Here is a 70,865-nt window from a genome sequence, read left to right as displayed (position 1 = left end):
TGAACTGCTAGCTGTGGAAGGGGTCCATATTACCTGGTACTTATGCAGCACAAAACTCCTTCACCCATTTACACATCCCTAACTGCTTTTAAACTAACACTTACACACTGAGATGCTGATAGATGCACTCGGGGTGACTTTAGGTTCAGTATCTTACCCGGGGATACTTCAACATGCAGACTAGTGGAGCTAGGGATTTAAACATGGACCTTCCAAATAGCAGACAACCCACTTTGGGCCCACAACCGCCCCCTTTCTATTTGGATGCAGCTTTTATCAATACACCATTTGGATTCCTCCATCAGCTGAGATACTGGTGTAGATAACTCGTAATTGTCATGTAATCTTATTAAACTCCTCACTTCATATTTAAAGTAGATAAATCAATAACTGAATATAAAGTGATTTTAAATCAAATTATACAATGTTTTAAAATGTGAGGCCTCACACTTCAGTTGGTGTGTACCAACGTAAGATAGCATACTCATCCAATACTCCAAAACCTCATCATCAACAACAAGAGAAGCAACAGAAGTTTCTCTTTGTGTTAACTTCCCATCTTTCCTGTCAATAGCAGAAAATGCTTGTAGAATCACTATTTACTGCACTCTGTTTTCACAATAAGAGTCCAACAAACAAGAAAAAAATGCTTCTAAGGAATTATGTACAATCATTATTCTAATGCAGAGGTGTCCAACTCCAGGCCTCAAGGGCCGGTGTCCTGCAGGTTTTAGATGTGTCCTTGATCCAACACAGCTGATTTAAATGGCTAAATTACTTCCTCAGCATGTCCTGAAGTTCTCCAGAGGCCTGGTAATGAACTAATTATGTGATTCAGGTGTGCTGACCCAGGGTGAGATCTAAAACCTGCAGGACACAGGCCCTCGAGGCCTGGAGTTGGACACCCCTGTTCTAATGGTACATGGCCAAAAGTGCATACATCATAATACACACAACATTCATACGTCTGCAATAATTTCCCACTGCATTATATTTTCAACATTTTGCATTTCAGACAGTTTCCTGTTATTCACCAGGAAAAAAAAAATCTGAAAGACACTACAGCGTCTTACATGACGACTTTCAGCAGTACAGAAATGTTCTTTGTTTCTCTTACCTGTGCCTGCGCATTGCTGGTGTGAGCCTCTCCTCTCTCTGCAGCTCCAGAGGACCTGCCAGCTGGCAGACGCACAACATTTTGGACGAGTTAAAAACGACAGACGCGGGTGCATTTTGAAGTCAGTCGCTACACATTTGCAGTATTAAACAAATAATAATTTCAAAGCTTGCCATCTTTTATTCTTTCATTTCAGTACAGAGGAGAAATTATGTATAGTAATTATGAGTAGATTACAGATTTTAATAGCACTAAACCTACTAAACACAATCAAAATTATCACAAGAAAGAACATCATGAAATGATGAAGGCGCTGGTCAGAATTTAATTGTTTTAGAAACATAGCAAGAAATTAATACACTGACAAAATAATTATAATATTAACTGATAATAACAATTAATTTTTTTTAAATTAAATAATAAACCAGACTTCAAGTAATTGGATATTAGCTTTCGCTCACCTTGGTGCTCGTCTGCTGACTTGTCTGGATGGGGGCGCACTCCATGAGAGCAGGGGGCCCCTGGACCCCCTGGGCTGCAGGAGAGGGTGGATGGACATCGAGAGTAAATGCCTTACTCTCCACGGCCAAGGCAGCTGTTGGCTCTGATAGAGGACAGAATTACAAGGATGACAGAAACGGTGGCAGCAATAATGATAATGAATTAACTGGAAATGAAAGATAATAAAAGCGATAGGAATAGTAGCAAAAACTCACTGTTTTGTGTGTGCTGTTGGACAGCAGAGTCGTCTCCTGCTTTGGAGAGAACTGCAGATGCAGCTGTGGGATTAGGCTGCTGCTGAGGCACAGAGACACTGACAGGCAGAGGGGATTGACTGCTGTGGATTGAAGTATGGATTGAAGGCTGAGGCTGCGAAACAGATAGTTGGGGTTGGGAAACTGAGACCTGGGTCTGGGGCCGTGAAACTGAGGCCTGAGCCTGGGGCAGAGGCTTGGAAACAGATGACTGGATCTGCACCTGGTTGTGGGCAAACAAGGCCTGCGATACCTGTAGCTGATGAGGGACTTCGTACTGAACCAGGGGTTCACTGTGTGGCTGGGAAGCTGTAGTCTGGGGGACTGAATTCTCAGGTCCTGGCAGAGCAATTTGAGGGCCGGTTGGAGGGGAAAAAGTTGCTGCTGCTGGTCTTCCAGTGTCCTGAATCTGAGAGGGGGAGCAGATCAGTGGCGTATTCTCAGGGTCCGAGTGAAGCGGAGAAACCTCAACACACTGGTCTGACATCACTGTGCAGGTGTCCTGACCGGAGACTGCATGGGTCTGAGGTTGGGACTCTCTGTCACTGGTGACTGGTGAGGCGAGCGACTCCATTGGCACCACCGGCAGCGCTCCAACTAACAATTCAGAAGTGATCGGGGGACTAAGTGCTTGCTGTGGTAGAAAGAATCAGAAAAAAACAGACAAATTAGATCGTTTTATATTATCTTCACCACTGCATCTTTATTGCCTCTATTGTTTTAAGGCAACTTGACATTACAGATCTATACCAGAAGCTCTGCACACATTTTATTTTAATTTATTTAACTTCACTTTTGGCAAGATCGAAAGGGAAAGTTTACAAGATGGTAAAGAGACCTGCTGTGATGTCTGTTTTGGAGATGGTGGCACTGAGAAAACGCCAGGAGACTGAGCTGCAGGCCGAAGAGTTGAAGACTCCAAGTTCTCTAAGGTATGAATATTTACAGTTCTTTTCAGTTCTTTCTCTGCATCACCAGTGAACGTAACAAACAACAAGCATGCTATATTGCGAGTTCTTTTTGTAATTTGAATCCTATAGTGTTTACGGCCACAATTATGCTAGAAAAGAGGGGTGACTTAGGGGGTCTAGTCCCTCCTTAAAGCAGCAAACTCAAAAATCTAACATTTGACTTTGCACATCTTTAAAAAGGGTGTCTAACTTCTTGGGGGTGGCTGTAGCTCAGGATGTAGAGCAGGTCACCTACTGATCCGAAGGTTGGTGATTCGATCCCTGGCTCCTCCAGTCTGCATGCCAAGTATCCTTGGGCAAGATACCCAAGTTGCTCACCGATGCATCCATCAGTGTGTGAATGTTGTTAGAAAAGCACTCAGTTTAGAGTCAGTGCTTGGGAGAGTGGGTGTGATTGGGTGAATGTGGCACATTGTATACAGCGCTTTGAGGACTCCAGGAGAGTAGAAAAGCGCTATATAAGAATCAATCCATTTACTTCTCTCTGTATCGCCTATCTAAGTTCTTCCAGTTTGCCTGAGCCTTAAACTTCAGGCAAATCCTTGTTTTTGGTGAGCCTGCTTCCACAGGAAACAGAGGCAAGTCTATCAAATAGCAGCAGCTATTTGAAACATAATCACATACTTGCACCCAGGGCTTGTTATTATAACATAAATTGTTTCTATCAGTGAAATTCCTTTTTTAATACACCATTATTTTGTCCTTTGTCTGTAAAGTTTCTGTACTGTAAAGTTAGACCTTAAATTACATTCTACCGTTTAGCTGCCTGTTGCTTATATTTTTACATCCACTTCACTGATGAGAATCGGCACTTTCTTGCTGTCGTGTAAATGTAAAATTCGCAGAGGGTTGCTCGCGCTCTGACCTGTTGCAGATGTTGCATAAAGGCCTGGTTCTGACTCATCGAGTGGGTCACCTCCTCTACCACTTGGGTCATATCTGATGGGGGCAACAAGAGTTTGGGCATCTCTGCAGGGTCGGGGGCCAGAGGTGCTTCGGGAGGTGGCTGTAGGACTGTAACCACAGGGGGAGAGGAGGACTGCAGCCCTGCAGAAGTGGTGGATTGTACAGAGACGTGCTGGAGAGTGTGTCCATAGGGCTGCAGAAGGAGACGTTAGAGTCAGATAAAACTGGGTTGTGTAATTGAGCACAATGACCATCAAGTCTTTATATCAAAGTTATATTATTATTGTGTGGTAATTAAGTTCAGGAACAGAAAAAAAATGTAAATGTAGCCGTGTAGACTTGGTGTGTTTATGGAGGGAATATTTTCTGAATCTCTGTGGGCAAAATGGGATTTTAGGCATTTTGAGGCATCTCGTGTGTTACTACAGTAAGAAATCAGACAGTTCAAAGTTGTTATTTTATGTTAAAGCAGCTACTCAGTTTTACTTTGTAAGTATCTGCACCAAAAGCTCCTTCATGCAGATCATGTGCCTCTACACTCCAGTTACAGCTCACCTGTTGTAGCTGGTGAAAAGTCTCCTCAGAGCTGGTCCTCTCTTCTTGAATAGTTCTCTCTGGCAGCAGGACCACCGAGGCCTGCTGGAGGTTTAGCTGTCCTTCTGTCACTCCTCTCGGAGGAGCTGGGCCCTGGGCAGCAAAAGGCATTCCCTGAACCATTGAGGGGCCATTAACAATTGAGATAGAAGTAAGATCTGGGGGAAGCACCCCTGAACTGTTGATCAAGGTAATGTGGTTTCCAAGAGCAGGACTGTGGACCAGGGTGGCACGTTGCCCCTGCCCTCCTGGAGCATAGGTTCCAGCCAGCTGTGCTGGCATCTGGAAGACAGTAGCAGGTGCTGACTGTAGCTGCAAAGGTCCTGAAAGCACAGTGGCCTGGCGGAGCGCTAGCTGCCCAGCTGCGGTGGTGAACACAGGGCTGAAATTCAGCTGTCTTTGGGGCACAGTTAAGATCTGAGAGCCATCTACAAGCTGCCCAGTGGAGGGGGTCATGCTGTGAACCGATGAGCCTTGGTGACTGGGTGTCAGCAGCGGTCGTGCTGCACTGACAGGCTGGGAGATTGTAACAGGACACTGGCCCGGAAGAAGGAACTGGTTTTGGCCTTGGAATAGTCCCTGAGGCTGGAGCACAAAGGAGCCACCCTGATTGACCAGCTGCAGGCTGACTGGTTTGGGGAGCTGCTGGGTGGGCTGCGGTGGCGGAGCGACAGTCTTTTGGCCCGCTGCTTGAGACAATAGAATGTTTGGTGAGGCAGTCCCAGGGACGAATGCAAGACCAGGAGTGGGCTTCTGCCCAGAGGGCTTGGGGCTAATTTGAACCAGTCTGGGCTGAATGCTGATGGGCAACTTGGGCTGTATAGGAAGAGGTGCGCGCTGCAGGACGATGCTCGGTGCTGCTGCTGCTGCTGCTCTCAGGGTTGGAGTTATAAGAGGTCGACTGGCAATGCTCGGCACAGCCTTGTGGATGATCATACTTGAGCCCTGGGCAGGACTTAGAGAAAAGGAGGTCTCTGGAGAAGGAGCAGGAAATACATTTCCAGGTAGTAGCCCCATCAGCTGAGGAGGGGCGGCAGGCTTTAAAGAAGGACATCCAGGCCCGACAGCCAGTAGGGAGGGCTGGGGAGGCTCCACTGCTGCCTGGGTGTCTCTGGGCAATGCCGTGGTCACAGGCAAGGTCACAGATTTAGGAATGAATGGAGCGGTGGGTGGAGAAAGGAGAGGGGCCGGTGAGTACAGGGACAGGCTGTCCCCTGATTGTGCCAGACCTGCTTCCAGAGCCATGGTCTGCTCAGTGATCTCAGCCTCCTGTAGGCTCTGCTGGAGGATATCACATGCCACCTCCGCCTCCTCCTCTTCCTCCACTTCTCTCTTCTCTGCCTCACAAGCTGCCTCCACAGGTGGCTCACCCTGCACCACCTGTGGGTCTTCTCCACCCTCTGGAGATGACAGGAGGGCCTCTTCCAGGAAGGACAGATCCACACATCCAGGCGGAGGCGTGTCTGGGGAGTCCCTGCCATCTCCCAGCAGAGAGACAGGACTCTGGGGGAAGAAGCAGTGGGAGGTAAACAGAAAGGTGCAGACAACCGAGAGAAGAAGCTGAGTGAAAATAGGGGAGAACTGTGTGATTAGCACAAGTTAACAGGAAGCTTTTTCAAGCACAGAAGGGGAGAAAAACATAATTCTCCTGAGGGAAAATGCTGTTTGTTGTGACGCTACTGGCTGTGGATCCAGACACTCACCGGGGCATCTGTGAAGAGGGAGGGCTCCCCAGAGGAGGAGTTAATGAGCAGGTCTTCAGTCTGCAGCTGGTGGAATAAAATCAGCCAATTTTAAGTCGGGCTCACGCAAACGTGGTGAGAAATTCACGCAGTACTACATAACGAGTCCCTTTCACACTCTCTGCGCTCCTCCAGACATCTCTCAGTACCATGTGCCAAGAAATATTTCCAACTCAAGCCCATCATTAGCACTATTGATTTTTTCCCCCCATTTGAGTCCCTTTATTTAAGTATTTGTTACCTCATTGGTCCCATGAAGGAAGTCGTTCAGGGCTTGGGGGTCACTACAAAGGCAAAGAACAAAAAAATCAGTTAATAACCTAGTGAGAATTTATTCATGGCTTCATTTATTATAATCTATGTACTTTAAATATCTTTGAGACTGTGTTTTTTTAGGGTTTTTTTTTTTTTACCTGCTGTACGATTACAGATCAGAAACTCACCACAAAACATCAAGTAGACAAGTCCCATCTTCATCCTCCATGTCAACTGAAAGGAAGAGGAGGAAACAGTGAACATTTTGAAACTTGATGTAAGCTGCTTGGTTTTAAGGACAGCCCAGCCAGTTAAGTGGCTAAATCTGCTTTTGAACGAGAGATAGTTTGGGTGGACAACATTTGCTGAAACTGACTCAGTAGATGGAGCCGGTGACTGGATACGGGGACAGTAAAACAGTAATTAGTTTATTTGTCCGTCATCCACACTTATTTTAATCATCATTCTACTTTTTTTTTAGCCTGGAAAAATTATAATTAACAAATTAATGACAAAATTAAAAACTGTAGAAATTAAATGAGGCCACACACTCTTACAATCTATAAAATATGCCAAAAAAACTTGGCTTTGTTACACATAGTTCAGACCATGGCAATTCCTGCAGAACCAGAGATTAGCTTATTCAACAATCTGCCTAATAGGTTTTACCCAGGACTTGAACATTGGCTTCTCCTCTGGTAAAAACATTTTCTTTTGTGAATTTAAGCTTCTGCTCTTTGTAAACTAAACTTCTAAGAACATCTCCTCTACAAACAATATTCCTGCTCTCAGTTTGCAAGCCCAACCAAGTAAAGTTGCTTCATATTCCCATGTGCATTATTTATCTGAATTTAAAGATATTTTAAATCATTTTGTTAACCCTTGCTTCGGTATTGTTCTCCATACTGTGCAAAAGTCTCAAGCCACCCCTCATTTCTTCATATTTTAATAGTAAAATTCGAATTAGGTGCAGTGAATTATTGAAATGTGGAAATATGTCACCATTTAGTATAGTCACCTTTATTTTTCAATACTGCCTCAATTCTCTGAGGCAAGCTTTCTCTAAGCAGTCTTCAGAAATAGTCCTCGGGGCTTCTTGCAGGACATTCAGAGCTCTTCTTTGGATGTTGGTTCCCTTTTGTCCCATTCTCTGTCCCACACTGCTTCAGTATCTGGGCTCTAGGGAAGTCAGTCCATCGCTGTGTTTTTTTCCTATCCAGATATGCTTCTGCTGGATTGTCAGTGCGTGTTTGTGTTTCCAGAAGCTGGAAACTGATGGTGCTTTTCTGCATTTAAAAATTTGACAAGATCTCCAACACCACTGGCTGAAAGGCAGCCCCAAACCATGGAGAGCCTCCACAGTGTTTTAGAGCTGTATCTCTGTCCTGATTTCCTCTGTACATACCGATTTTTACTCAATTTCCTGTGTAATTTGGCATTATTCAGTATTACATCCCTGTTCCCCTTCCTTTGAGACCATTTCTGGGAAGGTTTCAGTGAACAATAGATGGATCAACTCAAGGGATGCGTCTCCCAGGTCCTAAATCAGGTCTTTGCTAAAATTGTTCCTACTCTTAAGCAATTTCATGGACTGCTTGTGTGCTGCAGATTGTCTTTTAGGTCTGCCATTTCTTCCTTTTTCCTCCACTTGTTCAGTTTCCTCCGATTTTTTTTTTAAGAACACTCTGCACAGCATGCTGAGGTTTGCCAGGTTTTCAGTTTTATGCCTGTCAAATTGTGTTATCCTCAATTTTATTTTTTATAGATTCAAATAAAGAAACAAATGACATGTGGTTTTGTGACAGGCTGCTATCCATAGACCTTCAGAAAGCCTGAAGAACTACTGCTCAACACCACTTAAAAAAATAATAATTTAATAACTCTTTATAAATGTAAACTGTGTTTTGTGTGTGTGTCTTTTTCAATATTGCAATGCAAGAGCTCACACAATAATCAGAAAATATAAAGTAATGTTCGTGGCTATTAGTCTTTAAATGGTTCAATTAACAAATATTTATTTTTATAAATTTGAAGGAGTAGAAGTGTCACATGTTTCACAAGGAAAGGTGAAAAAACTGAATCCAGAAATCTATCTTGATCTCAAAACGAGAATTATTGGGCCATTTTATAGTCCTGATGTAAAACATGAGCACTGGATGTATCTCACCCATATACCATATATAAGAGGAACCTACTTCATATGTGAGAGGCCCCATACAGAGCGGTCGAGCTGAGTTCTGGTGGTGGCCTCATGGGAAGTCGTGGTCGGGCATCAGTGTCTGGAGGCGGGTGGATGCCAGGCCGAGGCGGCGGGACGGAGACGAGACCTCCCTCTGCTGGGGCATCGCTGCGTCTCACGGTGCGGGTAGCCGGTGAAGATGCTGTACGCAAGGAGGAGGGGGGGCACAAACAGACCACCACATGCTGTCAGGTCACTTGAGGTTATCAGCAGCCAAAACACATTCTCATCTGAACGCTGAGACATAAGATCAATATATGATTCATCAGTTTCTTCTCAGCTGTGGGCAGTGCTGGTGTGATTTTTGTAGCAGACACCTGGGAGACTGGACCAAATCTGCACTAACAATAGTGTAATACACACACATATATTTTACTATCGATTATGCCCGAGGCTGATGAGGAAAATGGAAGCTATTGTTGTGGCGCTCACAGACGTGAGAGGCAGATCTGAGCGCCTCAGCTGTAAATAGATGGCTCCCCCTGCGCCTTGGATGTGACTTGTCCTCTCCTCATGGCTGAAAAGGGAAGCAATGTGGAAAAGCTCGGCGCAGAGCAAGCCAATTATAACATTACTCACTGCCTTGCGCTCAATTTCCCGGGGAGGTCCCTCAAAAAGACAAGACAAGCCCCCCTCTCCGATTCCGCTGACATATTTTTGTTTACAACAAGAGACAACCGCATTAACACCCTCAAGGTACCGCATCGCCCAATGAAATCCAGGCAAACGACACTCATCTAAAGCTGCAGCGGCAAGTGCCATGCTATTCTCTTGGATTCTGTGATGCATTTATAGGTTACGTAAGGTGAATGTGTGTTCATGTGAAATTAATGTCCCAAACGATGCTGGATGCAGAGCCGCTGGTTTCCCCTTACGGTATATTTTTTTTAAAATTTATTTTTAGAAAAATATATATATAATTTTTTCTCTCCCCCCCCCACCCCCTGAGTGGGACCACGGCAGCTGACGCCTGCTGTAAATCATATCGCGGTAACAAAAGATGCCGTGTGTTAAAATATCATCTCCGCGCAGCCAGCCTCGAGCGATCCCCTTATGGTTGTGCCATTAGAGTTAATTCCGCAATTCAAAAAAACAACCAAGAGAGGGAAAAAAAACTCACCCCTTCTTTGTGGTTTATTGTCCTGTCAAGCGGGCCTCTGCGCCATCGATTCTCACTCAGTGGTCTTTTCAGATGCTAAAAGGAGGAGAGGGGGTGGCGGTGGATGGGGTAGGGTAGGGTGGGATGGAGGTGGGAAGGAGGAGGGGTGCGGATGGGGGGTACCGGGGTGGGTGTGAGAAACAGACTGGGAGAGCCGATCACAGCACAAAGGTGGAGAGGAGGAAAATACAGCTGAGAGGAGACAAGTATCCAGATTCAGCGGCGCGACTGCGGGAGGAGGCTGACCGCGCTGTGCGCTCCGCCAGGCGGCAGACGCTTCAGATGTGTCTGCGCTTCACCGCGGAGCTCCCTCATCCCGATTACTGAGGCTTTTCTTGCATTTTATGCATCTTTTAGTCACTCGCTTCTGATATTTGTAATACATCTGTAGGTCACAATTGTAAAGAAAAAGAAAATCAATGTTTGGACATGCCATGTGCTACCTAAAGGAGGAAGACATAACTACGGGAAAGTAAAGCAAGCTGCATTCGTGTAGGACTTTATGGTGTTAAGGAAGAAGAAAGTACAACAAGTGCTAAAAGAAAATGAGAAAACATTAGCAAATAATGCTTATAAATTAAATGACTGAGGAAATAGAGTTTTTCGTTTTTTAAAACTATTTCTGCTGCAAAGAGGGTTGCTTAATCACGCACTGTTCAAGAGATCAACAGAGGAGAAAGTGGAAAAAATGAGGGGAAAAAAGAAGGAAATTAAAGAAGGTGGAAAAAGATTGAATGTAGGCCACATGTAACCAGAAATAAGAAAAAAATGAAGTCTGCTTAAGTATGATCCATGGAAAAACACATACACAAAGAGTTACTTGTCTGTGAAATGAGGGATAACTCCAAAGCAAACTAACATAATTAGTCACAGTTTTCGAAAGTTATGCACTAAACTGCCAAAGGAGAATGAGTGTAAGGGGAAAAAATATCAGTGAAGAAGGAAGCTTTTTCTTCGAAACCTTATCCCCATTTATTCTGAAAGGATACCAAACTGTTTATCACTGGACAAGTCATTAAGGAGCTAATTACAGAGTGCAGCAAGAGTCTGTTTAACTTAAGTTTACGAGATGGTAGTGATACCTGCTATGATGTATAGCTTGGAGACAGTGGTGCTGACAAAAAAGACAAGAGGGCAAAGGTGAAGGCGCTTAAAATTTTCATTTGGAGTGAACAGAATGGACAAGATTAGAAATGAGTACATCAGACGGACAGCTCAGGCTGAGAAGTAGGAGACAAAGTTAGACAGACAATACTGGACATAGGATGTTGAAGGTGGATGTCAGGCAGGAGAAAAAGCGGAAGACCACAGAGAAGATTCACAGATGTAGTGGAGGAGGACATGGAGAGGGTTGGTGTGACTGAAGAGGATGCTGGATAATGTGAGATGGAGGCTGACGATGAACTGTGGCAACTCCTAAAGCAAGCAAGAAAAATAAAAAGAAGAGGTTGGACAAATGAGCAGAATGAGATTGCACACTTCTATTAAGGCTGAAAAATAACTCCAAGCTATTCATTAATTCAGTCCCTGCATCTAGTTGGGCCAAGTCTCACCTCTAATAATAATAACAAAGAAAAAAAATCATGTAAATCAGTCCATACTTTTTGAAACCCCCTTTTTTAAACAAAGAGCTTATTTGCTTTGTTAAGCTTATTTGCTTTTGTATTGTTGAGCCAAAACTGGAAGCCTCACAACGTGCAGGACTGAAAGGCAAATAATCATTCTCAGCAGCACGTTTCTACATTTGACAAATTGATAGCAGAAGGGAGAGGGGGAGAATAAATAGTGCAGAAAATGAGGAACAAGGCAGTAAAAGAACACAATTACAAAAAAGAATAATGTAAACAGAAAAGCAGCGGCAAAAAGGGGAAAACTTCACGAGTACTCTAAAGTCAGTCATTTCTACAGCTGACATGCTGTTCAAGAGGGAGTGTAGATGAAAGACATATTAAGAATAAAACTAGCAAGAAAACAAAAAAATTCCACTAAAGGAAATATGACAGAGATAAAAATAAATAAATAAATAAATAAAAGATGAGCAAAATTATTCAATTCAAGAAAGAAGAGACAGAACACAGAACATAGGACAATAAGACGAGAGTCTGGAGTTTTGCTATTTAAAGAGAAACTTTATTAAGTCCAACAATAAAATACAAAATACATCCCCCCACATGAGATGAGAAAAAAAGTCAAAAACTTCTGAAAACAAGTTACTTAAAACTTTTAAAACAAGTTCAAGACAGGAAAAATAATTCTGATCCCCCCCCCCACCCTCCACCTCCTCAGAAGCTTCACTGCGCTGCCTGCTGAGCCTGACGCCGCAGCAGCACGTAGATCTTCTCTTTGATCCAGTCCTTGTTGTACGGCTGGTACGTCTGCGTGTCAGCACGATACCTGAGGCAGCACCAAAAATTAAATTCAGTTTCAATGTTTTTCTCCCCCCCCCCAGTTTTTTTTTTAATGAAAACATGTAACTCCTTATTTTTTAAAAACACCCAACATGAGCAAATAAGTGACCTAAGTAGGGACTGTTCTTCTAGATTTGTCTTTTTTGCGAGCTGTGATTAGCTCAGAGGAACTCAAACAGAGTAATCTTGCCTGAATAAATGAGCTTGAACTCCCCACATTAAGAATAACAAATTGCCCTAAATCACCTGTGGGCAGGTTATTGCAGCTGGCTTGTTCTACATCTCTATAAAGCTTGATGTGGTTTTCACTCACTGCCACGAGCATTAAAAAAATATTAATAGAAACACTGATGCTGAGATGTGCCTGTTCCTGCCAAATGCAGCAGAAAAAAAAGCTGGAAACAAGCTCTTTTTAGAAGGCGAACTTACTGCTAAAGACTTTGTTTCAAATCAAACTGTGTTAGAAAACTGCTGGAAATATCCCTGCAGGGTTGCTCTATGAATTATATACATGTTTTGGCAGCTTTGTGATGGAGAAATCTAAATGAAGGAAATAAGAAAACCCAGCAGATGACAAAAAGATTGGGGGGGAAAAAAAAAAAAAGGACTGTCATTGATTTGTCATCATCAAAAGATATGGGTTCTAAATAATTTGAGGACAGATTTTAGCTCGAGGAGGGGCTGATCTGTTTTTCTTTAAGAATACAAAACATCAAGTGTACCACTATAACTGTAATATCTTTTTTTTTTTGAGTCTGTCAACATTGCTCATCTAAATTCTTACACCTGAAGGGTGCACAATGAAATGAGATTAATAGGTTAGACAGTTATTTTCTATGTCGTGGGTGGCTCTCTTTTTACCTGGTTAAATCACCATGGTAACTTATGCTGAACACATAACCTGGGGAGCAGGTTTAGTTTTAAAATAGTGTGAAAGTGCCACGTTTTCACTGATTCTTTTACTTACAGCATGCTGTAAGCACAATATAGATCCTCTGCTGGAGAAATAAGTTTATATGTGCATTTTGTTAAGCTGAACCTAAAAACAGTAAGTAAAGTGCAAACTGGACACCACATTGTCATGGAAATGCACTTGTATTAATTTTGTGATGCATAAATTACATAAATGTTGTTATACTCGGTCCTAATCTGCGGTTAAGCCTCATTTAGCCTGGTGGAACTGCAGCTACTAAAATACAGAACACACTGCAAGAATACCTGTTCAATCAAAAAAAATTATTTCACTTTGATCTGCCGAGAAACTAAAGTGATTTCTACATCTCCTCTATCAGGCAATGGGACAGTAGCATTTAATATGTTAATGTATCTGGTTTAAAGTTTTAGAGCTCTTAATTTGCTGCTATCACTTTAGAATAAACAGCATCCCTGAGAGCGCACTCAGTGATAAAATAATTAACTTGAATTAAAACACATTTCACTGCTCTGTGTGATGAATCCAGAGATTAACGAGTTTCTGCAGCATTCATCTCATTTCTTAATCACTTGTCTTATTGCCCCAAAAAGTTGATTCTGTTCATTTGGCTGTACTGTTTTCGGTGGGTGAAATGTCACTCATCCAAGTGACTTCTTCAGTCTCAGTCTCTTATAAACAGTAAATTTGCATAATGACTTAAACTAGCACCACTGATGAATGATGGGCTGTGAGGTTTGAAAGCCACAGAGATGTGGTGTCTAGAGAAAATGCATCTAAACTCTTCCGATACTCCTGACACACAAGGGATCACTAAAGGTTTTCGCTTAGGCAGCACTTGTCCTTCATCCTTCCTGGACTACCTGGAGCATAACACATCCACAAACATCCCCAAAACATGCTGCGCTAAAAAGTGGTCCACCACAAGGATCCGGTCCCCCGACACAAACCTGCCATGATTTATACATCAGGGCAACCAAACAACCTTTGACTAAGTGGATAGCACAACACAGAAGAGCTAACTCGTCAGGCCAGGGGACTCTGCAGTCTATTTACACCTACAGGCCAGTGGCCACTATTTCAATGATAAGGATGTACGCATCCTGGACAGGGAGGAACGCTGGTTTGGGCGCAGAGTCCATGTACTGACCTATCCATCCATCTTCTTCCGCTTATCCAAGGCCAGGTTGCAGGGGGAGCAGCCTAAGCAGAGAAACCCAGACCTCCCTCTCCCCAACACCAAGGTGTTTCCAGGCCAGCTGAGAGATATAACCTCTCCAGTATGTCCTGGGTCTGCCCCAGGACTTCCTCCCAGTGGGACATGCCCAGAACACCTCATTCAGGAGGCATCCTTTTAAGGTGCCCGAACCACCTCAACTGGCTCCTAATGATGTGGTGGAGTAGCGCCTCTACTCTGTTCCATTCCCGGATGGCCGAACTCCTCACCCTCTCTAAGGGAAGGGTTAGGCTACCCTTTGGAGAAAGCTAATTTTCACTGCTTTTATCCCCAATCTCTTTCTTTTGGTCACTACTCAAGGCTCCTGACAACAGGTGACGGCAGGGACGTAGACTGACCAGTAAATTGAGAACTTCGCTTTTATTCTCAACCTCCTTTTCACCTCGACCGACCAGTACAGTGCCCATATCACTGTAGCCACAGCAACAACCGGTCTGTCGATCTCCTGTTCTCTCACTCGTGAAAAGAACCCAAGATACTGCCCCAAGTGGAGGAGTTAAAGTAACTGGTCACTGACCAGGAGTGGGCACTCCACCCTTTTCCGGCTGAGGACCACGGCTTCAGACTTGGAGTGCTGATTCTCATTCCCGTGCGTCACACTTGGGTGCAAACCACTCCAGTGTGAGCTGGAGGCCACCACAAGATGCCAAGGCAGCCCTGGCAGAGTCCAAAACCCACTGGGGTCTGACTTATTGCCAGCTATGTGGGCCAAGTCCTTCAGGAACTCAGGGCGAACCCTATCCACCACAAGGGCCCTGCCACCAAGGAATTGATAATATGTCTCAGTGACCTCAGATATATTGCACAGAAGTCCAGTAAGAGAACACCACTCGAATTCAGATCTGGTAGGCCGTTCTTCCCAGTCACTCCCCTCCAGTTCTCACTGTCATTACCCACGTCAGCATTCAAGTCTCCCAGTAAAAAGAAAGAGTCTCCAGGTGGAGCACCCTCAAACACTCCAACCCAGGGACTCCAAAGAAGGCTTGGTACTCTGAACTGTCGTTCAGCGCATAGGAGCAGACAATAGTCAGGACCTGTTCCCCAACCAGAAGGTGCAGGGAACAAACCCTCTCACCCACTGGGAAAAACCCCACTGTACAAGCAGCAAGCCGAGTGGATGCTAAGATACCCACCCCAGGCCGCCGCCTCTCACCAAGGGCAACTCCCGACTGAGAAAGAGTCTGGGCCCTTTCCACGAGACTGGTTCTGGAGCCTAAGCTGTGCGTGCGCTTAGGTGAGCCTGACCTTATCCAGCCAGTACCTCTCAACCTCACACACTAGCTGAGGCTCCTTCCCCACCAGAGAGGACACGTTCCATGGTTCCACGGTTTATAGGGATGGGGAAACCTGCATTCAGCAGAGATTGACGAAGTCATTTGAGTGACGAAACGATTCCTCCACTGAAAACGCTACATCCAGATGAACAGAATCAACTTTTTGGGATTTCTTTACCTGGATGATTGAGCATGCATCAAGACTTATTTCTCTTTTTTATAGAACCCCACCCCCCTTTTTAAATCTGTCCTGCCCAGCAGCTTTAGCAAGCAGAATCATGAACTGAATGCACTGATGTGGCAAACACTTTTAACACTCTATTGACTCCTCTTGGTTTTTTAAAAAACTGATCATTCTCTACCATCAGTTAATTATGCTTTGCACATACATAGGTTTAGAAGACATGCACAGGGCTGGATATGACAAACAATTTAATAATTTAACATTAAACTTACACCAAACAGCTGAGGTCAGCCAGGTCATCAATAAAGTCAAACAGCTGGCTGATATCGTATGTTATCGACGGACTGTTGGGGTTCATTCTCTTTAAATGCTCCTCATACATCTTGCATACACCTGTGCAGGGGGGAAATATGCTATGTTACACTCACAATGAGTAAATATTTCCATATTCACTTGACAATGTTTTGATTTCTGATGCAAATAAGGAATACCTTACAAAATAAATACCTGAAAAGTCTATGATTAGAAATACTGCAGTAAAAATAATAACATAACAGATTAATTCCTTCCTAAAGTCAAAGAAAGATAACTTTGCTACTAGAAACAGGAGATTATTACCATATGAAATCCTTATTTGACAATTACTTGTCAAATGACCAGAGTTTACTGGACAGTTTTAGTTGAACTGCCTGACCACTACAACCAAAAGTTTTCTCACGTAAGTAAACACAAGTTGCATACATGTCGGGTGAAAATAACCAGTTTCCCTTAATATTTTAACACTACAGACTCAAGATAGATAGTAAAGTTTCCATGATGTTTCCAAGTTTGACTAAAGTTTCAGGTGGATGCACGTAAGCTGTGTACATGTAAACAATGAAAGCCTGGAACTGTGGAGTGGAATTACATATCACTGAAAGAAAAGGCAATACACAAAAGAACAAAGAACCACCAGCTTACCCTCCATACACTCATTGACTGACTCATAATCAGCGTAGGTCCTTCCCTCCGGCCTCTTGGTGGGCTGTACCAGAAGTATGGTGTGAGACTGAAAAACAAAATACTTATTGTTAGTCTGATAATACAAGTCACCTTCTCAATTCAACATCTTCAAATGTCTTTTTTTGTTAGTTTGTGGGGGGTGTACTTCTGTGTGAATATAGAATCTGAGGCAAAAACAGTTTATAGTTCTAAGAAGCATGAAAGTCAATATTTGCTCTGACCATCTTAGGCTTCTTGTCATGTCTTTGAGTAGCCTTCAGGAATAGCTCTGCAGGGCTCTTTGAAGGACATTCAAAGCCATTGTTTGGACGTTGACTACCTTTTTCCCCCCAATCCATGTCAACATGATACAACAATGATTCAGTAATAATGAGGCCTGGGCTCTGGGGAGGCCAATCCATGACTGATAGTGTTCTACAGTGTGTTCTTCTACCCAGGTATGCTTTTACTGTATTGCTTGTGTTTTTTTGGGTCATTGTCATGCTGAAAAATTAAGGTGTTGCCAATCAGATGCACTGCTGATGGTTTTACGTAGTAGATCAACATCTGTGCTACTTGTGTTCATAATTCTATCAAATTGGACATATTTCTCAATTGTACTGGCTGAAATGCAGCCCTAAACTGCAAAACACTCACTGTGGTCACTTTCTCCTGAGGTCTCCTCATATTAATGATAATTTGTACAAAAAATGTCAAATTTGCTTCATAAGAAGCAAATTTGACCTGTTCCCATTGATTCTTACTCCAGTTTTTGTATAATATGGAATACCTCAGCCTTTTCTTCCTGTTTACCCATCTTAAGAATAGCTTCTTATTACCCACCCTTTCACTGAGACCACTTCTGATGAACCCAGTGAACAGTAGATGGAACAACTAAAGGGTCAAATGCATCTCTCAGATCCTGTGTCGGGTCTTTGTTGGAATTATTTATTTATTTGCTATTTCTTAAGGATATAACTTTCAGATATCTGGTCTGAAAGTTATATCCTACCACTTATTTTGTCAGGTTTCCTCAATTTTCTTCCATGCACTCTGCACGGCATGCTAAGATATGCCAAGTTTTCAGCTAGTAACTCTTAACTCAGTAACTCAGACTGGAGGACTGCTGCTCAAGAACCCCTTAAAAATAGTACAGAAATTTCTGGCTGACTGGAAGCAAAACATAATGAAATGAGGAGTGGCTTAAGACTTTTGCACAGTTCTGTCACTTACGTTACTAATTTTCAAACATTTTTACTTTTATTTAATGTAATTGTCTTTCAATATAAGGCACATTGAGTATTAAATAAATAACTACATTACATTCAACAAATACATTCCATCTGTTATAATCAAGTTATTACACATGGTATATTAAAATGCAATATTTTGGTTTTGTTTGTAAAAACTACGCAATTTTAGAATCTTATCTGGCTCATTAACCTAGAATGACTAATTCTCATGAAAATTTAGGACTGATGGAGGAATATTAATATATTGGGGGCCAACCACAACAACAATTTAAAAAATTGACAAAAATGTTTCAAAATCCAAACGGCCCATTTTGAAATGAATTATAAACAAATAGACGTACACCTAAGCCTACAGCAAACTATTCGTCTCAGTGCTAAGTAAAACTCTCTTTAGGCGATAAGCAAGTGGCAAAAAACTGTTAATAAAAGTAATTAAAATAATATTTTCGCCTCAGGCTGCTAGTCTCTCAGTCGTGAATGTGCCTCATTTCTTCAGAGGTTTGTTGCAGCCAAACGCCCACTCATGCTAACTATGCGTTACAAATCGTTTTTACAACAAACCCGGCTCTGCTGAAATGACCCGCTAAAACCGAGGCACTGCTTTTGCTCTTCGTACAAATCATTCCTGCAAACAGTGCATCAAAACGTACTAACCATGTTTTCTGACGCTTTTGAGTAGCTCTCTGCAGATTTTCTTAGCTCCTTGCGTCTTCTCCTCTGTTGACCTTTGTTACCCGGAAGAACAACCAGCTGAGAACAAAATGCGCTATTTTAATTCAAGCTATTTGTTTCGGTTTCTTATCACTGCTTCGGTATGGCGATAAAAGCTAACATTTCATCCTGAGAATTTATTTAATTCGACGAGGTTGGCAAAACAAAGACTACAAACAAATCTCGAACTGTTTTTTGATCCTGAACGCTCGCTGACTCTACAGGAAGTAGTTTCCAGCAGCAGCCGGATGTATTGCGAGAACACAGGAACAACAAAGAGGAGAAAGTACCCGGGTTTAAACCTGACTCGAGAACCCCCAAATTAAGCAAATTATCTTGCGTTCATAGCAGGTAAGTGTCATTCTTTTAAGGGACCTTTTCAGGAACCATTTGAAATTTGGGTTACGCAACTTACCCAGCGCTAACCACCCGCAGCGGTCGCAGCCTGCTCTATCGTTATTAGATTATTGGCTATCGTTAACTAGCCATTTTAGCGAATCTCCAATTAAAAATGACCTCTGTGAGTAGTTATTACAGCTAGATAATCAACGTTACAGCTTACTGGTTTCTCTCTGATAGGCATGTAAAGTCAGCAAGAAGAAGGGATCAAATAATACAGATTTTGGATTTCCCGGCGTGTAATCGGCAACGTGAACGTTACATTCCTATAGATGTGTTGTTTTTTTTTGGTTTTTTTTATGGCCTTCAAATATATCTTCAAGTCTTCAAGTACAGGTTCAAATACAATTCTCACGAGTCTCTGTATACACAAGAAGAGTTACTAATCAGCGTAATCATTCTTCTTGTACACAATGGCTGTGAAGTGAACACTGCCCTTGTCTGATCTCCTCCCCCCAAAATGTGTGTGTACACACACACACATTTTGTATATATTCATTGATTGATTGATTGAAGTTCGACCAAGGCTAATTTGTGGCTCAAATGTTACCTTGACATATCGTGTTGTTATCTCTTAAAACTGAAGTCTTATCAAAATCCATTTCCTCCTTATTTTACAATAAGAAAGGCCCCTCTGTTGAAAGATAGACACATCGACATAATTCAGCACAATCAAGGTTGTTATTTAAGCCTGGTAGGTTTATCCTAGTATTTAAAATGTTTTCATTAATATGGAATGACTGATAAGTCCTCGAAACGATTTCACAGGTAATATATTTGAGAAATAACTGGAACTGTTTAAAATATGAGAAGAATGTATTTTTAAAAAGTGTGAAATTGTCCTTTAAAATGATTTCCAACTCTGTGAAACACTGAATTCCACCACTAAGTAAATTCCTACCACTTAATTAGTGCTACTTTAGTATTTTATATGGGTCTTAGGTTTTTTAACATGCATTTTTAGGTTGACTTTTAACATTTTTACAGTGACCGGTAGACAGGAAAGTAGTTAAGATGAGCAGCAAAGGGCTTTGGATCTGAATCAAACCTGGGCCGCTGCGGCATATGGTTGCATGTTCATGCTGTGAGCTAACCGACACCCATATTGGTCTTGTGTTTTGTAACAACATGCACACGCAATGGAACTCTGATATTCACTGATATTTAACATGTTTTCTGATTAATTTATTTTTGTCACTGTCCCTTTCATTTCACCTAACAAATTTGCCTAATCTAGTTTATAATCTGCACAAAACATGACTCTCTCTGTCTTTACACGCTTGATTTATTCCTGTGTTGGTGGTTATATGCTCTATTGACCCACTTCTCTTTCATCAGGGTTGAAAAGTTCCGGTTTGCATGTGAGGACAAGAGTCCACCGAGCCAACAATGGCGAACAATGCAGAGGATATCGAAAACAATATGGTCAGTATGAAATAAAGTTTCACAGTGGCTCTAATGCTATATCCGTCTATGTTAATGTAGTGGTTAATGATTGCCACACAAGAGTCTCAGTAAGAGGGAAGTAAAGTTTCGTAGTCATTTTGTAACATCATGTGCTGTTGAGTAGTTTTAATTGAATCATTTAATTTGGTCTCTGTTACAGTAAATTGTCCAGGACAGGGTGATTATATTCTGATAAGGAGCAGTGTGTTTCCACTGACAGCACAACCATTAACCTTTAAATCATACATAGACGCTTTAGGAACAAGTTGGCTTTGTGCTCTGAAGTTTGCTGTTACTGTAAACAAAGGCATTTCCTCCTTAGTGGAGTGAATAAGTCAAAGTCCCTTTTTACTGTCATAGTGCACTTAACAGTGCTTAGCCTCGTGCTCTACAACAGTTGAACTCATACACTGCATCTATATTTCAGCTAAGGGAACACTTTGTTTCTGTCTTCCAGCCAGATTTGTCAGAGTGACAAGTCTGGCTAGGAAGGGCGTGCTGTTACAGTATCACTACATACCTGGTTAATTTATTCAGAAAAGCAGTCTGTATCTCTTTTGTCCTTGGGACCAATATTGGCCTAATTCCCAGGACTGAGACACAAAGCAGCATACCACACAGCGAGGTCATTTCTGCACAGCAGCCTGTTTAAAAGCTCTGGCAGCTTTCACTACTCAGATCTCTGGAGACGCCTCCTGTCTTCATTTCTGTGTACCTGGTACAATTGCTTCATGTCTAGGCTGCCGCATGTCTCGACTCGTCTGGCAGCCTGACAGTTTTAGTTCACACAGTCTCCTTGAGTTGCGTCCTTATTTTGTCCTGGCGGGACAGATCCTCAGGGTGAGTGGGAACAAGCACGCTGCTGTTATCCTTGGAGCAAGAGAGGCGGTGAGCCAGTTAAGTGCACATATGGATCGTCTGATAACATTTAGTTTTAATCTTTCACATTTTGGTGTGCATTTGTTTTCAATTTCAGCAAATAAAGTGGCTAAATGAAAACATTTAATTTGCCAATATAAAGAAGAAACTACTTTTGGCTGCTTCTTTATTCATTAGGTAGTCACCACAGCGTTCCTGGCACAACCCTAAAGGGATTTGTGTCTCCTCCTGTGATTGATCTGGGGATTTTTCACTTGTTAGGCAAATGTGTACACCACTAGACATTTGTGTGGCAAAATCTTAGTTCTGAGATTTCATTATGTATATGTAAGATACATTTTTGAACTCTATCATAGTAGGTAGGGGCTGATAAAACTGTCTGAGGGAATTTTATTTAGTAACAGGAGGCATAACTGTGTGTGTTTGTTTGTTTTTCACACATTTCAAATATGGCTGTTTTCCTGGATCAGCAGAGCCAACAGGAGGCTAACAGATCCCCAGATTCCACCCAGAAACCACAAGAAACTGGTGTGCCCAGAGCGCGGTCCAGAGGAGGTTCAGCAGCTGGTGCTGGAGCTGGAACTGGAGGAGGAGGTGATAGTGGCGGTGGAGGAGGTGGCAATGGCACCAGCCCGGAGCAGAATGGGCAGCCCCCCGCTGCTCCCGCTCCAAGAGTGGTGGAAAGAGAGGAGGAGGAGGAGGATGAGGAGCTGACTTTGAAATACGGGGCCAAGCATGTCATCATGCTTTTTGTCCCAGTGACGCTTTGCATGGTGGTCGTCGTGGCAACCATAAAATCTGTCAGCTTCTACACCCAGAATGACGGGCAGAGATTGTAAGTGCTATGACCCATTTCACACTGATTGTAATAGGGAAATGAGATGATCCAAGGCTCACATTAGAGCCTCTGTTTGAATGACATGCAGTGCAGGAGAACTGCCACTAGGTATAGATAATGTAATGTGCTTGTGTCCATCCTTTGGGCATGTAGACAGTAATACGTGTAGCTTTGTTAATGCTTAAGATCTTTATAGAGAGCCTGAATTTGGCTCAAACCACAGAAAGATAATCTTACATATCTTTAGTTTTTCTGAATACTTTAATGCCCCTGAATCATCTGCTCCAAAACTGTAACTGTACTGTGTGTGTGTGTGTCACTTCAGGATCTACACACCATTCCCTGAAGATACAGACACAGTAGGACAGAGAGCCCTCAACTCCATTCTGAATGCCACCATCATGATCACTGTAATCATCGTTATGACTTTGGTGCTGGTGATGTTATACAAGTACCGCTGCTACAAGGTACAGATTAACACCTCTAACATCTTGCTGCACCACGTATATAGTCTTATTAGCTGCACCCTAGAGTGTAAAAACACTTAATGTTTCAAGGCTTTTTGACAGGATGTGTTTAAACTTGTTAAAGTTGGAAAGGCATAGTTTCACTAGGAACATAGTGTTCGTGATAATTTGTTATTTAGCTGTACGGTTTAGATAAAAAAACAAAACAAAAAAAACAATAAAAAAACAAATACAGAAATCTCCTGTGGAAAAGCACCCAACACAAAACATGTTTTAAGTTGTCTGTCAGTTGGTGTAGATCCCCAGTCAAGTTGTAGAAATATGATTTCAGGAACTGTGACTGTGTTAGAAACAAAATAAAGTTGTTAAGGTGTGGCTCGAAATCACTGCTTCCTTTATCAAAGCTCCTTCATTATTATTGAAAGGTTTAGTTTTTAATCAATACTTGACTTTTGCATTCATAATTTTTGTTGAATTAGCAGAAAGTAGTTATAAGAAACAGACACCATTGTTTTCCCTTTCCATTGCTAGAATGCACAGCATAATGGATACATTTACACATTGAGTTGGAGACTAAAATAAAAAATACAGGGATTAAGTGTGATGAAATATATAGCAATTTAATCATGGAGTGATCACAAATACAAATACAGCTCTCACTGATGCTGTTTTCTGCTTGTCCATTGTGTTTCCCGTGGTCTACCTTGTATTAAACATGGCTTTGCAACATATATAAAAGTAAACCGTCTGCGCTAAAAGCACAGGCTTCAGACTGCTGCAAACACAGATCAATTTTTGCTATTCTTGGGCTGTATGTGATGGCAATAATACAACATCTCTCATACGGTCATCTCATGAACACTGCTCTGTGACCACAGAAGCCCCACCCACAAACCTTCTGCTGGTAAAGCAAATGCAGCTATACTACAGGATAAGTGGTAAGAGCATGGACTGGAGTACATCAGTGAACCAACTCCCATTACACGAGATTTTTAGGGTGGAAGAAATGGTAGCAGAAATTGAGTTGAATGACTGTTGGAGAAAATGTGAGCCACATATTAGTGACCATAATCACATATTTTGGTCATACCCTGAAGTAAAAATGTTTCAGGAGGAGAGATTAAACAGACTCAAATTTTCATTAAAGACCCAAAGGCGACTCCTTTTGGGTCAAATATTGTAGTTTAAATCAAATTCTAGATACAGAGTCTTACAAGCACAGATTCTGTGAAATATTCTGTAAATAATGCAGATTTTTGTTTTCACAGGTGATCCAAGGCTGGCTCTTCCTTTCCTCTCTCCTCCTGCTCTTCTTCTTCTCCTACATTTACCTCAAGTAAGCTGCACAACTTAACTTTTAATGCAGTTGTTACAAACATTTCAAAGTGTCAAGCAGTTTAATTCATTATGCTTTCACTCTGTCCAAACAGAGAGGTTTTTAAGACCTACAATCTGGCCATGGACTACGTAACCCTAGCGATAATAATCTGGAATTTCGGAGTGGTGGGGATGATGTGTATTCATTGGAAGGGACCTCTACGGCTCCAGCAGGCCTACCTCATCATGATCAGTGCCCTGATGGCCCTGGTTTTCATCAAGTACCTGCCAGAGTGGACTGCCTGGCTCATATTAGCTGTCATATCTGTCTACGGTAAGTCTCGCACGCTGCTTTTTGACCTCTGTGTTCTTTAAAGTCTTCATCAAACCTTTGAAGATGTTTTTGTGTGCTAATGTCCAGTCATCTGGTTTCTTTTAGCGGTTGCGCTGGATAAAAGCATGGAGGGGGGGAAAAAAGCTAAACTTTAAAATGTCACTTTTAAGATATAAAAACTTTTGATTTTTAAACAAAAACTTTTTAAGCAATTGAGCCTTTTCTATATTTTTGATAAATGAATAAACTCTGAAATAAAACCTAATCTTGACCAATCCGTTACACTTTTAACTAAACACCGCTGTGTAAATGTATTCTTACTTATAGGAACATTTTTTCTCTCTGCAGTGGTATGTATGCAAGTGTCGAAATAACTCGTTGCTAGAGGGAAGAATGTTTCTCAAGAGCTAAAACATTTACAAAAGTACTTGAAAATGGGGTGAAAAGTCTGTGAGGAATGGAAATGTGGGGGCAGAAGGGCTAAAAGCCAAACCTGATATCCAGAGAGCACACACAGATGCTCAAACTGTCAAATCAGTGGTGGCAACAAGAAACATTTAGATAGATTAGGTGTCAGTCACAGAGGAATTTTTGAGTTAGTGTTCCAGGCTTAAATCACTTTGCGTGTATGCCATAGAAAAATAAATAGGAAGTGTGTTTGCCCGAAAGCTTGCTTAATATTTTTGTCTTGATTTGTGTATTTCCTCAAAGACAGCGCACTGGGACAAAGTCCAGGGTATATCAAGCATCATCAAATTAGATTTCCTGTTAGTGTGGCAGTTTTCTTTTCCAAGAACACTATTTAACTGGGAGCCAGAGTTTAGTCACAGATCACAGTGTTGTGTAATACTTGGATGTATCATAAATATTGCCGTGTTTCAATAAACTAGGAAGTAAACCCTTTAGAGATTTGGGACTGCCAGAAATTGTACATGTTAACTTAAGCTCCTGCCCCTTGTTCATAGAAGATATCACATCAGGTCATTTGGCTTCTTAAAGAACCCTCTGTTCAGTAGCTAACATCCTTTTTCTGGCCTCTGTCATCTTTTCTCTTGCAGATCTGTTGGCAGTGCTCTGTCCCAAAGGGCCTCTGAGGATCCTCGTGGAGACTGCTCAAGAGAGAAATGAGCCCATCTTTCCAGCTCTCATCTATTCTTGTAAGATGGACAATGTCCGCAGGCCTACACCACTACATTTAGTAACATTTTATTGCATTAAAACAAAGATGGGCAAATGAAATCCTCAGTACGTTTACTTTAAATGTTATTTTTCTTCTCATACTTAAACTCTTTCCTCTTCTTTAAGTGATTTAATTTCATTTTTAGCATTTTAAATGATTTTATATGTAGATTAAGAAATACAGATTCTACTCTAAATGTAATGTTTCCAGTGTTTCTGTTGTGTTACAGTTAAATCCATAACTTGCTGAACAAACACAGTTTTTGTAGCTTTGGACCTGTACACCACCACCACCACCACAGTGGATTTAATTTCAAACAATCGTAATGTTTTTAAAGTGCAGATCTTTGCTGATATTTAAGGGGTTTTAAAAGCATATTACATCAAGAACTTAGGAATTACAGGTATTTTTATACACAGTCCCCTTTCTTCAGTGGCTCAAAATTAATTGGACTTTTAAATGACAGGAGAGAATTCATCTCTTGTTATTTCATGACAAATTAAGCAGACATAATGCCTAAAATTGATTTAAAGAGGTAAATTTGTAATTTATAGCTTATCACTGTCATTTTAAATATAAGCCCAGCGAAATAGCATGGTAATATAATTAATTTCATCACTAAGAAAACAACTTTGCAACGTCTGCCTGAAGAACATTCATCAGGAGCTCGGCACAGTTGTTAAGGTCTACAATCAGGGGACGTCTTCATAACCGGAAATACAGAGTTTACAACAATGTACAAAACACTTTTTACGCTCAAGAACAAAAAGACCAGATTAGACTCTCCCAGAGTCCCAGTTCTGGAAAAAAAAAAAATCTTTGGATAAACAAAACGAAGACTAACTTGTAACAAAATGATTGAAAGAGAAAAGTATGGAGAAGGACACAAATTGATCATCAGCCAAAGAAAACCGCATCATCCGTCAGACATGGTGGAGGTGGTTTTATGCTATGGCCATGTCTGGCTGACAATCGGGTCACTAGTGTTTAATGATGATGCGACTGCTGATAGTAGTAGGATGAATGTGAAGTGTACAGGGCTGTAGTATCTGCTCTGATTCAGCGAGATCTAAGAACCAGCGGAGCTTACTTTTCATTTACTGCAGATTAAACGGAGAGCAGAAAGACCCACACACATGCAGCATTGAAGGTAGCTATAGCAAAGGCCAGCATTTAATAATGTCCATTGATTCTAAATATCACGGCGTCATTAACTGCAAAGGATTTTCATCCTATTAGTAAAAACAGTCATTATATTTTAGATTATGTCAGTTTAATTTGAGCCTCAGAAAATGTAGGACTGTATAAAATTGGCTGCAACTTAAATGATAATACAACTTGCGTTAAAGTCCTTGAAATAAATCTGAAAGTCTGCACTTCAGTCACATCTCGATTGTTTTTTGGTTTAAAATTCTCTGTGGTGGTTTTGTGGAGGCAAAACTACAAAAATTGTGAACATGTACACGTTAAGGACCTAATTGTATGTAGTCAGTATCACACATCCTGCTTTAAACAGTGAGACCTTAACCATTCACCTCCATTCAAACATTCAAATGTTTTTAAATATCATCAGAAACTTCAGCTATCTTCAGCACAGTTATTTCTAATGAAACTTCTGCTTTCAATAGTTCAAATAATCTTAAATTTAAGCTTTGTCTGCCTTCCCTTAAACAGATGGTGTTTCCTTTAATGGACACTTCAACTTCATATAGTGCTTGTTTTGTTTAGTTTTTTTGTTTTGTTTTCAGCTCATTTTAAGATGTGTTTGTAGCACTCTAGCTTCAGCTGTTGCTAACTTATATTTACCTTTTAAAGGCTCTTAACACAAACCGATCTCCCAAACCTTCTTCTCCAGCTACGATGGTGTGGCTCGTCAACATGGCGGACACAGACAGGCCAAATAGGAACTCGACAGAAGCAGCTTCGCCTCAACAAGAGCCTCAAGAAGGTAACTAACAATTCAAAGAGATGGACTGCGCTTGACTTTGGTGCTCGACGGTAGGGCTGTTCGATATAACGATATATATCGGATGACGATATAAAAACGTCTATCGTTTCATTTTACGCTATCGTTTGTTTCACGGTGTCGCAAAATAAACTGTTTACGGCAATATTTTTTCATCGTTTTGATGGTCACTGTAGTGGCTATATTAATTTCTTAAAGTTCTCTCTTTCTCTTATATTTTATATAACCACACTACGGACGGACAAGCGCCTGTTTTTATGCGTTGTCGTTAGCAACAACGGCGGTCAAACCATCGGGTGTCCGCTTGTTTATTTTCCACATAAACCTTTCACAATAAAGCTCAAGATCCTGTTGACACTTTTCAAAACAAACTGAATCACGTGAAAGAGCAGATTATTTACGGATGAGAAGCAAAAAATAGCCATCAGGTGCTAAAAAATAAACCTTAGACTCAAACATTAGAACAGGCTTTTCCCCGCAGCACGCCATGTAATAAATACTCACAAAGAAAACGGCGGCGTTACAACTTATGACTAAAAATGTATAGTTTCATGCATCGGTTAAAACACTCGACTTCACATGACGCCCAGCTGGAAACACTTCACGCAAGCTGAGCTGCCCGAGATTCACAGAATTTACAGACAATGTTAAAATTTTGGGATTTATATCGTTATCGGGACGATAGATGTTTTATATCGGGATATGAGATTTTGGTCATATCGCATAGCCCTACTCGACGGTTACTTTTCAACCCTGACTAGTATCTTTTTTCAGCACCAGTGGCGTCTCCGGTCCCATCGAGTCCGTCACAGGACGATGGAGGTTTCACCCAGTCCTGGGTCAGCCAGCAGGAGCATCGACTGGGGCCGCTCCAGTCCACCGAGGAGACCAGACGGGAAATCCAGCAGATGCCCTCAGCGCGTCCTCCTGTTGAAGAGGATGATGAGGAGAGTAAGTGGTGATACAATATTGAACATTATGGCTGACTAATGTGTGGTTACTGCTGGATCTTATGTAGTACAAAGTGCACAGGGCAGATGGAAGCATAAACAGAATGTTAAGTAATGGAACAAGTATATTTACTAACGTTGGCGTCCGTGCAGGATTGCAGATTTAAGCCCAGTATTCCCTGCAACTATGTGGCTTTGCAGCGGTGAATTATTCCACTCTATTCTACAAGTATTACTTAAAATGGGCAAAGATCCTACCTGCGTTTTCTGAAAACAGCTGCCTGGTGAAACATAAAATATTTTATCGTGCTCCACAGAGTTGAGCATCATACTTTAAATCATCCAGATTAGCTATTAAGTAAAAACAAAACCCGTCAGGGTCATTTTTAGATTTTAAAAGTGTAAAAAATTTAAAAGCCGGGTTCGGTAATTCAAACCTGTGAATTCTCACATTGTCTGCTTTCCTCTTCTCAGCGTGTAATCATCAGCTTTCACTTCCCTCTTCTACTCAGACATTAAACATTTTAGGAATGTTTTTAAGTGTTCTTTTCTGTGAAATTGGGGGCATGTGTGAATGGAAGTATTTTGGGACTGAGAAAATTAGGAAGCGATTATTCACGGAAATTGCTAGTGTTCATCTCTGTGCTATATTGAGGCCAGTGCTCGTTTTAACTTAAAGCTTCAGTAAATATGGGGTGAGAGATCTTGTTTGTACAGTAATTACACACAAGGAAAGGTTTCTATAAGGGTTATAGGGTGTGTGGCTGAAGCAAAACTTGTGTTTGAATTGACTCCACCCTGAATGTGGCGTTCCTCTGCCTCCTCAGGGGGTGTCAAGCTGGGACTCGGAGACTTCATCTTCTACAGCATGCTGGTGGGAAAAGCCTCAGCCACGGCCAGCGGCGACTGGAACACCACCCTCGCCTGCTTCGTAGCCATCCTCATTGTGAGTGATCAGCTGTTTATTTTGGTATCAAACTCGACTCACCGCAACTTCAACCCTCTCTCTGTGCACAGTACCTCTTGATTACATAATAAGCAATTTTTTGTCTCCTTCAGCACGGATTTTGTTTGGTATACAATTACTCAGTGTGCTATTTCCAAAATGTTTTATTTTGTCTGTCTCTGCCCCCGCAGGGCTTATGTCTGACTCTGCTCCTCCTCGCCATCTTCAAGAAAGCACTCCCCGCTCTGCCCATCTCCATTTTTTTCGGCCTTGTCTTCTATTTCGCCACAGATAACTTGGTACGGCCCTTCATGGACAAGCTGGCGCTACACCAGTTCTACATTTAGCAGGACGCTGCCCTGATAACCCTCACCCACATAGCTCTCCGGCCAACAACATGAGAGCAGCCCCTTCACAGCCGGGGAACAAAGAGCGATGCTGGGGCCCCTCCCGCCCCCACATCTCCTCCTAAGAGCTCATGATGCTGGGACACAAGTTGTTTTTGCTCTGCCTTTTTTTTCTGGCACCGAAAGAGCGTATTCTCCACAACAGCTGTTCTTAAACCTTTGTATTTCTGTGTTAAACCAAGAAGCGACGCTTCTCGCTCGGCTTGGGATCTCATCTTCAGTTCGTTCGCTGATCAACAGCTTCAGGCGCAGTCCAAACCCAGTGGGAAGCTTTTACTTTTATTTATCCAGGGAAGCTTTACAAGAGCTCATCCGCTCCTTTCTCAGCAGTGCCCTATTTTTTTTCTTTTTTTTTTGCATACACACACACACACACACACACACACACACACACACACACACACACACACACACACACACACACACACACACACACACACACACACACACACTCACTCAAAACTGGGAGAAGCCCAGTCCAACCGCAGTCTTCTACAGCTGTGGCTTTACAGCAGGTGCCTTCCTCAGGGACACCTTAGCGGTAGCTGTTGAGCAAAGGGAGACGTTTTCATGAAATCTTCCTTTAAAGACTTTGAACAACCTTCCTGTCACATCTGTTTGCATTACTGCAGAGCTACCACTGGCCCCGAACTAAACCGAAGATTACCAAGCCTTCATCAAACGAATGGACACTCAGTGATGATAGTGATAATAGATAGAAATGTGTAGTTTGATTGTGTATAAGATATCAGTCACCAGAGTGTGCTTTTCTCACTGCTAAGAATGGTTAAAAAAAATCACTTTAGACACGCAGAAGTCTGAAGCAGGTGTGATTTACATTGATGTACGCTGAAATGGATGCTTTGATAATGTGAGGCTCTTCCTTATGTGAATAGTAGAGACTTTTCTCTCTTGGACTGAATAATAAGTGTTTTTGTGACATCCATCACATCATTTCACCAAGTTTTCTGCCCCCGGTTTTAAATGGAATCAGATTTGAATTCGCAGCTCGTAGAGGGAGGAAAGAGCACTACAGTGACACACTCACACCTGAGACTTGTCAGCCACTGAGGAGCTCTGCTGGAGCAGCTGGTGGTTCAGTGCCTTGCTCAAGGGCATTTAAGTAGTTGTTGTTGTAGGCCAGAAACATCGTTTTTGTTCTCTTTCCCGACTCAAAGTTTGTTGTCTTTATTTTTAATTTTTTTTTCCAACCTGTCGATTGGGATTGTAACCTGTGATCACATGGTCACAAACTCTGAATCTTTAGGCTATAGCTGCCCTCATGATGCTCGCCTGGTGCTTTTTGGAACTATGCTACATCGATACTGAAAAGATTTTACTTACAAGCAGATTCAGTTATGTTTTGTTTTGGGGTTTTTTTTTCAACATATGCAGAAAAGAAACAGTACTTTTAGAGACATGACTGTATTCACTGGATTCCTGCCAGTTTATTAAAACCTGCGAGCGTGTGAAAACAGTGATGTGCAGTTGTTGAGCGTCAAAACCTGATACGTGAACGAGTGCATCTATTTCAATCTGACACTTCAATTTGCAAACAACTTAATCTCCACTTATGAAGCAGACTGCTTTAGTCAGATTAAAACCAAAAACTTTCATTCAAAAATTTAAAAAAGTGATATGATATGTGTAAGAACAAAAAGCCTGCACATTACTTTGGAGGGTGACCAGCAGTTCTGTTATTCCACTAGAGGTTCATGCTTGCAAAGAGAAGAATTCAAGAGGCGACATTTTAAAAAGACCGTTCCCCCCCCCCCCCCCCCTTTTGGTTTTTGGGAATAACCTGGGTAACTGGCTTTTTTTTTTTTTTTTGTCCCTACCCATGCTTATGTGTGTTATGCAAGGTTCCTCAAATTTTGTTCTTTTTTTTTTTTTTTTAAATAAAAAAAATAAACAATAAAATTGAAAAAGCCTTTTTTGTTTTATTGTTGCTGCAGTTTCTTATCAGACATCTGCTTCTATATCCATTCTCAACCTGTACAAACGGTGGGACCACAGTTATAGTCCTGGAAGTCTTTGCTCTTTCTGCTACTTACAGTTCATAGCTAATGCATCAGGCCACCACCAAATGTAAGGTTTACGCCACAGCTTCCCTAAATTAACAGAATTGTTAATTAATGTCTCTGTATCTTGATTCTGTTCATCTGGAGCGTTTTCAGTGGGAGAAACATTTTGTCCAAGTGACTTCTTCAGGCACTTGGATCAAATATTTAGTTAAGCAGATGAATCGAGATAGAAACAAAACAGGATATTTAGTCATTTCAGCACAAAAGCTATAAACTAGATTGTTCTCTTTTTCATTTCCACTCCCCACAAAGGTCAGGATCATCATCAACCTTCAAATAGTTGAAAAACACTTTAGCCTTTTTTGATTTTCAGTGAGCAATCCCTCATGAGACTGTCGCAGAACTACGCGGCTCGGTGGGAACATTGTGGAAATTCCTCGGCGTGCTGGTAAACTGGCATCCCGCACTCAGCATCCCCTGATGCCAGCTGGCTGACAGACGCAGTTGGCATGTAGCCTGGGGCACTGGCCGCTTTTGCTGTCACCATGGGGATTGTTTGGCCTCGCTGGCTGGGACAGTGGCAGTATGGCAGTTTACCCAGAATATTTAGCCTCATACTGTGACTTACCTAACAAGCCTTCAGTGAGGCCTCCTCCTGGCATGCAAATCCTGCAGCTCGACCGGTGAACACCTACGAGTTAATTCCATTATGCTTTCCTTGCACTGATTCCAGAAACCTGCTCTGTTCAGATTAAGTTTTACCCTGCACTTGAAGCTCTTTTGGGCTTCTCACCAAGGGGGAAAAAGATTCAAACTTATTTTAACTTTCTCCCTTCAATGAAAGACACGTAAATCTCATGTGTTGCACTGACATAGATATAGACACTGCAAATATTAAAAGTGAAAATGCACAAAAATTAGACTTTATGGATGTGCAAGTATTTGCTGGAAAAGTGCAGTAAATCCCCTCATAGACGTTTACACTATGAAGGGATTTACCTGTCAGTATTTAAACCACTGACAAGTGAAGTGAATAACACTGATTATCTTTTTACAATGTCACCTGGAAAAGTTGTGAGATGTAACTCTGCAGATGAACAGTCATTAACGAGAGTGAGACTGTCATGACTGGACAGCTGGGTCAGAGCATCACCAAAATGGCAGATATTACCAGGTTTTTCCAGCATCCAGTGATTAGTGTATACCAAACGCGGTCAAAGAAAGGACAACCAGTGAACTGGTGAAAGGGTCATGGGCAGCGAAGACTCATCAGTGTGTCTGGTGATGTCTGCACAATAGAAAAAGAAGTAACAGAAACAGAGTGCATCTCATAGACCAGTCAGAGTGGAGCACAGAGCAATGGAACGTGGATGAATCCCACTGTGGTGCGTGCAAGTTTACCTGGGAAAGAGAAGGAGGCAGGATCTATGGGAAGAAAGCTACCAGGTGGAGGTAGTGTGATGCTGGGTATTGTTCTGCTTGGACACACTGTGTCCTGGTACTCATAATGATGTTACTTTAATCTCTACCATCTATCTTAAGAGCTCAATACAACTGAGCATCTGAAACAGGGGTCAGGGGGACCTACACTACAGGCAGGTACTTTTAATTAATATAGATTCATACATAGGACACATTCATATTGGTTAATACTAATGGTAAGCCAGCAAGTAAGACTTAACACTTCACATGAAAGCTATAACTTTCCATATCCCTCTGTGGCTGTGGCTGCTTAAGCTCCTTTACTGGGCATGTGAGACCACAGAGTGAACTGAGGTAATCTGCCAATCACTGTCATCCTCTAGTGGGAGTCGATTTAGCCAGGAGACTTTGTGGCTGTGTATCACACCTGTGCACGTAAGAGGTTTCCCAGGATAGTGCTAATAAGGAGATTATCGTGCAGGGAGGGACGTCTTCTGCATGTGAGACATGCAAGGAATTGAGGATTAGGCTTCGTTAATCGCTCTGCGCAGACAACAAGTGCAGACACTCAGCGGCACGGGAGAGAGGACACGAAGCTTGGACAAAAAGAGCAGAAAAGCCCATAAAGGTGAATAAATAACCATCAAAGATGTCCAAGGACAAGCTGGAGAGCCTGGTGAAGCGTATGGAGGAGACACTGTCGGAGATGGAGCAGCTGAAAACGCACTGCGGAAGGCAGAGCGAGGAGCTGAGCCAGCTGGTGGTGGAGCTCCGGCGAGAGAACCAGGAGCTGGTGGAGAAGTACAACCAGCTCGCTGTGGAGATGAAGGAAGCCAAGGAGATTATAGAACAGCTACAGGACACAAAATATGCCTTCAATGCAAAAGAAAGGCAAGCTCAGAAGCTCAGCAGGCAGCTCTGAGGGCCCACACGCAGAGTGGGAACCCGATGTGACCCAGTCCTGTAGGAAAACCAGACTGGAAGGCGAATGGAAAAAGAACAAAAAACTGCTCATTGAAGATGATGTCTAGAATCTGGGTGGGCATGCAAAATAAACTGGGCACAGCTGTTTCCGTTAACATATAGAGTGAACATATGTGTACATTTAATGCCTGTGGCAGAGTGGCTGTAAAGCTTAGTAATTTGAATGTAACTTAAACCCTGTGGCTTAGAGTCCTTTTAAAGCTGCAACAAGACTTAATGACCAGGAATAAAAACCGAAAGTCTTTAAGAAATGTGGATGTGGAAAGTGTGGACTTGAAAATGGGTGAAGATTATGCACAGAGTAGAATTATGCTCATTAGATTTCTATAATTAAAACAACATTCCTGGAAGCTAAGATACACTTCCCTGTAAAGTTATTACAGGATAAAAGCCACTGGATATTATTTTTAAGTGGGTGGTCAGCTATTTTTGGTTGTGTCAAGGACTAAAAATAACTTGCTATCCCTCCCGCCCACAGAAAGAGTGCAAATACAAGAAAAACAGAGAAAATGTGCTTTGATTTGTTGTTCAACATGTTTAAATTCTAAACATCTTATGCATATAAGACTGACAGTTGCTTGTGTTTAAGGCTTTTTGCATCATGTTAATTTACAATTTTAATGGTTTTACACTGCATAAAAAACTGATGTAGTCAAACATGTGCATTAAACATGCATTCTTTCTGAAAGCCAGCAGGTGGAGACTTCACTGATTTTGAAAGGAATTCCGATTGTATAAAAGGTTCTGAGAAATGAGCCTGATTTCCACTTGGTTTGTTTTCTCTGTAAAGTTTTAATTGCTAGTTTAAAGTCTCAAGGAGCACAACCTCACGATCATTTTCAAGTTATAGTCATATTTAAAGCAAAACTAACGATATATCAGGGTACGCGTTAGGGTGCGGTGACTTTGTAATTGCTCTCATCATGTATTGTTTTTGGGTTTTCAGTCAAATCCACCCTTTGCCTACTTTTAACAAACCCAGATAGGGATGATCACCACAAGGCTTAAAATCAATCCACAAAAACAGTCTGTGGGCGTGGCTGACGTAGCCTTAAGCCTTCTCAGGCAGAGCGAAGGAGGAGACTCAGTGCTGACAGCTATACAAAAAAATCTTTCTCTCTCAAATCTTATTTGTGGCATTTTGTTGTTTTCTTGTACTTTTGTCCATAAGAGTAAAATTCCATACAGCTGTTTTGAAAAACATTTGACCAATCACATCTCTGCTGACATCTTGTGAGACAGCAATGACACACGTGTGCCTAGATTTTTAAAAAAAATATTCCACAACTCTGACTTCAAATCATCTTCACCTGTTAATGTTCAGTTAGTATATTCTACAGAACACATCAGGGACCTTAATTTGCCCTGAAATCTGAGCTCACTGCCGTGAACCACAGCACAGATCTTCAAACATGCACTGAGATTCATGTACTGTAGGTTTAAAACTCATGTCACAGGTGGCCTTTTGCCTCCCACAGCAGGAACATCGCTGCCTTCAAGGACAAAACATATTCAAGATGATGAAGGACATTATTGTAAGATAACAACAGAAGAATTCAGTCACTGAGGTTTGCATTTTGCTTGTTTCACCTGACTGCATCCTGACTTTGGATCCTCTCTTCAGGATTCCTCACAAGCTTTCTCAGTAGTTGAAATCCAACACTAATCAACACTCTGATTGTGAGTATGTGCAAAGTGAGTGGTACTGCAAAAAGTTCCTTTAACTCTAGAGAGTTTTGCAGTGTTGAAACTGTAGAAGATATCAAAATTGTTTGGATTGTAAAAATACTTTAGGAGGAGTACAATATAGATAAAAAACAGGCCAGTTCAAAGACGTTCGTCATCAAATGAAAGCATGTTGGAACAAGCTTGTGTAGCATGCTTTCTTCCAATGACAACAACTCTGAGCTACTTTGTTAAGAAGAGTAATAGTAATGACCATGTACCAAATGACAGTCAAGGTGATTTAAAGAGTTTTTAATTTAATTAAAGTGCACCTATTACCTTTATTTTAGCTCAATATTTTTTCTGTCATCACTCATCTGAGTCACTTCGTCTCAGCTGTCTGTAGGTTTCCCCAGCCTTCTAAACAGTACATTTGCACAATAACTGGAACCAGCCCACTGAATGAGCAATGGGCTCTGAAATCACTTCCTTGATCATTATTATGCAAAATTGTCATGACTATTCAAGCTCATTTTTCATAGATCCACGGTTTCTGAGAGTAGCACTAGCTGTGTTGTGAGATATATAAGTCTGAAAATGTATATATCAAACAATATCGCAATGAGTCCTTTTGCTTTTGATGGTTTAAAGTACGTTTACCAAAATAGGCTGCTGTGGTCTCTTTAAACAACGGCCTTACCAGTGATAAAATAAAAGCATGCTTGTGCAGTGTATAGGAAACATGTTATTGTAAATGTCATACACTGGATTGAAGACACAGCGTCTTGAGAGCTATAACTAGATGGTATATTTGATTTGGACCACAGGAGGTTACTCAGTGTCTTATTGATGGTCCACTGAATTTAAGCGGAGTGAGAGGTGTGCCAGGTTTGCCAAGTTTGCACTAAAGATGAAGGTAACTGAAATTATACATATTCATTCTTAGATTTGAGAGCCACTCAGTCTGGCTTAAAGATTTAAAATGAGGTTTCATTGTAAGGAGAAAAAAGCGCTTTTTGGAGCCAAAGATTCAGCAACAAAACACTTCAGGAAGGTTTCTGGACCACAGTGTCTCTCTGGACGAAAAACAAATGATGTCGACTGTAGAAAGCTGGCTCAAAACAACTACAAATCACACCCAAGCTGTATTTTTATAAACCCCAAACTATATAATTTTAGATGGTTGTGAAGTTTTCACATTGTGGTTGGGAAAAGAAGAAGTGGGACGGAAAAAAAATAATCATGTTACATACTTGGAGATGTTTATAGATCTGGTTTTGCATTTAAAACCCAAAGGAAAAAAAACCCAACCTTTTTGTGCTCGTATCTTCTAGTTTTAACATTTTCAGTAAGTTTTGAAAATTAAATCACCAAATTCTTCTAATAGACTTTGTGTTTTTGTAAAATTTGAAATCAGATTTAAGAGTTATAGATTTTAAAAATGTTCACCAATTTTACTGGGGCCCAAGTAACACTGGACAATGACTGCTATGATTGGACAACAAATCACCCTGAGGGACTGGAAGACACCCAGAAAGGCTTTGATACAAGACTGGGTGATTAGGTAAAGTGGCAACTTATAAAAGTTGCACAAATATATGTCAAAGTGGGGCATGTAGGTGGACTTTTAATCCACTGCTGGATTTTTACTGCTGTTAAAGCCTTGAATGTTTTGGTGCTATCAAACTACACAGGTGTCTTTTTTAGTTAGTTTTCTTCAGTCTGTTTTTCCTTAAACTGTAAGAATTGGGTGATTGTAATTAAGATGACCTCTTTTTGTTTGAGTAGGAGGTCATCAAAACACTTTGTTAGACATATGTCTGTTAAATTGTTTTGATTATGAAAAAAATGTAAAAAAAAAAAAAAAAAAAAAGAGGAAAAAAATCGGACTTTTGAATTATTGACAGCAGTTTTCAGTGTACATCTTGACTGATTGTGCGGTGATAGTGGGAAGGTGGATATCAGAAACTAAAGAAAAGGATTTTCATGTTTTGTAATCTGTGACTTCTTTTTTCTATATTAGTCTACTTGGATTTCTGTTACTGCAGTTCTCAGTAACAGACCACACAACCCACAGAGAATTTAGCATATGTACAATTTTTCTTCTGAAAAAGGAAATCTATATTTGATGGAATTTTTTTTTTTTTTTTAATGTCTTTGGCTGTTTCTCTTCTCAGGCGCAATTTCTCAAGACATAAAGAGGCAAAAGTAAAACACAAAGATTAAACCAACACATTCCTGCTGAACATACAATCCAGGGAACATTTGGGACCTATTTTCAGTTTTATAATTTGTAACTGAGCATTTAAAATAGAGCCACGACTTTGGATGATTACCTTGGTGTTACATGTTCGGTATTACATGTTCGGTGGGTACAGTGGGGGAGCATGATAATAACGCGTTTGGTTACAGCAAAGCGGGTTTTTTTCTTTTAGCGTTTGCTTGTGGGGAGCCTAGAACAAGCGAACATGCTGATTAACCCTTTTTTTTTAATTTTTTATTACAGTCTGAAATTAGAGATGTTGAGTAAAATGTCCCCTCCTCTGCAGTTAGGGGGGGCTGTAATCGGGTTGGATGAGCTCCTGGTTAAAAGGCGCGGTAATGACGCGGAGGAGGTTTAACCAACGGGACTTTCTCTTCTCCTCGTAGGCTGGGCGCACGGCAGAAAGAAAGAATTAGAGAGGGAGCGAGAGGTTTCCTCCCAGATAACTTTCCTCATATATCCAGGACACTGCACCGGTAGCATCTTCAGGTCAAAACTCGGAGAGAGAGAAACCAGCTGTCAGGTCTGCTGCGCGCTGCAAGGTCCGACGGGTTGGAACTCCAAGAAAACATTATTAAACCCGCTGAACACGGTGAGGATCCAACATTATTTTACCTGACTTTACTTCAAGTTTTTAAAACTAACCTGTTCACGGTCACCGAGTCACCGATAGTGCTCTTGTAAATCTCACTGAGGTACCATAGGAGGTAACATTTATTTTAATAGTATGTTTTATTATTATTATTATTATTATTATTTGATATGGAAATAGCACAAATAGGCTAAATTGTTATAATTTTCCCGGCTGATCAGGTGCCTGATGCAGAGATTCTTCACCCACAGTACAGAGGACACAAGACACTGCATGCCCTCGCTGACTGGCGAATAATTGTTAATTTGGTTGGATAAAAGCATGTAATGCCCGAGGATAAAAGCTTTATGAGCTGGCACAATAAAAAGGGAGCGAGGCAGGAATCTCATAGGGAACTTCTAAATAGATCAGTGACCGATTATAGTCGGGATCAGTTTACAATCGCTGTTAAAACAACTAAGATTTATTAGCTTAAAACTTTAATCAATTAATATTTGACTCTAGTACTTTGTTTCAGCATGCATTAATATGTTGTAATACTTTTAATAAAGCTATAATATAATGATGTGAAGTTTTTTTTTATTAGATGTGTTTCTGTGGGTTTTTTTTTTCTGTGTTTCTATTTTTTTCGAAAGTGCTTAATTTGGCGAGTTTATTTCTAAATGATTGTTTCTGAACTAATATTTATAGCTGAACCCACCGAAACAAATGAAAGCAGAAATTCACGATTAATGTGGTTGTTGATGGGTGTAAAATGAATTCATTAAAAAAAAAAAAGTTAATAGTTATTAAAGAAAAAAAATGACAAACCAGCCTTGAAGCCAAAAAAAAAAATCAATAAATAGAAATTATAAAAATGTAAATTAAACATTACAGGGTTTGGATCAGAGATTTCTATTTTATTAACTATTTTATTAACTCATTAATGAAACCAGTTACCACTCCAGTAGTAAATGACATGACACGTTTTATGTGGAGGTGCTGGTTTCATCATCAAGGACTGCTGCGGGTCCAGACAGAACAGCCTCAGATTAACCCCACCCAGGCCAATTAACGCATTAAGTTACTCAATTTTGTCCCTATGGCTCAGTAAGTGTTTGTGTATATATGTCTGAGACAGACTAGCTGACACCCTGTATTCTCTTCACTTGGGCACGGCCATCCTTTTTGGTTTTTTTTTTGTGTATTTGATGTGAAGTAACTTTCCTTTCAGTTTGGTGGTCATGGCTAAGAGGTCAGGGGTAGTTTGGCAGCTACAGACAACCCCCTTCTCACTCTCAGAGGGGCAGGAAACATGCAATTTGCCGTGGAAAAAACAAAACAAACAAACAGCCTCTCCACATGCAACAAAGGAAACATTTTAGCTCAGTTAAGCAATTAAGCAATGAGATAGCAGAGGGAAATGATAAGGCTGGCGCTTGAAGTGATGGACATCTGATAAAAAGTGTTTTTCCTAAAGAGGCTTTCTTCATGTCCGCATTCTTCCTGTCACTATATGCGCATTTTGGATTGTGAATGTCCAGTTTTAACAATAACTGGAACAACAAGTCATAAATTTGGTGAATATTTTTTCAATAATCACTATTTGGACCAGTGGAAAACATATTAAACTTACTGTTACAGAGGACTAAGAAAAACAGTGCATATCTAAAGATCTTATCTGTAAAACTGTCAAAGCACCCAACACTGAAGTACGAGCAGTGCAGAAGCACCACAATCTGATTTATGTACTAGGAAATTTTAGGAAATGCTGCAAGGCAACAAAAATGATGTCTACTGAGTGTCAGCTGGCAGTGTTTTGCTTAGTCTTTTCCCCTCTTCCTTAGAGCTCTGTTCTGCTTTTGTTAACCCATTTGTTGTGCGCCTAATCAATTACTGTTTCTCTCTCACTCTTGGCTTGTTTTTGAAAAAGTGTGCTGCATGTGCAGTCATCTTTATTAGTCACAGTGACAAACTCTGGATGCCCTTTAATTCTTCTTTTTTTTTCCAGGGAATAACGAGGATGCTCCTGCCTTTGGTAATCCTACAGCTGCTCCTGACTCCAGCTTTCATGGTAATTTCCCAGCTAATACAGAAAAGCACTGAGAAAAAAAAGTAATTTTGACAAATTCTGATGTCTAATTTTGCACCCAGGGGCCCAGTGTGGATTACTGGGACTCATGGGGTCCATATGGAGAATGCAGTCGGACTTGTGGTGGTGGTGTGACTGTGAGAACTAGGCGCTGTATTACTCACAGGTAAGTCTTCTGCACATTAACTTTATCCATTTTAATGCATCTTGATGTACATAAATACATGTATAAACTTATAACACACACACACACACACACACACACACACACACACACACACACACACACACACACACACACACACACACACACACACACACAGTTTTTTCCTGTTTGAATAAAGCTAATTGTGAGGTTCACGGACTGTGTATTTTTATTGTGAAAGAATGCCTTGAAGTCACGAGGATGTCGGCTTGTCTTACTCCCAAAAACACACTGCAGGGAGGGGCCCTTTAATATTAAAAGGACGTCTCTGTGTTGTGTGTTGTCGGTTGTCTGCTGAAGAGGATCAGGTGGGAGGTGAACATTTCGAGCTGCCAATTTTTTTGCTTCAGTAGTGGTTTTAAAAGTCAACATTAAATTTTAGGTTTCCTTTGCGGCACACGTGTTGTTACATTTAAATAACACGTACAGTTTTTCTTTAGTTTTTGGATTGTTTTTTAAAACTTCTCCTCTCACATGTGACTAATATGTAAGCACGCTCCCAGCTTTTCCCGTAAATGTTGCAGTATTGCTGGGGGCCATCTGGCATATTGCCATTTGGAAGAAGTACTCAGATCTTTTACAGAGATACAAATATGAGAAAACTGAAGTAAAGATACTATATTACACATAAAACTAGCATTCAAAATTCTACCTGAATATTGGGATTAAACTGCACTGCACATATAAAATTAAACACGCTTGTACAGTTGAGTTGAGTGCATTAAAATTCTGCATTATGATTTTTTTTTAATTAGCTGTAGATTTTATTGTTAACTTACTGGCTGAAGGATTTCAGGTGTGTGACAGACTGCTGTGGCAGCACTGACGATTCATTTCATTTTGAGACAAAGAAGTGAATGCTAGGTGAACTGGCGAGAGTAAATAAGCTATAGTTGAGAATGTAGGCAGGAATGATTGTCTGTCTCTCTGTGTTAGCCTTTAATTGGCAACCTGTCCAGGGTACACCCCCGCCTCTCTCCCTTGTGTCACTTCCCCGCTTTGTTTCCTGCATTTCCGCTCTTTTTCTCCAGTGTACCTTACAAAAATAGAGAAAAAAAGTCAATCTTAATATAGCCACGCTATAAATAAAACTATCAAAGAGGTTTAAAACAAAAGTCTTCCTATAAAGTAGACGACGGAGTATCTCAGCGACCTATAATTTAGCTTAATATACTGAATACCTTTCTAAAAACAACAAGTCTTATTTTCTTTTGCGCAGAAATATTCCCACTAGACAGAACAAGTCTGTGAGGAGCTGTTTTTAACAGGTCTAAGTACTTTGTTTTACTTCATGTGTCATATCTTGTTGCATTTACCTGACCACAAGCTGTTAGATATGTTGTTTTTATCATACAGTGTTGATATAGCTGTTTGTGCAGCTTCTACATCTCTGTAGAAGCTTGATGGCAGTGTTTTGATGTCTGATGTCTCTTGATGCTTGTTTTCAACATGTTCGTGCAGTCAGTCAGTGAGTCAGAGCCTTATAGTGAGTCTGTAGCCCTTCTTTAGGAAAATGATGAATAATAGGGAAGAGGTCCTACCCATTGCCAGTCAGATGAACTCTGTCATATCTTGTCTGCCAGGCTTGCTGAATCACCCCTTTAAACACAGTGATTTGACAGCTCCCTCTGCGCTTTACAGGAACTCCCACGTCTCACCATACATTCATTTTAGTAAAAAAAAAAACACATTCACAAGAAAAACAAGCATGATTGGGGTTGTCATTTTGTCAGTCGGGGCTATAATCAGTTTCAATTATGTGCAATCAATAATTTTGCATGAATAACTGCCACTTTTCCACATTTCTGTTTTGTATCATTTTAAACCGAAAGTAGTGTTTAATGTGCTGTTTTCCATTATTAAGTGAAAAGCCGTTGTTTTGACATGTTTTAGTTATAGTTCAGGTGTGCTGACAGGAGCATGTCTTGTTTTAAGGCTTAAGGCCAGGTACTTTTGAAGGTGACTAAATCATGAATTATCAGCAGTGCTGGAATGGTGAGTGGCGAAACAGTCTGCTGTCTCGCAGTTTACTGGCATGTGCACAGATGTCTGTGCAAAGCTAGGGCTTAGCAATGTTGCTGTTGAGGCTTCTGCTGTGCTGAGAGGTCATTTTTAACAGGTACAGATTAAAGAGGAATGTTGTTTAATGTCAGAGCTGAAACGTGTTATTTCTGCTTGTGCAGACAGTCTCTGCTGTATTTGCATACATTCATTGCACCTACTCATTAACTGTTTTTGTCTCGCAATGAGAAGCTGTCAAGTTTTAATGAAACTTTACTTGGGAAAGATGTGAGAGAGTTTGATGGGACGTTAAGGGCAATGACTTTATACTGGATCGTCAGCCCATTTTCAATTCAATTCAGTTCAATTCAATTTTATTTATATAGAGCCAAATCACTACAACAGTTGACTCAAGGCGCTTTATATTGTAAGGTAGACCCTACAGTAATACATACAGAGAAAAACCCAACAATCATATGACCCCCTATGAGCAAGCACTTTTGCAACAGTGGGAAGGAAAAAAACCCTTTTAATAGGAAGAAACCTCCAGCAGAACCAGGCTCAGGGAGGGGCGGTTGGGGTGAGAGAAGAAAGACAGGATTATTTGTGAACATCTTCTTTTAACAGAAAGTCTGTGATACAAATTTAAATGAAGTGGTCATTAAGAAGCACAGAGCATCTAAAGCATCTAAAGAAATGTATCTATGATGTTGTGGAGTGTTTTTAAAGCATAAGGAGTAGTAGAAGCAAGGATAAAAGTCAGTCAGGCGGTCTTAGTCTCTTCTACTCTTGTGGAAATTGCTGTCACTATATCGGGCAGATCAGGGTTCATTCATAAAAGTATTACATGAAATGTCATGTTCATGTTTTATGTTATTTGCACTCAGGGAGGATGGAGGGCACAACTGTGTGGGACCAGACAAGTCATATCGGTCCTGCAACATCCAGGTGATCACATGTGAAACTAATTTGGTTTTAATGGTCAACCTTTTATTTTCATGTATACTTTTATATTTAGATCTCTAAATTTTTTTTTATATATATCAATGGGCTTTTTTTTTTAACAAGATAACTTGAGCAATAATCACTATGATGCACTAAAACCTAAGGCAAAGTACAAAAGTGTGTTTCTTTCTTAAAGAAGACATTGTAAATATATTTTTTGAATTTGTATTAAACCTGTAGTTATTTCAGGATTACTGACCTTTGCTGCATCTCCTTATTCAACTCAGGACTGTCCAGAGGGATCCAGGGATTTCCGTGAAGAGCAGTGCTCCCAGTTTGATGGGACAGATTTCCACGGGAAACGCTACAAATGGCTTCCATATTACGGAGGTCAGAAACAAAAACAAAGCTGAGAGTTTGTTTTGACAGGCCATATTTATGTATACTATTGACTGAATTTTCTTGTGACATTTTCCAAGCACCAGCTATTTGTCAGCATTTGTATTTCTAAGTTCTTTAAATTGTTAAAATCAGCCTCATTTCTGTGATAGCTGAGAACCCCTGTGAGCTGAACTGCATGCCAAGAGGGGAAAACTTTTTCTACCGCCACCGCAGAGCTGTGATTGATGGGACGCCCTGTCACCCAGGGCGGACGGATATCTGTGTGGATGGAGTGTGCAGGGTAGGATGCCCCGCCAAATATTGCGCACACACTTGCACACACACAAAGAAATTAATATCTGACAGGTGACGAAAACAGAGAGGGTAGGAAGGTTTGTGACATCTAAATGTAATTCTATGTTTTCCAACTTGTCCTGAAAATGTCCTGAAACCGTAACTTTTTATTACTCCATACTTCTTGAGAAAGAGTATTAATAATTCTAATAATAAGTATTCTTTTCTGTTGGTTATAGGTTATGTAACAGGAAATTTATTGTATTATTTTAAGTGGTAAACTTTCCAAATATGAGTGTACTGTAAGTTCTTTAGTCTCAACATGCTCCTGTTGGCTTCTCCTCAGCACTTACCCCCAGGGCAATCCCTGCTGACATTTTTACCCCGGTTATACCTGACACGAACGTGTGATTTGTATCTGGGGTTTCTATGTGGACAAGAAAACACGTGTTAAAGCAATTTATAATTGCACATAACACAGTTATATGCAGTAGTAATAGCTACATGCAGTGGTTAACGCACAAAAACACACAAAAGATCCCTGGTTCGAGAGTCAGCCTCAATGGGGCTTTAATAAATGTGTGCATGAACATTTCAATTATAAAGTTAACTAAGTTGCAAGGCACATATTTTGTAGTTCTGCTCTCTGCCCTGCAGGTGGCAGCTCAAATACCACACAGTATGTATAACATATGCAATTTGGTGTTTACCACACACTAAAGGAATGTGAAGAGCTGTAGAGGTCTTATTTAAAAAATGCAACACATAGCCTGATATGAGTTGCCAGTTAGGTCTAATGATTTGATTAGTCTGCCCATCCATGATTTGGGGTTTGACGACTTCAAATCTTGTGCAGCATCACTTCGTTAATCAGACAGGACACAATCAGTGGAGCTGAGCAGCAGGATGAAAGATTAGCTTCACTCTGTATAACATCAAACACTTCTGCTCTTGTTCTTTTCTCATGCAATTATTGCTGCAACTTTTTCCTCACGAGTAAACCTCGTCAATTTAACCTCTGACTTCATGTCTCTATCACCTTCCCTGAAGGGAACAGCTGTCCCAAATCCACTCTTTTCTCGGGTCTTTATTTATTTATTTTCAATTATTTCATCTCCAACCATGTTTTTCTTAGAACTACACGTTTCACAGAAATAATATTCTCTGGACATTTGCTCAGCAGATGATTTCTAATCTCTCTCTATTATAGTGGAGCAGTGACTTTGACAGTTGTCATACAAAGACAGGAATTTTACAAGATGAACACATCAGATTTTTATTAAGATCAAGATTTAAAGTTTTTAAATGATGTTATTTGTGCTTGTTTATATCTGCAGAAGACAACTTAAATGACACAGAATAAAGGTTGAGGTGAACTGTGGTTTTCATCTTCTTTTTGAACATTTTTTCCCAACTTTTCCTTTCATCAGCGTATGGGCTGCGACAACATGCTGGAGTCTCCTCAGCAGGAGGACCCCTGTCTGCAGTGCGGGGGTAACGGCCAGTCCTGCTACCGCGTCAAGAACAGCTTCACTGCCCGCGACCTGCCAACCGGTATGATTCATATTTCTAATTTGGTCACGCTTACTCCCAAATGATATGCCAAATGATATATGTACCCAACATGTACCTGATAAATGTCATAAGTCATCATCATCTAAATATGTGTCATTTAAATCCTCTCCTGAAGTTTAAACCCCAGTTTCTTCTTTTTTGCCACTTTTATATCAGGCTACAACCAGATGTTCATCATCCCCGTTGGAGCCACCACCATCAGCATCAGAGAGACACATGCCACACGTAACTACCTCGGTAAGTGTGTGTCAGACCTTTTAGAAAACACACTACAAGATAATCAAAATAATTTACATTTACAACTTCTTTACAGCTATCAAGAATCTACGTGGAGAGTATTATCTCAATGGCCACTGGGTAATTGAGTTTTCCAGAGCCACACCTATTGGCGGCACCATGCTGTACTACCAGAGAGGTGCTGAGGGCGACAGTGTCCCTGAAACCATCATCGGCCGTGGCCCCACCACCGAACCACTTGTTGTTGAGGTAAAAAACACCATTCATGATCAAATAGACTTCACAGGGTTATAAATATGAAATTGTAGAATGCACTCCACACACACAATGGTTGTGCTCACAGATGTCAAGTTTATTTTGGTTCTTATACAACGACCACGGTCTGGTCTGCACTGGTCTCAGCTTTCCATCCTCCCCTCTCTCGTCTCCTGCCTCACTAAAAGGGGAAAAAGACTGTCATCAGTCCAAATGCCACCAGCTGTGTTCTCACCTGCCTCGCTGGCACCGCCCCGTTGAGCTCCCTCCCCTGCAGCTGAGCCAGGGACCACACCTCTGCCACAGAAATATATGAGAAACATTTCCAGAAAAGAGAAACATTTAGTTTCTTCATGCCATAAGTGTTTGTTTAAAAATTTAAACTTAAGGTAGCGTTTTGGATGTGTGGAAAAAAGTAGGAGTTAGAATGAACCCTGTCCCCTCAGATAATCAGCCAGGAGCCCAATCAGGGAGTGGAATATGAATACTACCTTCCAAATGGACGCTCCAGAGAGGGCTACTACTGGAGCTATGGATCCTGGTCTGCTTGCAGCAAAGAGTGTGGATCAGGTTAGACTGCAACTTTTATTTGCTGCCAGCATAATTTTATTTAAAGATTTTTAAACATCCTTGTTTTTGGAAAGTATAATAGCTCCATACCTTCCTTTATCAGGCTACCAGTCTCGTTTGGTCTTCTGTTCAATCGACAATGAGGCCTATCCTGATTACCTCTGTGCTTCTCTGCCGAGGCCACAGAGCAACCGTACATGCAATCCTCAACCATGCCCACAAATCCGCAGGTAAGTAATGCTTAAACTTCTCAAATGAAATGTGTTATTTCAGTAAATGTAAGCTAAATTTTAGACGTTTCCAGAGTTTACTTTGCTCCACTCTGAATGAATGAATTTAAAGAGTACCATCAATACCTCCCAGAGCAGCATTTTGACAGTTGTTGGTATGTTATGCCTGTCTGAAAGGATGGCGTACCTGTATCCACCACAGTTGTTGAGATCCTCAAAGAGGCCCAGAGCCTCTGTGTTCAGGTAACCCATGGTCAGTGGTCGTAGAGGAGCTTTAGGTGACTGCAAACACCGGGGGAAGATCTAAATAATTAAACACTTATTTCCTTGAAAAGATTCTTTTATTAGCTCTGTTAGATCATTTCCATGCTTTCTGTCAAACAAACACTTTTACAACGAATCATTTTTGGCTACTTGTCCCTAAAATTGGGCTGAAAATGTCAAAAATGACCAGAAATGTTATAAATGTTGATTGAAAGCGCGATCTCTCCCCCTTTAGAAGTGTTTGACTCTAGTCAAGTCCGTCTTTAGTGCCAAGTCTGTTCTGTCCATGTGAGATAAGGATGAAGGCATGGGGCAACTGTCCAGCTCAGAGATCTCTTTTCAACCTTTTAATTACCCTCATTTACCTTAGACAACATCCAGCACTTTGTAAAGTGAGTGATGGATGATTGGATGTAGCATTTCCCCCCGAAGAGCCAACTCTTCTTTAACCTTTAAGCTGTGGCACCTGTGTCTGATTCCTGAGCTGGGCTGCTGCCTGATCTCTTCAACAAACTGTAAAGCTCTCTGTTCCTGTGCAATATTGTAGCCAATGTGTTGTGAGGCGCTTAGAGGTTAAAGATCGTCATGCCGTGGGTGTTGGGGATTGTGTACTTTTCAGGCTGGGACACAGCAGTAGTGCTAAGTAGTAAATAGTCGCTTTAGTCTATGACTTTCTGGTATTTCCTGCTTTCTTTTCTTTCATGCTGCTGCAGCTTAGAAACCTGAGATGTTTATGTAGCTCAAGTGACTCTAACTGCACCCTCAGTATCCATTAAAGTTAACACCTGAAGCCAGAATCAGTAGATGCTTAATTTGCGGAGATGCGGGGAATTAAATTGCCGTTTATTGCTGCTTTCACTTCTGCCTATGCTTCTAGCAGCCCCATTAGTGCCAGTTCTAACCTATTATAGTGAGAAAAACACTGTCTGAGGTTCATCTGGGATCATCTGGTGTCTCGACGTCTGTCTCTAAAAGTGTTGTTATCAGTGTGTATGTGTCCAGGAGTTTAGTATTTTTTCTAGCTGCATGTGAGAGGCTTTGTTCAAACAGCGCAGCCTTTTAAAGGCATTCGGAGGTTTCATTCCAAACAGCGATTTGCATCAAATATGAAATAATTATTGAATTTGTCAGTCAAAAAAATAAAATAAAAAAATGCTGATATGTTAACACAAATAGGTTTAGCATGTAGGTCATAGGTCAAGTTATTCTGCTCATTTAAAAAAAAAAAAAAGTAAAATAAATGTCTTTGTATTTTTCACGGCTGAAAATTATAACGCTTCTTTCCCGCATTTATCCATGCATCCAACCAAAAATAAAATTTAAAATATATACATTATCTACTAAAAAATTTATGGAAGACTATGCCCCAGGTCAGGTACTGACGAAGAAATGTTTACGTTATAGTTAAAGTAAAACGTAAAAAAACGGCTCTGAAGAGCAGTGAAGTCAAACTGGACAGTATTTGTTCAACTCATTTGTTTTTCCTGATTTTGGAACGGAACTCTTCCCATCACTCCTCTTGGCTGAAGCTGTGTATGCTGTATGTTCAGCTGTACAGTGTCTATATCAGCAGCAAAGAGACTGACTCCTGTTTCTTGTCTTTTGGTGGTTTTCTCAGCTGGCAAACTGGGGAGTGGAACGCCTGCTCAGTTACCTGTGGTGGAGGCTCTCAGGTGCGCAGTGTGCAGTGTGTTTCCAATGATGTCTCGGGACCCCGCGTGGTGGAGGATGCCGTTTGTGCTGCTTACGCTGACGCTCCTCCTTCTCTGCAGACCTGCAACATGCAGAAATGTGCTGAGTACCATGTGACTGGATGGAGCGCGGTGAGCAAACTGTAGAACTCTATTTAAATCCTGGTAAAAGACTTTACAAACAAATTAAATAAAGAAAAAATACAACCAGCACACAGTAAAAATGTGAGCTCTCTCTTCTACATAACATGTAACATGGAAAAGATATCAAGAAAGTAGAACTTTAAGAGCATTCACATTTATCAAGAAAATTTCTGACAGTTTCTGGCCGTTGTGTCGATTACTTTGGAAAAAATAGGCTGCATACTTAAAAGCCTCTGACTCTGACTCTGGGAACAAATGTAATATATTGTGAGAGTGAAGATGGTACTAATTGCAGTCCCTAAACAAAGATTTATACATAAATAATATGTTAATCCAACTAACTACAAAGCAGAGAAGCTGGTTTTTGCTTTACTGAGCTATAATAAACACTGGTATCCAATCTACACTCTGTTAGAGTAATTTTTTTTCTAGAAAAAAGTGGCTTACCTCAACTTAGTTCAATTCAGTTTTTTTTAATATAGCACCAAATCACCAAAACATAGACCTCAAAGCACTCTCTACTGTAAGATGCCATAGTATTCTGGAAACAGCCCTCTATGAGCAAACCTTGGCGATGGTGGGAAGCAAATACTCTCTCTTCACAGGAAGAAACCTCAGGTCCGATCGAAAGTCCTAAATGTAAAATTACATGATAAGCACATTTGACTATAAGGTTAAAATACCACACAAACATGTAAGGTTGGGTTATATTTAAAAATTTTCATCTTTTTTGGGTCTTTATGAAAAAGTGTAATCTATGCACTTGGTATATAATCCTTGTGTTTGCAGTGCTCAGTGACCTGTGGTTCAGGTCAGCAGACCAGAGAAGTGACCTGTATGGGTTCAGATGGTACGAGGCTGGATGAAACATCCTGCAGTGCTTTGCTACGCCCGGCCACTGTCCAACGATGTGAGATGGCCCCCTGCCCCCAACAGATCAGCTGGCACGTAGGAGATTGGGGACTGGTAAACCCGATGCACACATGCAACCAAACAAGGACTCATAAATGTAGTTATAGCAGCTGTATGGGTGAAAAACTCTCTCCATTTTCCTGCAGTGCTCTAAGAGTTGTGGATCTGGCTCACGAGAGCGCCAGGTGATCTGCTCTGATCAGGAGAGGAACCTGTACCCTGTGGACCAGTGTAACACCCAGCCCAAACCACTCACAGTGGAGCGCTGCAACACCCAGCCCTGTTACAGCCCACAGGGTAAGCAAATTCTAACTAAGCAAATAAACAATACACCTGTTGTTATTTTATTTCTCAAGTTAAGTTGTTAAATTTCCATTTACTTAATAGACTGCAATCTATAAATACCATGTGCAAAATTACATTTAACATTTTGTGACTGCTGCCAGTCTTCAGTTAAGTTGCAATTGCATGCTTACACTGTTCTGTGTTTGTTTTATCCACACTTTGTGCAGTCGTCCCCAGCATTCAGGACCCACGGGGACATGACAGCACTCAGATTGGCTTCCAGCCTTATGTGCCAGATCACGCAACAGGTTAGACTCTACCTCTCAAAGGCATCTCATAATCACATCAGCATTGAAAATAAGCTAGTACGTAAGCATTTTTAGCTACGTAGTTACTCAGAAAGTAAACAAAAAACCACTGAAAAAGCCCAGTGTGACATCACCAAGGTAACATCTTGTCAGCCAGTTATTAACAATTAAAACTACCAAAACATACCATCTTCTTATTATGGTTGGAGCATTAAAAGCTAATTGTAGGTGTGATTGCCCTTCTGTTGCTCAGTATCCCCTCTTCTCTGCTGATATAACTCCTGTCACTTTGTCCCCAGCAACCCCTCCGCCCCCCTTCATCCCCATTCAGCCTGTCCCAGCACTAATTATCTGGGCCTGATTGACATGTTTTTATGGTTCCATGGTCATTGTTGGCCTGATTAAAATATTTCTGAAGCACTGAAGTGTGCTAGTGCTGGCAGTGGCGTTTCTGGCATTTTCAGCATCATGTGCTGTCCCAGTGGTCAGGAATTTTAAGTTTGACGTCTTGTGTGTTTATTTCCCTTCAGATTGTTACGTCAGATTGCTGATCATGATTTCTTTTATAAATTCCTCTGCTTTGTTAGCCCATAAACAAAAGGAGTATGGATTTTTTTTGTTCTTCAGCATCCTGTACAGACTCACTGTGTGGTCTCAAACACAATGACAGACTCTATTGTTTATTCAACCGATGTGTGAACGTCCCTATTGCTTGTATGGTGTTGTCTTGTGAACCATGGTGAACTATGTACATGCAAAACAGACCCCAATGTGTGAATTCACCGCTCACTTGGCTTTGCCTGTAGCCCGCAGGCCTGAGACAAGAGATCCAACCCAGACGAATACAGTCTACGACCCTCACAGCTCCGCCCCGGCTCTCCACTGCAGCCAGTCTTATTATGGCTGCTGCTCAGATGGGCATACTTCAGCCAGAGGTCCACAGGGTCTGGGTTGCCCATCAGCTCCAGCTCCCTCTCCTGTCCCAACATCCTGCATTCAGACCAGGTATCCACCTGCACTCTGTTATTGCGCTGCAGTTGAGGTCATATGCAGAGCCTTTTTTTTTTTTTTTTTTTTTTTTTTTTTTTTAGGTCGCTGACTTGGTTACTAACCAGGGACTATGTGGCATTATACGTGACCAGAAGCTCAAACTTTTAATACCAACTGTTCTTGCTCTCTTCCTGTTCTGTGTGTCAGTTATGGCTGCTGTGAAGATGGTGTGACGGCTGCTCAGGGCCCCAATAAGGAAGGCTGTGCGGAGTATGTGAACCCTGCACCAACTGTAAGCAAAAGCACACAAAAGTCTGAATGAATGAAACATTAGTCAAATGTCAGTCAAATTATTTAAAGAATGGGAAAATATTGCCTTATTTCATGTGTCATGCCTTTTCAGGTTACACCTTCTCTCCCTACTGAGAATGCAGTAGAATGCCGCACCACCACCTATGGCTGCTGCTATGACCGCACCACACCTGCAGGAGGACCCAATGGGGAGGGCTGCCCCAATCCTCCAAATTATAGTAAGTTTTCTAAACTCAATGAAGAGAAATCTTTTTTTATTTTTATATTATTTCCAGTTAAGATATAATTTTGTGCTGTTGGTTACTGAGATGCTCCAATTTAGAGGTCACTCTAACAGTCGCTCTTATCCAGTTGATCTAGATCAGCGGTCCCCAACCTTTTTTGCGCCACGGACCGGTTTATGCCCGACAATATTTTCATGGACCGGCCTTTAAGGTGTCGCGCATAAATACAACAAAATAAAACTAGTACTGGTACCGAAAAAAGAAGATTTATTCATAACACACGTGAATAGACCCAGGAAAACCGAGTTAACGATAAAAACGATAACAAAATAACGTTGAAAACCGATTAAAAACCCTGAAAACCATACATTTCAGACCTGAGCCTCAACTCTCGCGGCCCGGTACCAAACGACTCACGGACCGGTACCGGTCCGAGGCCCGGGGGTTGGGGACCGCTGATCTAGATCACCTGCATCTCATGGGCATGATTGATATCATGGCCATGATGGTGTTGTAGCAATTGGCAGTAATATGAGAAGAAATAATCAGACGGAGAAACAAAAAATGGTATGCAGCAGAGGACGCTTACTGAATACAAAACATGGGAGTTGTTTTTCATGTTTACTCCTCAGGCCCCATAGTGCTGTAGTAAGAAAACCGACTATAAACAAATATGTGACTGCAGTAAACTGTAACATTTTAGTAGTAATACTGAACACAAACATTCAAATTATACTTGATAAAAATACTATAATATTGTTTTTCCTCTGTATTTGCACAATACATCTATGCAAGACAGCCCTGTTTGAGAAAATGACAATAACTAACAGCTGATCTGCATTGTGTTGTCTTTGTGCAGTTGAGCGATCAATCTGCTCCCTGCCCCGTGCTGCTGGCTCCTGCAGCAGTTGGGTGTCCCGGTACCACTTTGATGTGATCGCCTCCAAATGTGTGCACTTCTGGTATGGAGGATGCCACGGCAACACCAATAACTTCATGACCCTAGCAGAGTGCAAACGGGCATGTCCACGACCTGCACCCAGCCGGCAGGCCCCGCAGCCTGCAGCTCCCTCTGGAGAGTCTACAAGAACCGCAGCTGGAGAGCACAGCACGACTGGAGCAGAGACCTCAGCTGGAAGAGGATCTACAACGGATGGGCGGTCACGCAACATGGGGAGGATTTTCATAGTCCAGCGTGGCTCGACCAGCAGCACCAGCAGACAGGCTACAAGTGCAGCCACTAATGCCCACAGAGGTAGAGTCTACCTGCGGGTACGCCGGCCTTCACATGGCACAGCTGCACAGCACACCAGCCCAGCTGCGAGGTAAGACCCCAAAGACCCAGGGAGAGCAGTGAAAAGCTAACCCTACCCGATCCAACCCCACTACTACCACTACTGGCCTCGTAATGCTGTTCAGAGCCTTCTAATTCATGCTGAAGGAGCCCCAGTTCACTCTACCCTGCAGGGCCAAAGAGTGGGCTATAGGAGATGGAAACGCAATCAAAAGACAAATCATGTGCCTCATTCACCCATCCTGGAAATATGACGGTGGAGCTGAAGCAACCAAAAATCATATATAAGCAAATTATATTTTATGCAATCCAAATTTTTTAACTTTCTTTAGTAAAATCTATCAGGGAACAAAACGGAGAACATTAGCTAACTTAGTCTTACCCTCCATGTGGTTAAGCTCTCACTCTGACACAGCAGATGGAGGGTGTGTCATCTGACCACACCCAACCTCACCCACAAGTAAATCAGGCTGTGTGCTTTCCAGCCTGGTGTTGAGTTTCAACAACCTTTCCCATTTTTCCTGGATTTTGTTCAACAAAATACTTAATGTACTGTGCTTCTGTGTAACATGCCGTCTTTGTAGACTCTTTCGATGCTCATATAATCTAAACTCTTGCTTTATAATGAAGCCACAGCTCTTTCCAGCTCCACAGACTTTCACTCTCACGCCTGCTTATGTCGCAACACCTCATTTCTTCCTTTAACCTCAACCAAATCAGGAAGAAGTCACCAGACCTCACACACCTTATATGGACATCAACGCTGTTTAATGCTTCTGGGACTCACTGCTCTCTGTCAGTCATTATTGTTGGTGCTTATTTGTGCATGCTATCTCTCTGTGTCAGTAACCACCATCACATCTGGGGTTTGGTGTCTTCACCTAAATGTCATGAAATCAAACTAATAAAAATTCTGCTGTGATAATTCAGTCATCCTATGTGTGTGGTCCCTAAATCTCTTTCTTGTTTAGATGGTATTAGATTTAGATTTCTTTAGTGGTGTTTGGGTATTTTACATGAAATGTGTCCTTGTCTCCTTTGTATGTTAGTAGTATTTTGTATTTGGGTTTTTTTTTTTTTTTGCACTGTTTGTCTCGTCACTGTTTGGGCTGCATGTGGATTTCTCTTCTCTGAGCTATATCTGACAAACTCTTGAAGCCAGGTTGTGGGCGCTCTTTATGCTTGCTTTGGTGGCTGCTGATAAAAGTACCAACAGTGGAGCATAAAGTGACTTTTATTCTCTTCCCTTCAAATGTCTCTTCCTTTGTCCTTTTCCTTTCACACTTCCTTCTTCCTGTTCTTTTCTCCTTTGTTTCCCTTCTGTTTCCTTTCCTTTTATCACTCCCTATTCTTCAGCTTGACTCTGGGGGGAGTAACGATTGATAAGACCGACCCATCCACAGTCGAGGCTTTAGTTGGCCAAACAGTTGTGCTGCCCTGCCGAGTCAGCCCTCCACCTTCCTCCACCGTTGTCGTGGAGTGGAGGAGGGATGGTATACCTCTATCAACTCACAGGTATGTAGAGAAACATACTCAGTGACTTAATTTACATTAAAGTTGTTTTTCTGTTGCTATTTTTATTTATATCTATCTTTTAATTACATTTAGGCATCACCAACAGCCCAATGGCTCTCTGTTAGTAGGTCCTGTCTCTAAGCTGGACTCTGGCTGGTTCCTGTGTGTGGCTACTCGAGAACGAGAGAGAGACCACCGCTACATTTACCTGGCTGTCTCAGGTAATTACATTTCAGCCACAACCTCTATGGTCAAAACAAGACTGGTAGTTTCACTTGCAGATAATTATATCTGAAGTTAAGTAAGTTAAGATACAAAGTATATCTATAATCCAGTTTTGAGATCCCTTCCCAGACGCCTTAACGCCCACTCACATCCTGGGCCATCTGACCTCAGGAATTCGCATGATAAGGTGGGGCCAGGTTTCACAATGAACACACCCGAAACTCTGGCTGATTGGGACCCACACCCAGTTTCACACCTTGGCTCAGGCGATTAGAGGATCATCAGGGGGTCCTTTTGTCCCTCTGTGGGGGGATACTCCCACTAGGTTTATATCTGGGACTCTCCACCATTTGACCTTAGAACTGAAGAAGCTTCTCGGATGAGAGGTGAAACGTCTTCAAGTAACTTAAAGAAGTCCAGACGCTTTTCTTTGCAAGCTCCTTTGACTACGATGACCTGGATGACTGAGAACCTTCACAGACAAGATACAAAGTAGTGGAAGAATTTGGAAAACATTACTATGACAGTCCAAACAAACTGATATGTGGGACATGATCTGAATTACATATTCTTATAGTTGATGTCAACAGAGTGACTTTTGCTGACAAAGGGGAAATGGCATATTTTGGAAGAGGCTCAGAGTGATAAAGAGCTTTTAATCGATAAGCATTTTTGAGGGAGGTGATATTTAAAGCCTTTTATCTGAAGTCTTCATTTGGTGGTATGTCTCTGATTTCAGACCTCCCCTGTTATACATATCCACAGACTAGATGGCATTGCAATTCATTGCAATTTCCAGGCCATTCCATTGGGAATCAATTCAAGCCTGGAAAAAGTAAAATCTACCTGAAGAAATGTTTTAAAATTCCTATAGAGGGGTCTCAGATGGTCTCAATTGAGAATCTGTGTGAAATTACATCCTATATATACTATAGAGTCTGTGTGAATGTAACATTTTGCTTCAATAAAAAGACAAAAGTTGTAAAAATTTGCACCTGATTGTAAAGGGGTCAGTTGGGAGGCAATGGCTGATTTTTCATGGAATGACGTTCTCGCACCCTTATATACAATCGGCTAATTGGGGCTGGATTCGGTCAAATCGCTAATTTGACTGACTTTGACCCCAATTAGTCTGTCACATGAACATGTAGAAAGTTTGGGGTAAAGCTCTGATGTCATAGGTTGTGTCAGAACATGCTGATCTTGCAAAGTCACTTGGTGTTTATGCAATGACATTGTGCAAGTGCTCACTCTGTGTGTTGAATTGTTTGCAAGCATTCATATGTGCTTGTGTTTGTGTATTCGGCCACAGAGGGACCATCTCCTACCTCGCTTCCCAGAGACGGTCCATTTGCAAGGTGAGAAGAATATCTGTGGATCTGTGCACCTGAAGATGGTTATTTACGGTTTCTGGAGCTATTAAGAGCTCAGGCACATGGAAACCTCAGTATTCTGATTTATTTCTAACAGTATAAATGAATCACTTCACATTGTCTTTGCTTCCCTGTAATTTCTGTCAGGTTCAGTATTGAGCGCTCAAGCTCAGCCCAGGTGGAAATGCGAGCAGGACAAACTGCCAGACTGCCCTGCACTGTTGTCCCCTCCTCAGCTCGGCAGTCTGTCAGCATTGGGTGGACTAAAGATGGACAGATAATCATTGATCCCAGGTAATAATTGAAGACATTCAGAAATGTATGAACCCTTTATTAAAAACATTGCTAGCAGTGAAAGTTCTTTGATTTTATTCACCGGTCTTACTATTAGTATTTTTTATTTTTGAGATCTATTACCTCTGTGATGTCAGTTAGCATAGCTCAGTTATTTAGTCCACTTTATATATAAATTTGATTCAAGCTGAACTTTGGAGTCTAAAGAAAATAACCTGATCTGTCTTTATCCATGTGAGATTGTTTTATTATCCAAGAGATGCAGACACTGTTAAAGCCAGCTTGGTATAAATTGCCCTGGTTTGCCTGTCAGGGTCTCGGTAGTTTAAAATTTTAAACCATAAAAACGAGTCATTTACGAAGAAGTCGGTGTAAACTGAGGTCCTGTCTGATGGCTGTGCTGCAGGTTAACTCAGCATTCAGATGGCACCCTCATCATCGGCCCTCTGAAGTCTGATGACTCTGGTGTCTACACATGTACAGCCTCCAACCAGCAGCAGCTGGAGCAGCGACAGCTGCAGCTCAGAGTCCAGCGTGAGTTTTATTCATAGCCTCATCATTTTTTTTTAAAACATGTACCATTTGGATGCTTGTGTGCAATAGATGCATAGATAGATCGGTAGCTTATCAAACTCAGAAGGGAAATTATGATTGTAAGACTGAAACCCGAGGCTGCAGTTTCAGATAATCACCAGCAGAGATCAGTAAATGTCACTGACTGCCTGATTCTCTCTCTGCTTGCACTGTTCAAATACAATGAACAGTGCTGAAATAGTCTATGAGTGTGTGTTAATAGACATAAACTGTAGTAGAAATCTCATAGAAATATAGTAAAAACTAAATTATTATTATTATTATTATTATTATTATTATTATTATTATTATATAAAACCATATTTTAAGTCTAACACATATTGTAAACAGATTGTTTCCTTTCCTTTCAGTTCATTCCCGACTGTGTGGGAACACCAAATAAACACTAATCCAGTTTATATGATCCAGACCATGAACATATTATTTATGAATTTACATTCCTAAGATTTTACAGCTGAGTTGATCACATGATAAAGAAATTTATTTCTCTGTCAGACCAGTAAACTTGTGAAATAAGTGTTATGAGGAAGTAAGGCTGTGTAGTTTATTTAAAATCAACAATTATACATCAGATAGTAAACAAATATAAAACTGGAGTGTGATTATTATTGCTTATGAAACATTCCTTTATTGTTAATAATTTGCTTAAATGTTTTGGTCTTTTGGTCGTTTAGAATATGCACTGTACAAAGGGTGGGTGTAATAGCTAAGCTGTTTTTTCTGTTTAATTTAAGTAATTGTTGACCAATTTTATTTTGGGGTATTGTTGTTGTTATTGTCTTTGAAAAAAATCTTTTACCCTTAGGGCAACACCCAGGATAAAACTGTAAAAACTGAATATGAGAAAAACGTGACATTAATGATCTTTTCTCTTGGTTTCTTTGTCCAGCTGATCTGAAAATCACAACAGCTCCCAATAACATCCAAGTGTCAGAAGGCAGCACGGGCATGCTTCCCTGTGTGGTGTCAGGAGACAACGTCAATATAGGCTGGTCAAGGTGAAAAATGACATTGTTATTATTTTATTAGACATCATTAAGAATAAGTGGAAGAGATGCATGAAACATCTGTTAAACTGTCTGATTTTTAGGTTATATAGCATTCAAAAAGAATCCCCAATAAAAATGACCCCCAAAAAATACACCCTATAACTTTAAAGACTGAAATGTTAAATAAGGTGATATTTGTCTACAAAAAAAAATATAAATCCAGTTCTTGTTGTCATCAACACTGACATTATTTACACTTTCATGGCCCTAAAATCCAGAAATAAAGCCATGAGTTGTATTTCTGTTACTTGCAGTTACAGAGCACGCATGCATTAATATACGCATTAAAAAGAGTGAACTGATTTTTAATTTAAGTGCCTATTGAATGCATTAAAATAATATACCTAAACCTTTCCTGTCGCTCTCTTTAAATACAGAAATGGTGTACCGGTGCGTCCAGATGGGCGCAACATCCTCTTGTCTTCTGACGGCAGCCTGATCCTTAATAATGTCAAGCCTTCTGATCAGGGCACATACACCTGCAACGCTTACACCGGCATTTACTCTGTGAGCGCCACAGCTGAAGTAAAGGTCATTAAAGAAACACAGCAAGGTGAGAACGCTAAATCAGCTCAGACCTGTTATCTGCACTGCAGAGGGAAAGTAGAAAAACTGAACTTGGAACTGATTTATTTATTCGCCACGATATCATCATGTATTTATTTATTTATTTTAGCTTGAGTTTAAACAATGATTTTGCTTTAACCCTTTAAAGTCAAGTGTATCATATTTTATATGTGAGTGACTTTGAGTTCTTTAGATTTCTACATCACCAGTGTGACTTTTCCTCCTGAAAAAAACAACATAAACTGCACGGTACATTTTTAAGAAATCAATTGCAGAAAAATGACTGAATATTATCTACATTTTAACAGATTAAAATTATTTAAATAAATTTGATATATGCAAATTAATATTTAATAAATTTTTATTTCATCATAAGCACTCCATTTAAAAAAGAAATTGAATTTTCTGGCAAATATTTCATGGCTCAGGCTTTAAATTTTAATGTTGTGAGTTTTTTTTTTTTTTTTTTTTTTTAATTATTTTTTAGCTTTTTTGGAAGTATTTAAAGATCCACAAAGGATCAAAGCAAAAAAAATTAAAAGATTTAACAATACATTTTATACGACATAATAAACAAGAAAGCTGTTTAATGCAGAGAACAAACAATTACAAATAAAGTGTAGAACCATAAAAAGTGTTATATGTAGCTTGATTAATCTGTTTTACTTATATTTATGTGACTCTGACCCTGTCTACTGTGCCGTTGCAGGCGTTGACGTCCCGCCAGAATGTGTGGACCAGCCTGAGCTTGCCAACTGTGAGCTGATAGTTTACGCCCGACTTTGCTCCAACTCATACTACTCCAGTTTCTGCTGTGCCAGCTGCACCAGGCATTCACAGAAGAAACGACAGGTTTCGTCGACCAGGTTAAAGCCACAGAGGGTGTAAAAACTATGTGATGTGTGGTGGTGGACACTGGGGTGAGATCTGAATTCCCATTTAGATTCTAAAAAACTCGAGCTGTCGACTGCGAGCTGCTGCATTTGCCAAAAGGACTCAAAAAACCCTGAGCAGATTGCACAGAAATGTAATTCAATATTGCAATCTTAAAAAAGGGACGGATCACTGTAGATGCACAGTAGTCAAAGCTACAAAGTAAGTGGTGTTCAGGGAATCTTATGGAGCAATAAAAGATGGGCCTTAAAATATAACGTAAACCTGTAAAGTCTGAATGTGATGAGACGATGAACTCGTTCTTACTCTGCCACACCTTTAAAATGAGTTATGCTTTCACTTGATCTATATATTCTCTGTTTTTTGAGAATCATGATGATAATAACTTTTATATCTGTTATTAAAAAAGGGGAAATTACTTTTTTCATGCCAGTAAATCACTGATACAAGGCTGCACTCATTGCTGCTTCTGTATCATATAAGGAAATTACAAGACTTTTCCACTATTTTTTTTTTTATTTCTATGTAATTATTTGACAATAAAGGTCATATTTTGATAAAAAACTTTGGTTGACTTCAATGACTGTACGTTATACGTGTGCTGAGTTGTTCCAGTTTCTACCACAAGGTGTCGCCCAACATGAGAAGCACAGTTTCTCATTCACTTGATGGAAACTGAATATGAACATAACTGAACCTTCACTGGAAAATAATTCAGTGACATCTCTAAATTTATTAGAGACGTTTTCCACTGCATATTGCAGAATCTACTCCAACCGTCAAGTCAAGCAATGTCTAAAAGTAAGAATAAACTTTAAGATGAACATTTGTAACATCTCTCAGCAATCAGCTTTTTTGCTCTTGTGGTGTTTTCATAAACATAATTTAACCACTTACGTTCTAGCTTTAAGATGGATTTGCTGGCTCTACAAACAAAACAATCTTTAGCTAACTGTCAGTATTTAATCTCCTCGCCGTGGTGTATATTTGTGGAGTGTTCTCTTTATATCTTAAATATTTTTTAGTACAGTTGTGAGCTATAGTATGGCACATCTGGTTCAGACAGACAATAAACGGTATAGTGCAATATTTTACTTAATGTAGCCATTAAGTAAAATAAAACTCATTGTTTAATAATCTTTATACAGGGAGTGCAGAATTATTAGGCAAATGAGTATTTTGTCCACATCATCCTCTTCATGCATGTTGTCTTACTCCAAGCTGTATAGGCTCGAAAGCCTACTACCAATTAAGCATATTAGGTGATGTGCATCTCTGTAATGAGAAGGGGTGTGGTCTAATGAAATCAACACCCTATATCAGGTGTGCATAATTATTAGGCAACGTCCTTTCCTTTGGCAAAATGGGTCAAAAGAAGGACTTGACAGGCTCAGAAAAGTCAAAAATAGTGAGATATCTTGCAGAGGGATGCAGCAGTCTCAAAATTGCAAAGCTTCTGAAGCGTGATCATCGAACAATCAAGCGTTTCATTCAAAATAGTCAACAGGGTCGCAAGAAGCGTGTGGAAAAACCAAGGCGCAAAATAACTGCCCATGAACTGAGAAAAGTCAAGCGTGCAGCTGCCAAGATGCCACTTGCCACCAGTTTGGCCATATTTCAGAGCTGCAACATCACTGGAGTGCCCAAAAGCACAAGGTGTGCAATACTCAGAGACATGGCCAAGGTAAGAAAGGCTGAAAGACGACCACCACTGAACAAGACACACAAGCTGAAACGTCAAGACTGGGCCAAGAAATATCTCAAGACTGGTTTTTCTAAGGTTTTATGGACTGATGAAATGAGAGTGAGTCTTGATGGGCCAGATGGATGGGCCCGTGGCTGGATTGGTAAAGGGCAGAGAGCTCCAGTCCGACTCAGACGCCAGCAAGGTGGAGGTGGAGTACTGGTTTGGGCTGGTATCATCAAAGATGAGCTTGTGGGGCCTTTTCGGGTTGAGGATGGAGTCAAGCTCAACTCCCAGTCCTACTGCCAGTTTCTGGAAGACACCTTCTTCAAGCAGTGGTACAGGAAGAAGTCTGCATCCTTCAAGAAAAACATGATTTTCATGCAGGACAATGCTCCATCACACGCGTCCAAGTACTCCACAGCGTGGCTGGCAAGAAAGGGTATAAAAGAAGAAAAACTAATGACATGGCCTCCTTGTTCACCTGATCTGAACCCCATTGAGAACCTGTGGTCCATCATCAAATGTGAGATTTACAAGGAGGGAAAACAGTACACCTCTCTGAACAGTGTCTGGGAGGATGTGGTTACTGCTGCACGCAATGTTGATGGTGAACAGATCAAAACACTGACAGAATCCATGGATGGCAGGCTTTTGAGTGTCCTTGCAAAGAAAGGTGGCTATATTGGTCGCTGATTTGTTTTTGTTTTGTTTTTGAATGTCAGAAATGTATATTTGTGAATGTGGAGATGTTATATTGGTTTCACTGGTAAAAATAAATAATTGAAATGGGTATATATTTGTTTTTTGTTAAGTTGCCTAATAATTATGCACAGTAATAGTCACCTGCACACACAGATATCCCCCTAAAATAGCTAAAACTAAAAACAAACTAAAAACTACTTCCAAAAACATTCAGCTTTGATATTAATGAGTTTTTTGGGTTCATTGAGAACATGGTTGTTGTTCAATAATAAAATTATTCCTCAAAAATACAACTTGCCTAATAATTCTGCACTCCCAGTATTTACAGTTCAGGTCCAAGGCTTTACACATTAGGATGTTATAAAAAAAATAATCTGGCCCTTTCCCTAAGATTATGGAAACACAGCCTCAGACAAACATCATGTTATTATTTAAGAAAAAGTGAGCCAACATGAAGAGGTCATTTGTGAACTGATCAATTGCAAGTGTGAGCTTCTTTATAAAGGCAGACATTTAAGAAGATTGCTGGTCTGGAGTGTTCTGGTGCTGATCTGAGACAAGCAACTGTTGCTGCCCTTCAGTTTGGGAAAATGTATGAGGTAATTTACAGACAATCTGAAATCCATCTTGCTACAGTGACGAGACAAAACATTTGCCAATCTTCCCAGCAGTGGAAGTCCCAGCAACTTGACTCCAAGATCATTCTGTAATACACAGAGAAACTGGGGAAAAAAAGAGCTTCATTTCAGACTCTACAGGCCTCAGTTGGCAGGTTAAATGTAAAGTTCATGACAGTTTAATGAGAGTAAGACAGAATAAGTATACCATATTTGAAGAGCTACTAGGAGAAAGCCTCTTCTCTCTAAAAACAACATGGCAGCATGGCTTAGGTTTGCAACGCTCAACTTGAACCAACTGCACAGCACTGGAATGCGCAGGATCACATATCATTGAAGCCAAACACAGCATATCAACATAAACACCTCATATCAACTGTCAGATACGGTGGTGGAGGGGAGAGAATTTGGGTTTTGCAGCCACAACACGTGAGTACCTTACAGTCATTAAGTTGACCGTGGACTGCTCCGTATACCAAAGTATTCTGAAGTCAAATGTGAGGCCATCTGTCTAACAGCTAAAGCTTGGTTGAAAATGGATAATATAAAAGAACAATAATCTCAAGCACAGCAGCAAATCGACAGCAGAAAGACTGAAAAAGAGAATAAGTGGTGCTGGAATGGCCTGGATAAAGTCCAGACTTCAACCTGAGTGAAATGTTGTGCCTTAAGAGAGCTGTACATAACAAATGACTGAAAAGCTCAATGAATTGAAGCAATACTGTAAAGAAAAGTGAGCTTAAAAATTCATCTACAGTTATGCATTTTGGCTTAAATTTAGTGTAATAATTTATGTTTTCTTACCGGCTTATAAGACCTGTTATACACTGGCCATTTATTTTATTCGCTGACATGTAAAACCTTAGAATTGACAGGGGATGTAATTTCTTTTTGTCACGACTGTACCCGTCAGCTGTGATTGTGTTTTTAAAACGAAAAACCCAAACACTGGCTGTTTTCTTTATGAGCTCCACACGTGTGAGGTTTAAATTAGCAGCTTATACATTCATTTAAGGATCACATTCAGGGGAAGCTAAAATTATTTTCCTAACAGATGGCAGATGTGCCACATTTCTGTTGCTGCTTCAAAGACTACACTTCCTGTTTATTTGACTTCAGGACAAGAAAACTTGTTTTTCAAGGAAGCAACCAGGGAAAGCAGAATGTGACGGTTTGAACTGAGTCCTGTAAAAAGGCCAGATTATCTTTGAATGCAGTCCCACGCAAACCTTTATCTTATAGTTATATACATATATGTACATTTAAACACTGTCAGTTATGTTTTTAAATGAGCTGCTGATATTTGCCTGAAGTTCTGTGGCTTCCCCCAAGTCTGATTTTATCTGGTGCACAATGTTGTGCCAGATCACTGCAAACAGCTTTTGCATAATGTATGACATTGTTTTTGTACAATGTGTAACTTCAGTTGACACAGAAATGGAAGTTTTCCATCTGTTTGCTCATAGATGTGCAGAGCGGGGGGGTCGGTGCAAAGTTGCAGGTGCACACTGTGAGCCGGAGGTTGTGGTAAAGTGAAGGTTGCACCTCCGCCGTTTCTCAGCACGGAGAGCGAGCTGCAGGCTGCTCTGCGACCACATCCTCTCCTCTGCTGTTGCACTCTCCTCTGCAGGGTTTCATGCCCTGGTTTATCTTTCTCACCCACAGCAGCTTTGACCTTCTTCAGTACACAGATGAAATGCTGATTTCCTGTTATGGGTTAGACTCGTGTTCTTATTTTGCTACAGAGAGTGTTTGAACTAAAGAAAGATATTCTTTGTTTAAGAAAGGAATGCATGTTGTCACACACTGTTTGTGTTTGTGGAAAAGGTGACTCAAAAAGATAATTGATTTCCAAGAAAAGTAAAGAAAATTACTGGATGAAATTTAAATTTACTAGTAGATTTTACCAGACACTTTTTAGTCATCGGTTTTCTGAATGGAAAATCCTGTTATGAGTAAAATTAACCATCTTAAGAAGTTCTCCTGAGGTGAGATGTTTCAAGATTATGGGGGAGAAAATAGACGACTTCTCAGAAAACAGGCTAGTTGATGAAAAATACATTTTACAGTATCTCTGGAAAAACTTGAGATGTAAAACCAGAGAAAGGCGATGATATTCTTCACAAGTTTGAGCAAATGACACATTATTATTCACCTGTCTCATCCTATCTTTTTCAAATTAAGTAATAGTGTTTGATATTATGATATGAAGACTGATTCACAGCTTTAAAAAGTATTTCCAGGGCAAACTACACAAGAACAACACAGCTTTAAAATAATCTAAGATACTTTTATTAAGAAGAAAATCAAGTAACACACAGAAAATCACTTTGTATAAGAAATTGACATCAGTCTATTTGAAAGGCAGTTATTAATTATATAAAGACAAATAAGCACATAAAAATCCACAGCAGAACTTGAACAGGCGATTAACATTGTGCACTTTAACAATAGACCATGTTTGTGAACGATATTTACAGAGAGCAAGGTAACTCATGTCCCAGAGTTATTTTTTGAGGCTTCAGCTCAGCTCTCAGTACTTCTGCTTTCCACCAAAACGCTGCAAAACATAGAAAGAACACAGAGAGTAATAAGTCATTTGTGTTACTGTTATTATTATAGAGAGAGACAATTTTTTTGGACAAGATTTGGACAAACCTGAAGCTTCCACACCAAAAATCCAACGAAAGCTCCATAGGCACAGCTCTTGACAGTAAGCACGCTGTAGACGACCTTGAAATTTTGTGTAGTTGTCAAATATTTCTCTGTAAATAAGAAATATTTAGTGATAAAACACAGCTTCTATATTTCCAAGTGATGACAATCATGCTAGAACTGATTCACTGAAGGAATAATCTATAATATTTACCTCTTGACATAGAATTTGTCTCAGCTGTTTGAAAAAAAGAAGAAATTATTAGTTCACAACAGATGACTGAAATATTAAAAGATTTGCATATAATATGTGCATATAAGAGCAAGACGATTAAGTTCCACAAGAATTTACCCGTAACTCCGTTAATACCATCTGAATAATCTGTATATACAGTGCCACTGAAGAAATTGACAACGCATTTAAAGGTATTGTCAGGATTTTCCCATTGTTTGGCATAGACTCTCAGCCTGCTGGTGATTTTGTACACGGTCTTGTTGTTGTCATCTTTTCCTTCATGCGCAGCTTCATCTGTTGCCACACCATCGGTGACATTTTTCCCATTCATTTGCCAATACACTTCGACATGGTCAGGGTAGAAACCAGAGGCCACACAGACGAGGGTCTTCTTCCTTTTTTTGTCTTTGCTGTTTCTGCACTCATGTTCTGAAGGTCTCAGTATTTGTACTTGTGGTGGAGTGATGGTACGGTCTTTTTCTGCAAGGACAAAGGACAAAGAAGAATCACATTAACACACATGACTAAAACTGCCTTTAGATCTACAACAAATGTAAGACACCCAAGTCTCGTGCACATGCCAGGCAAACATTACAATTAGCGCACAAAAACATCCAGGAGAACTTTTTTTTCACACATATTAACACAAAGGATGAATTCAGATTACAAAACTCACATTTTCTTTATTACTAAATTATTGTGGTGATCTTACCCAGAACTGTTAGCTTGGTTCCCTCTCCAAAATAAGGAGGATAAGTGCCAGAGCACAATGCCAAGTCACAGCCACAAAAACTCACAAGACTTACAACACTTGGATTCACCTCGAGCTTATTTTTTCTACAGCATTTGTTAGTTCACATACAAAACGATTACTCTGCTATGTGCAATTTAAATCACTTTTTGATGAAACAAACTGCACTTTTCTGCCAGCTGTTCCATAACACAAATCTTCCAGACTTGAGGCTATTTTTTTCAAATATCACAGATTTTCTGACACATTCTGAGATGTTTACTCATTTAAATGCAATTTAAAGGTTTACAGCATGGATGACGACATCTTTACAACTCTAAAAACAAGTATTTATGCACTATTTTGTCACTTTCTTACCCAGTACTGTGAGTTTGGTGCCACTGCCAAAGTAAGCAGGGTCGTAGTTGTTCACACTGATAAACTGCTGTAGATAAACTGCTCTAGAAAGCTGCTGTCTGTCTTTGTTCTCTTTTTTTTAGTGTTAAACAACCTTTACACCCAAACATATAGAAAAGACCTGAGGAAATCATCTGCTTGTAGCATTATTAAGCAGATTTTGACCATGCAAGAGAATTAATTTTGGAATTTTTAATAATTTTTGAAATCTAAAATAACAGACATTAAAACCAACTAATTTACAGAATGATCCCAATGAATATTTCATCAGAAATTATTACTTTAATGTTAATCCATCTTTGCACTCTTACCTAAAACCGTGAGTTTAGTTCCAGCTCCAAAATAAGCTTCTGACTGGGAACTCACAGTATTTCACAGAGCTGATAAGAACTGAGTGTGAGAACAATATTCTGGGCGCAGAGCCAAATGTTTTATAGGCTTTTACTGGAGAACACAGATAACACTTTTTTCTCCTGGCACAAGAAAACTTCTACATAAATTACTTTTAAACTTTAACATTTGCCCACTTTTTTCACTACCGTAACATAAATATAAATAAATAAATTAAACATATACTAAATGTTGTCAAAGATATTAACATGTAACGGCACGAGAGTAAAGCCCAGCTGATTTTTGTTTTTGTTTTCTTACCTAAAACCGTGAGTTTAGTTCCAGCTCCAAAGTAAGCCTCGTTGTAGGAACACAGAGACTTTGTACTGTGACAAAAACCCTTCCTAGTGCCTTTCTTTAGCTGTGCCACATGGAAATTATTCCAACTGTCACTTTTTTACATGTAAAGACTTTGACTTTAGCTACCTGAGTTTTTGGTGTGATTTTAAAGTTTTAGAGGCAGCTTAACAAGATCAGTCCTCAACTTTATTTAGTGAAGTTTAAAATGTTTTCTTACCTAAAACAGTTAATTTTGTTCCTCCACCAAAGTGAGCCTCTGAAGCACCAGAGTCACAGTGCACCTGATCAGTGCTCAAAACAGCTCAACACATGCTGCTTCTGCTTTGCTCCTTAATTCTTTGCTTGCTTTTAATGAACTAAATGTTACTTTTCTGTAAGTTAAAAATCCCACATATGCTACACTGCTCTTTTAAGTTTTTACAAATTTAATATAAAACAAAATGTTTGTTTTTTCAGGCAACACTTATTCTTTAATTGGTTTTATTTTGTAACATTTATAAGAATAAATTTTGATTCGTCACTTACCAAGAACAGTTAGTTTTGTTCCCTGGCCGAAATAAGCTTCGTTCTGACACAGCATTTAAACCTCAGAGCAAAAAGCCCTGAGCTGAGACTACAGAGAACTCAAACATATTAAGCTTGTTCAAAAAAGACTCCACTCCAGGGATAACTAAAATAACATGTTTGGATTAATGCCACCAAGACCTTACTGCAGACATACATATACTCATGTTATAGTTTTTATTTCTTACCTAAAACAGTTAATTTTGTTCCTCCACCAAAGTAAGCCTCTGAAGCACCACCAGAGTCACAGTGAAGTTAATTAGTGCTCAAAACAGCCCAACATGCTGTTTCTACTTTGCATTTTCATTTTTTGGTCTCTTTATAAAAAATAATAAAGTTTCCTTTCACTTTTCTTTAAATTAAAAACTCTAAATGTGCTGCACTCGTGTTTTATTGTTGTTGTTTTTACAAGTTTAAATGCCAAACACCTTACTGAAACACTTTTGTCAGCTTTAACTAGTTTAACTATGTTTATGAAAAGACATTTAGATTTTTCACTTACCAAGAACAGTCAGTTTTGTTCCCTGGCCGAAATAAGCTTCATAATTGGCACAGTGTTTAAGCTTCTGAACAAAAAGCACTGAGCTCAGACTATAACGAGTCCAAGTACAGTAAGTTTGTTACCAAGCTGCTCATGTAAGAAAGTTTTTTATATTAGTTATTCCTCTGGCCCAAATCTTATTACAAATATTATGTATAATTTTTCTTTCTTACCTAAAACAGTTAATTTTGTTCCTCCACCGAAGAAAGCTTCATAACCACCAGTGGCACAGTGAACTTAATCTGTGCTCAAAACATCACGATGCTTCTTTCACTTTGCTTCTTTAAGCATTTAAGCTACTATTAAGGAAAAAAATCTGAAGCAACAGCTGCCGTTTAACATGTTTTAATTATTTCTGTGTTGAATTGATGTGAGAGAAAAGTTTTACTTACCAAGAACAGTCAGTTTTGTTCCCTGACCGAAATAAGCTTCTCTATCGACACAGCGCTCAGGCTTAATGTCAAAAAGCACTCTAAACATCTGAGCTCCTTACATTTCTTTTTGCAGCTTCACCCTTGAACATCTTCATGCATTTATTTGATTATTTCCATGCTTTACTTACCTAATACAGTCAGTTTGGTTCCTTTTCCAAAGTAAGCTTCGCTGTTTGTCACAGTGCAAAATACTCAGCATGAAACTCTTTTTCTACCACACTTCTCTTTGGGAATAATCTTTGCTCATACTTCTGCCAACACTTCTACTAATCCTCTAAACAAACCAATATTCATCCAACACAGTAGAAAAAGTGAAATATTTACCTAAAACTGTCAGTTTGGTTCCTTGGCCAAAGTAAGCAGGATTGCCCATGGTCACAGTGCAAAATACTCTGCATGAAACCCTTTTTGTTCCAGAATAACCTTTGACAAATGTCTTTGATAATACTTCTGACAACACTAAGGCTCTAATCAAAATTGCATTTATCAAAACACAGAAATAAAGAGAAATATTTACCTAAAACTGTCAGTTTGGTTCCTTGGCCAAAGTAAGCTTCGTTAGCATTGTCACAGTGCAAAAATACTCAGCATGAAACTCTTTTACGCCTGAGGATTGTGTTTACTTATAATCCTGTCAGTACTAAGCCTCTGATGAAAGGTACATTTTTTGGAACAGAGTAGTGAAGTGAAATATTTACCTAATACAGTCAGTTTTGTTCCTTTTCCAAAGTAAGCTTCGCTGGTCTGTCACAGTGCAAAAACACTCAGCAAGAAACCAGAATTATCTCTGAGGATTGTCTTTACTAATAATCCTGTCAGTACTAAGCTTCTGAATAAAGGTACATTCATCAGAACACAGAAATAAAGTGAAATATTTACCTAAAACTGTCAGTTTGGTTCCTTTACCAAAATAAGCTTCGCTGCCCTGACACAATGCAAAAACACTCAGCAAGAAACTGTTTTTGCACAAGAATTATCTCTGAGGATTGTCTTTACTAATAATCCTGTCAGTACTAAGCTTCTGAAGAAAGGTACATTCATCAGAACACAGAAATAAAATGAAATATTTACCTAAAACTGTCAGTTTGGTTCCTTGGC

At 40.4% G+C, this 70,865-nt stretch overlaps 4 protein-coding genes and 1 gene segment (V, D, J or C); 2 read left to right on the top strand and 3 right to left on the bottom strand.

Annotated features, from left to right (window-relative positions):
• LOC146365695 (BRD4-interacting chromatin-remodeling complex-associated protein) overlaps positions 1-9,991 on the bottom strand; it is a 16,002-nt gene extending 6,011 nt beyond the window's left edge. Inside the window, exons 1-10 of one of the 3 annotated variants that reach the window (XM_084913982.1) lie at positions 9,700-9,991; positions 8,536-8,721; positions 6,529-6,574; positions 6,327-6,369; positions 6,047-6,112; positions 4,305-5,846; positions 3,709-3,942; positions 1,834-2,506; positions 1,579-1,721; positions 1,118-1,179 (exon numbers count right to left, since the gene is read on the bottom strand). In XM_084913982.1, coding sequence (XP_084770108.1) covers positions 1,118-1,179; positions 1,579-1,721; positions 1,834-2,506; positions 3,709-3,942; positions 4,305-5,846; positions 6,047-6,112; positions 6,327-6,369; positions 6,529-6,569 — 2,804 coding nt within the window. In that variant the 5' untranslated portion in view covers positions 6,570-6,574; positions 8,536-8,721; positions 9,700-9,991. Of the gene's footprint in view, positions 1-1,117; positions 1,180-1,578; positions 1,722-1,833; positions 2,507-3,708; positions 3,943-4,304; positions 5,847-6,046; positions 6,113-6,326; positions 6,370-6,528; positions 6,575-8,535; positions 8,722-9,158; positions 9,429-9,699 lie in introns of those variants that run through there. The other 2 variants (XM_084913980.1, XM_084913981.1) reach the window with 2 other exon arrangements.
• A 1,855-nt stretch (positions 9,992-11,846) lies between these two features.
• LOC146365694 (enhancer of rudimentary homolog) lies at positions 11,847-18,783 on the bottom strand. Its single transcript, XM_084913988.1, has 4 exons — positions 18,661-18,783; positions 16,733-16,820; positions 16,045-16,165; positions 11,847-12,132 (listed from the first exon to the last, which is right to left on the bottom strand). Exons 1-4 carry the CDS (start codon positions 18,661-18,663, stop codon positions 12,030-12,032), a joined length of 315 nt encoding a protein of 104 aa, XP_084770114.1. The 5' UTR covers positions 18,664-18,783; the 3' UTR covers positions 11,847-12,029.
• A 158-nt stretch (positions 18,784-18,941) lies between these two features.
• Positions 18,942-31,323, top strand: psen1 (presenilin 1). 2 transcript variants are annotated; one of them, XM_084913987.1, is made up of 11 exons: positions 18,942-19,068; positions 20,455-20,541; positions 21,915-22,276; positions 22,605-22,746; positions 24,015-24,082; positions 24,177-24,397; positions 25,456-25,554; positions 27,433-27,525; positions 28,318-28,494; positions 29,321-29,439; positions 29,631-31,323. In XM_084913987.1, the coding sequence occupies exons 2-11, from the start codon at positions 20,506-20,508 to the stop codon at positions 29,784-29,786; spliced, it is 1,473 nt and encodes a 490-aa protein (XP_084770113.1). In that variant the 5' UTR covers positions 18,942-19,068; positions 20,455-20,505; the 3' UTR covers positions 29,787-31,323. The 2 variants fall into 2 exon arrangements, with proteins under 2 accessions (XP_084770113.1, XP_084770111.1); XM_084913985.1 differs by having other exon boundaries at positions 21,912-22,276.
• Positions 31,324-38,572: 7,249 nt separating this feature from the next.
• Positions 38,573-61,024, top strand: paplna (papilin a, proteoglycan-like sulfated glycoprotein). Its single transcript, XM_084915332.1, is given in 29 exon segments — positions 38,573-38,796; positions 40,787-40,849; positions 40,930-41,033; positions 43,961-44,021; positions 44,306-44,408; positions 44,570-44,700; positions 46,124-46,247; positions 46,425-46,505; positions 46,582-46,754; positions 47,207-47,330; positions 47,434-47,560; positions 47,738-47,803; positions 49,443-49,647; positions 50,449-50,625; positions 50,718-50,868; positions 51,084-51,164; positions 51,971-52,169; positions 52,362-52,446; positions 52,558-52,684; positions 53,550-54,015; positions 55,341-55,499; positions 55,593-55,720; positions 57,037-57,082; positions 57,245-57,391; positions 57,798-57,925; positions 58,875-58,983; positions 59,412-59,587; positions 60,311-60,441; positions 60,443-61,024. Coding segments are annotated over 28 exon segments (3,690 nt in total). The 5' UTR covers positions 38,573-38,796; positions 40,787-40,798; the 3' UTR covers positions 60,473-61,024.
• Positions 61,025-65,770: 4,746 nt separating this feature from the next.
• On the bottom strand, positions 65,771-69,889 carry LOC146365691 (T cell receptor beta chain MC.7.G5-like). The segment is given in 5 exon segments: positions 65,771-66,061; positions 66,160-66,266; positions 66,371-66,394; positions 66,509-66,871; positions 69,726-69,889. Coding segments are annotated over 5 exon segments (609 nt in total).
• Between the last annotated feature and the right edge of the window lie 976 nt (positions 69,890-70,865).

Source organism: Perissodus microlepis, chromosome 19 (genome assembly GCF_051167445.1).
Source record: "Perissodus microlepis isolate ML-2025 ecotype Zambia chromosome 19, ASM5116744v1, whole genome shotgun sequence".
Lineage (NCBI taxonomy): Eukaryota > Metazoa > Chordata > Actinopteri > Cichliformes > Cichlidae > Perissodus > Perissodus microlepis.
This window is presented reverse-complemented; position numbering and strand designations above follow the sequence as displayed.

Bases quoted from the DNA above. Each gene is read 5' to 3' on its own strand.
- LOC146365694 (XM_084913988.1), bottom strand. The intron at 16,166-16,732 runs GTAAGCTGGTGG...CCCCCTGCACAG, and splicing joins AGTCAATGAGTGTATGGAGG to GTGTATGCAAGATGTATGAG. The intron at 12,133-16,044 runs GTAAGTTTAATG...GTGCTGCCTCAG, and splicing joins GCTGACCTCAGCTGTTTGGT to GTATCGTGCTGACACGCAGA.
- psen1 (XM_084913985.1), top strand. From the start codon at position 20,506: ATGGCGAACAATGCAGAGGATATCGAAAACAATATG. The intron at 22,747-24,014 runs GTACAGATTAAC...TTGTTTTCACAG, and splicing joins ACAAGTACCGCTGCTACAAG to GTGATCCAAGGCTGGCTCTT. The intron at 25,555-27,432 runs GTAAGATGGACA...CTTCTTCTCCAG, and splicing joins TCCAGCTCTCATCTATTCTT to CTACGATGGTGTGGCTCGTC.